This window comes from Staurois parvus, unplaced genomic scaffold (genome assembly GCF_062004578.1).
Source record: "Staurois parvus isolate SC_StPar_1 unplaced genomic scaffold, SC_StPar_1.0 ptg000352l, whole genome shotgun sequence".
Classification (NCBI taxonomy): Eukaryota; Metazoa; Chordata; class Amphibia; order Anura; family Ranidae; genus Staurois; species Staurois parvus.
In genome coordinates this window covers 4863369-4935457 of record NW_028318148.1, presented here as the reverse complement: position 1 = coordinate 4935457, position 72089 = coordinate 4863369, and the positions used below count along the sequence as shown (strand labels likewise).

General features: G+C 42.0%; 1 protein-coding gene across 4 annotated transcripts; it reads left to right on the top strand.

The window, feature by feature from the left end:
* The first annotated feature begins 19642 nt into the window (after window positions 1–19642).
* On the top strand, window positions 19643–63089 carry WDR5 (WD repeat domain 5). Of its 4 annotated transcripts, none has more exons than XM_089684693.1 (14): window positions 19643–19791; window positions 24239–24367; window positions 25316–25424; window positions 26223–26296; window positions 26534–26623; window positions 33251–33340; window positions 37548–37631; window positions 38391–38446; window positions 39805–39851; window positions 39942–40017; window positions 40380–40413; window positions 44799–44873; window positions 60834–60921; window positions 61918–63089. In XM_089684693.1, the coding sequence occupies exons 2-14, from the start codon at window positions 24287–24289 to the stop codon at window positions 62016–62018; spliced, it is 1005 nt and encodes a 334-aa protein (XP_089540819.1). In that variant the 5' UTR covers window positions 19643–19791; window positions 24239–24286; the 3' UTR covers window positions 62019–63089. The 4 variants fall into 4 exon arrangements, with proteins under 4 accessions (XP_089540819.1, XP_089540817.1, XP_089540820.1 ...); XM_089684691.1 differs by having other exon boundaries at window positions 19646–19791; window positions 24236–24367; XM_089684694.1 differs by having other exon boundaries at window positions 19656–19797; window positions 24236–24367.
* The last annotated feature ends 9000 nt before the right edge of the window (window positions 63090–72089 follow it).

Here is a 72089-nt window from a genome sequence, read left to right as displayed (position 1 = left end):
CACCTCTTCTCTTCCCTACTCTGTCTTTCCTGTATAGTGTATACCCTGGTATAGTTATTTCCCAGTCATTTGAATCCTTGAACCACGTCTCTTTAATTGCAACAAGGTCCACGTTGTTCCTAGACATAAGAGCTGTCAGCTCACAAAGCTTGTTGCCTAAACTATGAGAATTAGTGCACATGACATGACAAACACTGCTATCTACTACTTTATTTTTATCACCAGAACCTTTATCTGAAGTGACCACCCCATCAGCCCAGTCCTTAGAAACATAAACCCTCACATTTGTTTCAACCTGCAGGGAACAGAAATGCACCTCACAAATTACATATCTGCCCCCATTTATCAGTTTAAATGCATGTAAAAAAAACTCCTAAATTCCATAGTAAGAAGCTCAGCGCCCTTGTGTGAGGGTTTGCAGACCATCTCTTTTGTACTGCTCAATATCAGGCCACCTGATAGCATCATGACTAACAAAACTAAGACCTTCAGCTTTGCACCAATCCTTTAACCAAACATTGAACTCTGCTATATGAAGTACTTTCTATTTGTTGTCCAATATGCACAGGTAAGACTTTCGAAAATGTAACAGTACATCCTAACTGTTGAAGATTCTGTTCCAAATACTGAAAATCCTTCTGTACAGAACACACATTCTGGGACAAATCATGTGTGCCAAGGTACATGACATCATCAACATTGCACTCTTCACTAGCATTTTTTGACAATTTTTAAAATATGTCTTTCATCTCTCCTAACTGTAGCATCAGGTAAACATCTAACTTCCTTTGACACTTCCACATGATTTCCTAAAGAAACACCTCTTACAAATGAACCACCAACAAGAAGATGGCTTCTCCACGCCTTTCCCACAAATGGAATGGATTAGAACTTCAGATAAAACAGATACTTTTGGCAGAGCAATTATTTTTCTCATGGTCCTCCTTCCTATGCTCACAATCAGCTACGTTTGCAACCTTTGTATATGCTTCTAGAGAACACTATATAAGTTATGCAGTGTCACACCGAAAGCTACATGTTTATGGTCCACAGGCCTCACTCTTCCTTACCCAACAGTTGTCCACACTGCTCTTCTCCTGCCCAGTCTTTGGAAAAGGTGTCTTTTTACAGGGCAGCTCAGCGGAGCGAATTGGCTTAGACAACCTCCTGATCTCAGACTGCAGGGCACTAACCAGTAAATTCAGACAAGCAATGTCATCAGGTAGGCTAGAAATCTGCATACAAATAGGAGAGCATCCCAGCTTCCAAAAAACACCAGGAAAAAAACAAAAGCCAAATAACAGGTCACCTTTCTTACATATGCTAATTGATAACATCCAGTACTCAACACCTTTGCAGCACAAAAACAATTATCCCAGTACTTAAGAAACAATCAACAGTAGCAACACAGGCCCAATATGAAGGTTTTAAAAAGTAAACAATTTAGGAGAAGCAACTACAAGTGCTGTAAAGAATTTAAAAATAACTTAAACTTACTGTATCCAGCTACTGCTGGTCAAACTATGCACTTTTGTCCTGCTGCACTTCTATACTGCTGCACTTCCAACAAGCAAAGTCTACAGAGTAGACTTTGGTTTCTTTTTCCAATAGTTGCCCAGCAACCAGGCACAAAGTAACAGTGACTCTTTTAGTTCAATGTACAGTCCAGGGTTGTTATTTTTTGCTGTTTTTCCTTTTTGGGTAACTTTGATGTGTATAGGGAATTGAGTGGGATACTCTAGAACTATGTACAAATAGGAGGACACCTTCTCTTGTACAACTATGAGCCAAGGCCTTGCAAAAGTAAAAGAGTGGACTGAGTGTTGTAACAGTAGCTTGAGGAGATTAGGCTTCCTCTCTGGACAGTCCAAGTAAAGTCCTTTCACTATGAATTACATAGACTGAGCTCTTCAGGACACAATTGTTATTATTATTCAGAATTTATATAGTGCCAGCAGCTTGCACAGTGCTTTACAACATAAAGGCAGACTGTACAGTTACAATAAAATTCAATACAGGATGAATAAGAGGGCCCTACTCATTAGTGCTTATAATCTAAAAGGGAGGGTCAAGTGATGAAAAAGGTAATAACTGTAGGGATAAGCTGATAGAGAAAGTGCACATACAGTTGTTAGGTGGAGGCAGAATAGGCTTCTCTGAAGAGAAGGGTTTTCAGGGATTGCCTAAAAATAGAGTAGGAGATAGCAGGGCAGATTGGGGTAGGTCCCTTTAACACACAGCAGACTCTTTACCACCAAAGGGGTGGCAACAGTGCACAGTCGCAAGGATCCCTCACAACTGTCTGTACTCACAAATGTCTTTAGATGATTGGCTTCCAGTGCTTTCCAGACACTCTCTCCCTGTGATACCAGACTAGATCCACAGACAACAGGCCCCCTCAGTCAGCTCCAGCAAACTCTCAGCAAAACCCAGCCCCCAGCCCCCCAGCTTCTCCATCTGGGACTGCCATGATCAGCAAACACGTGGCAGGTGGCCTGGGGGGCAATCAGGCCCCCCACATCTCAGGTTGTGATCTCTTCTTCAGGGACAGGACGATTCTGTTCCAGGTCTCAAACCATTTTTACAGTGTCCCAGCACCCATCTGTGCAACCTTCCTACGAGGATTGGCTGAGACAATATAAATATGCATTCATTTCTGCTAATTTGTCCTACTCCACAATCTATGTTCCAGAACCATCCAGAGGGTTCTAGAAGGCAGGAGGAATAATCAAACCTGGAGCCTATGAAACTTAGAACAGACCTAAATAATCACAAACAGCCACGCTGATTACAGTGAGCCAAACTAAATTTACCTATCAATAAGAATGCAGCTCCACTGGATACAGTGAACCAGAATTAAATTTACCTAATTTTAGTACCTGTTTAGAAGGGTGCTACAATAGTACTGACACCAGTGCTGGGTGCTATTATTGTATTTACTGACACCAATGGTGTGGGTTGTTTTTGCACCCACTGACACCATTGTTGAGAGTTATTTTTGTACTCATTGACGCAATGCTGGAGGTTGTTGTATTCCAACTTCTTTACTGTGCAGTGTGACATTCTGCAAAAAAACCCCAGCAGGACTAAAATGTTAGGGCACTGAGATGCGCAAATGTGCTGCTCTTCTGCAGCCCTCTGGAGGGGAGGGTCACAAGTGAGGCCTTCTATTCACTATTGACCTGACGTGCGCCACGCACCACTTCTTTTCTCCTTTCTGGGTTTCAGGTGCTGAGGTTACTGTTATATCTGTGAGAATTTTCCTTGTGGCACGGTAATTAAAGCCTACTTTATGCAGTGAGTACGAATACTGACAATTTGTTTTTTGTATTCGCTGCTACCAATTACCGATACCTGCTGGCAACTGTTTTGTTTACACTGCTGCTGTCAGCAGGGGAATCCTGCTGACAGCTGAATGAGTGATCAGTTGTTAAGGATACGGTTGCTCCACCCCTTAACCACTTTGGCTCTCAGATCTGTTCACCGCTTATGGAGCAGAGCAATTTTTACATTTCTGCTATGGACCTGTTTATTCGGTGATAACTTTGTCATCACTTAAGATAACAATCTAATACATATAGGGGTTGATTTACTAAAGCCAAATAGGCTATGCACTGCAACTGTACTCCAAGTGCACTGCAAGTGCACTGAAAGTGCAGCTGCTGTCGATCTGAGGGGAACATGCCTGGAAAATAAAAAAACAGCATTTTTGCTTGCACATGATTGGATGAAAAAAATCAGCAGAGCTTCGCTTAATTTCAGAGCTTCCCCTCGGATCTAAAGCAACTGCACTTGCAGTGCACTTGAAGTGTACTTGTGGTGCACAGTATATTTACCTCTAGTAAATCAACCCCATATTGTTTAAGGACAATCAAGGCTTTTTTTTCATGAATATTGTCTTGCAATAATATATTTTTTTTACAATCCTTAGACAATTAAATGTAATAAGAAAAAAAAATGCGTTTTTTTTTTACCAGTGTTAGTTTAAAAATAAATAATGTTACTGCACATAAAAAGTGTGAATTCTATTTTGTAATTTTTCCTGTTTAAAATTAAACTAAAATTAGGATTCTGGTACAAAGCATTGAAAAGTTATTTCAAATGAAATACATTTATTTTTTTCAATGTTGCACTTTTTTCAATGTGAAACATGTAAATATATTTTAAAGGTGTAAACCTATTAACAAACAACACAAACAATAACAAAAATAAGTTTTAATTATTAATAGTTTACAAAATAGGAATGAACAACAGAAAATCATTTTTCTGCCAAAGCTCCTAAACTCAACTCCATAAAAGCCAATGTGTCAATGTACACATAAGCTTTTAGCAGAGTTTAGGAGCTGCCGTGTTTAGGTGAGGTTAAAGCCCGTTTAGGATAGGAACGTTTTGACTGCCGGAAAATGCACAACGTGGCAAAAACATAGTACCGTGGTTGCTGCGTTTTGTATTTTCCCGCAGCCAGTGGTCAGGGTAGGCTCGTGCACTTGAAGCCTTATTCTCCGGTGATCATTTGGTCAATTACCAGTCTGTTAAATTGTGACACTAAATAAGGTAGGACTATGAGGAAAAGATAAAAAGATTGTTGTCGGATGCAGAGAAATTATTGAGAGGTGATCCCACAACAAAGAGGCAAAATTAGGGAGATCTAATTAGGAGAGTGTGTGTGTCTACAATATATTATTTCCCCAAAACACATAGGATTTATATATTAAAGCTAGAGAGTGCAAAATCAGGCTCACTTTTGCAAAGAAACCAGCTTCCAGGTTTTATTGCCAAAGCTTAATTGAATAAGGTGAGGTTATAAGCTGATGAAGAAGTGAGCTGATTTTGCACCTTCCAGATTTAGTAAATAAGTGTGGTAAATTTGTTATTTAACCACTTCCTTTTACCCCCTTCCTGTCCAGGGCAATTTTGAATGACAATTGCGCGGTCATGCAACACTGTACCCATATGAATTTTTTACCATTTTTTTGAGACAGATAAAGCTTTATTTTGGTGGTATTTATTCACCGCTAGGATTTTTATTTTTTTTGCTATGTAAATGAAAAAGTCCAAAAATTTTGAAAAAAAGTGTTTTTCTTTTATTATTTTTAAATAATCTTTCATCATAAATCTTGACATAAATGTATTCCGTTATCTTTTTAGTAAAAAAAATAAGCCACATTAGTTTATACAAGAAAACTTATCCCTGCGCCAAAACTTTCCAAATAACACTCTAAAAATGCTGCTGTGCCAATCGTGAAAACACAAACAATATAAATATAAATAAACAGCGCAAATTTAGATGATTAATCAATATAATAAATCATATAAAATAGGTGCATAAATTATTCGTGTTTGCCCTTAATCTTAAACAAAAACACCCAAAAGTCCATGTGCTGAAAACATAATTAAATTGTTAAAATAAAAGTGCAAACTTCTTTTCTTCAAAAAATACTTTCACCTTCCACCCGTGCACAAACCAACATTGAATACACTCACCAGAACTTGGTGAGTAAAAGACCTTTAAGGAATTTTTAGGGATCCTAAACCCTCTTTGGTGCCACGCTAGGGAAAATCTTCACCCTCCGAATAGACTCCACCATCCAACCAAAAGAAAAAAACTCACATAGCATAATATTGTCACACAATAGTAACTTTTTCCAAATGGAGATTAAGGCCACTCACATGTTAAACACTTGCTAAAGGCATGTTTATTATGTATAAAAGGCTTCAGTTCCAGCAGATATACAAACTTTTCCTTCCAGGACTCTCACATCCACAGTGGAACAAAGACAGGACTCCTCTTAGACCAAACAGTGAACCAAGATGGCCGCTGGAACGCACCGCTCAGCGTGCGTTCCACTCACCGGAAATGACGTCAGACGCATGGAATGTGGACCGGAAATGCGTCAACGCATTTCGCCCCTCCCATAGGGCGTTATCAAGACAACCATCTCCCGTCCTCACTCACTTAAATATCAATGGAATACCCTCCCCTCCGATTTAATTGGTCAGACCACCTCCCAGGATAATTTCAGAGGCTGCTCCTCCCACTCCAAGACGTGAGAGACCTTTACAAAAATGCCGATCCACATAGCCACATAATGACTTCTGACAATTAATATAAACAATTCCAATAAAAACAATATCTTTATAGTTTAATATAATTCATATTAAAAAATGTATATCTATCTAAAAACAGATTGCAAAATAAAAATAAAAATAAAAAAATAATAAAAATGAAATAAAATGAAAATTAAATTAAATTAAAATAAAAATAAAATAAAATAAAAATAAAAATAATAATAAAAATAAAATAAAAATAAATATAAAAATAAAAATAAATATAAATAAAAATACAAATCAAAAAAATAATAAAAATAAATAATAAAAATAAAAATAAATATAAAAATAAAAATAAATATAAATAAATAAAAATGAAAAATAAAAAATAAATAAAAATAAAAAGTATAAAAAATATATGAAATATATAGCAATCTTTAAACACTAAATCCTCTACTCTTACCAATCTGACAGGAAACAGTTGATATCTATATCTGAATTTAACCCCCTGGGAAACAAGGAACCCAATTTTAGGATCCATCTCGTTTCATTCTGTGAGATGAACTTGACCCTATCTCCTCCCCTCCATGATGCTAAAACTCGATCAATCCCACAGAATTTCAAACAAGATGGGTCCCTATTATGATACATTCTAAAATGGTGGGAAAGACTATGATGCTTATAACCTTTTTTAATATTTCTAATATGTTCCCCTAATCTCACTGACAGTTTTCTAGATGTTCTCCCTACGTATTGAAGATGACATGGACATTCTAACAAATAGGTGTCAAACGAGCTATCACATGATATAAAGTTTTTTATCTTATAAGAGGAACCATTTGAACAAGAGTAAAACGTATCGTACTTTCTGATATTATCTCCTTTCATTGTTTTACATACCAAACATCTTTTACATTTAAAAAACCCCACACTCTCAAGAAAAGTCGCCTTTTTCTTTGGAATATCTGGAACATTTTTTGCTAATTTTAATCTAAGTGTAGGTGGTTTTCTATAAACAAATGAAGGTTTCTTAGGTAATAGGTCATGAAGAACCTCATCCCTTTTTAAAATCTGCCAGTGTTTTCGTATTATATTTTCAAAAGCCTTATGCTGATTCGAATACCCAGTTATAAAGGATAATTCCCCTCTTCTATTTTCTTTCTTTATTTTATTTAACAAATCTTCTCTTCTGATTTTACTTACCTGGTTTACTGCACCTATTAATATCTCCTCTTTATAACCTTTCTCCCTAAATCTCTCTAACAGAGTATCTGCTTGTTTATGAAAGATCTCCTTATCATCACAATTACGTTTCAGTCTTATCAATTGGCTTTTAGGGATGGATCTTAGCCAATTCCTATGGTGGCAACTATGTGTGGGGATGTATGCGTTTCTATCGACTTCTTTGAAATGAGTCTTAGTATAAAGCGAATCTCCTTGTTTGTAGATAGTTAGGTCCAAGAAATTAATCGCTTCTGTACTAATATAGTTTGTAAAGGATATATTATAAGGATTACACCCCATTTCATGAATGTAATCCTCCAGTTCTTCCTTTGTACCCTTCCAGATTATCACTATATCGTCTATAAATCTTTTATAGAGCAATAACTTATGATTCTTCTTTTCAAAAATTGCTTTATCTTCCCACATACTCATAAAAAGATTAGCTACTGATGGAGCATACTTCGCTCCCATTGCCACCCCGGTGCACTGTCTAAAATAACTATTCAAATGCCAAAAATAGTTATTGGACATTGCTAAATCCAGACATTTAAGAAGATATTTAATTTGTTCAGCTTTTAACCCTGATTTTTCCTTTAATGACCATTTTACCGCTCTTAAAGCATCAGCATGTCTAACTTACTACTTACTACTTTGCATATGATCACTGATTGGCCTATCAGTGATCACATGATCAGGACCTCGTACAGAGGTCCCGTCCGACGATCGGTATTTCACTGTGTGTGGAGGACACAGCGGGCACCGAATCGCGGTGCTGCACGCTCCCAGGGAGCGTGCACAGCTAGTAATGGCGGGTGCCGTTTATGAACGGCAATCCGCCCCTGGAGTGCCACCGTCCCTGCCGTTTATAAACAGCAGGCGGACGGCAAGTGGTTAAATTGGAGAATATATACCTGGCACTGACTCCCTAGGTGCAGGGGTCTCCAAACTATGGCCCTCCAGCTGTTGAAGTACTACAAGTCCCATCATGCTTCTGCCTCTGGAAGTCTTGCCTGTGGCTACCAGTCTTGCAAGGCATCATGTGACTTGCAGTTCCTCAACACTTGGAGGGCCATAATTTGGAGACACAAAAATAGAGCAGAAACAGGCCACCTAGAATGACACGAATAGCTAGTGTCATAATCATATCTCCGACTCACTTAGTGTATAAGTGTGGATCCATAAACCCAGAAAATGCATACTGAACAATATGGTAGTGTGACAAGAGCACCCCTACCTGAAAAAAGAAGGTTACTAAGAGATCCACGCGGAGTAATATGGATTCAAAAATTTACAGGCAATACTTTATTTTATCACATAGATCATAAGGAGGTTAAACATGAGCACGGTGAACATGTCAAGCAAATAAAATCATTTTTAGAGGATAATATATACATATATATACTTATATGCTATCCTATTTAGGCATTGTATGCTGTGACAAAGCCATATCCTATTCAAACCGCTTCAATTTTCTTAGATTGAGTAATTTTTGGAAACCCCTTAAGTGGGTATACAGACTCAGGTATTCACGGCCTGCTATATACACAATATATGTGTTTGGAATCTACGTACTGTGACTACCTTGCTCCCCACCCCCATATGCACCTTTGAACAAGCATCAAGGACCTGATCCTATTTCAAGTCGACGGGAGTCTTCTTGATCCCTATTGATGGTAATATATCCATACTTTGTTTTTTGCTTTCAGGGTTCACTTGATGCCTGTGTTCTTTATAATAATTTTTATATATATCCCCAGAATCATTTGGTACTGTGGACTGTGTTTCACTTGGGGTGGCTATCCAGGAAGTCCCTACATTTGAGAAGCGGGTATGACAGTTTCACAACTAAGAAGGTAATGAAGGTGTCCACTAATTACTGTAGAGGGAGGCTTGGTGAGGCCTGGATGTGATTCAGCTCCTATACTTTCATACATTTTTGTGTATTTTTGTGTTCCAGCTTCCATACATCAGGAGGCTACTCTACACATCCTGACTTATATTGGGAACATATTTGCTGAATCTATGGTTCACTCTAATACGAGCTGGAAATTCATGGAAACCTAGGATCAAAACCTCACCATTACCATATATTGCCTTATATGGTACTCTACTTGCCTAAATGACCCTGATATGAAGACGCTAAGTGCTTTTAAAATGATTTTATTTGCTTGACATGTTCACCGTGCTCATGTTTAACCTCCTTATGATCTATGTGATCAAATAAAGTATTGCCTGTAAATTTTTTGAATCCATATTACTCCGCGTGGATCTCTTAGTAACCTTCTTTTTTCAGGTAGGGGTGCTCTTGTCACACTACCATATTGTTCAGCATAATTTGGAGACCCCTGCCCTAGGGTGCTGCTGATATGTTAGGTCTTCCTGCTGCTCCCAGTGGTGACTTGTTCTGAACTGAACCTTGACTTACACACCAGTAATGTAGAGAGAGCTTTTTGTAAGGTTAAGAGTGGGCTTTATTAACCTCCCTAGTGGTCTCATTATGTCAATATTTCTGTGCTCAAAGCGGTACATTTTTTTGCATGGAAATCTGTCATTTGTTTATTGTAGGCCTGTAATTTTTAGGAATAACTCACTGAAATCTGTCCGAACAAGAGTCTAGTAAACATCCCAGGTATGATAAAAAAACACGAAATCATAAATTATAATATAATAAATAATCATAAAAATAATAATATAATATTTATAAATTTCATTCAATAATGTAATCAAACCAAAAACACTGAAATTTGAAATATAGCGCCAAGTTCACACATCCATCAGTGAGCTTACTCGCAAAATTGTTTTCAGTGTCCCCACGAATCAGTATCACTCAATTCTGCAAGTAGTTCTAATTTACTATCTCTGTTCTCTAGCTGGTCTAAAACCGCTTTTGACCAAAAGGGACACTTTTTGGACACCATGGACGTTTCTCAGTTTCCAGGCAGAAAGAACTGTAAAAATGCAGGCAGGGCACAGGACAAATGGACTAGGGACAAAATGTATGTGAAATGCTTTGATACTGTAATGTTTTACTATGTGACCTTAGTGTATTTAGTGAATGTCACTTTTAAAATTTTTTAATTTCTTGCCGGTTCCGACCCCGTATGTCCCGGCGCTTGAAGGGACCGAAACCCGGAAGACAAATGCCGGCATCGGCCAGAGGAGATAGCCGGGGACGCTGCTGGGGGGACATTGTGGGAGCGCAGGACAAGGTAAGTGAAACAGGGATCCCAGAGCAAAGCTGCAGGGTATTCCCGAGTGTAGCTCAGGGTTACCACTTTTGGTACTGAAAGTTTACCCCAAGCTACACTCGGAAATACTACCAGGGAGGTTAAAGCAGAACTTCATTATTTTTTTTTCTCCTATGCAGTGGATTAAACTGCATGGGTCAACTGCTCATTTCGTCTAGGGGCGCACTGAAAGGCTAAACAGCACTCCTCCATGACCAGCGGTGGACTGTCCCTGCTGTCCTCATATCCAGAGCTGGTCTATGGGCGTGATGACATCAGGAACAGTCCATTCACAAGACTGCTAGCTTTGGGGGGGGGGAAGAGGGCAGGAACAGCAGGGACCGGTCTTGCGCTCTGAGGATTGGTGGATTAGGTAAATTTATCTCTGCTTTCCTCACCCCTAGACAAAAAACAAGCAGTTAACCCATGCAGTGTGGGCATAGGTAGATGGGTACATAAAAAAATACAAGAATTCCTCTTTAAAGGCAGTTTGAAAGACAACAACAAAATAATCTCAGACCCTGCAATACCCAGATACATACAATAACTATGAGGCCTAACTGAGGTTCAATGGCCCACATACCTGTGCAAGATCTAAAGACAGTCTGTCATTGCTGGGACCTGTGATCTCCTGTTGGTGCACTCTTTGAAGCATGACGCTGGTCCCAGAGGCCGAAAAGTTTGGTTGTCTGATTATTTTTTGTCCCGGTGATGATGAAAAATAAGAGGGGAAATCTCCCCATTGGGGACACAGACAGCAATAAAAATTTGACAAAGCTTTTAATAGAGTATGCATATATTCATGATAACACTAACTGATATGAAGAATCCTTTCAGTAAACTGACTGACACAGGAGCTGCCATTACTGTTATTAGACACACATTAGGAGTAGTTGTTGCACTATAATCATTATACCATACCCCCCAAACATTCAGCATCTTAGTACAATCCTTGCCTCCTGTGGATCTGGGCTGTGTGCTGGAACTGAATGGCGTCACACTTGTTCCTGCACACAGCTCTTTGCACAAACTGCCCAGTGAAGTGATCTCCTGCCAGTCAGTAGATGCATAGTCCTGGCAGCAAGAGAAGTTGGAGAAGCATCATATGACCCTCACTACTGCAAGCTAAGTAAACAGTGTTTTACCCCCAAAAGACCACCAGTGTCTCCCCACCCACAATGGCCACAATGGCCCCACCCACACTAGGCACCAAAGCCCCCCTCACTCCCAATGTTTTTTCCTCCACTAACACCAGTGCATTTTATTTTTTCCCCTTCTGACGTGAAGAAGAATACTTTCTCTCAAGGACACTGATGCCAGACTTTTTTTGATACATGACCATTGCTCCCTGCCATTTTTCTCTCACAGTCCATTGATGCCTGGCATTTTCTTCCCACTGACCACAAATGTCAGGCATTTTTCTCTCCCATTGATGCCAGCTGTTTTTCCCTCCCACTGATTAACGATATTAGACATATTTCTTCTCACTTAGTGATGCCAGACTTCCTTCCACTGACCACCAAAACCAGGACTTTTTTTCTCCCGTTGACACCAGGCTTTTTTATCCGTTCACTAACCACTAACACCAGGTATGTCTATCCTCCTACTGATGCTAGACAATTTTTTTTCTCCCCCTGAGCACCAATGCTGCAATTTTTCCTCCTACTGATTCCATGGCATGGTTTCTCTGTGCTGACTGTGATGAAACATGGTGTCCGATCCCTGCCCTTCTCATCAATTTGTGACAAAGGACTGGCCAATCTCACACCATGCTGTCACTTACAAAACAATGCCACTCTCAGCTGCACCCTGTAAAAAGATTTTCCAGCTCCTGGGACTACAACCTAGGAGCCAGCAGCCTGAGAGTGATTGTCACTGGGTTGTTACCTATTAAATTAACCCTTTAAACTCCAAACTGCCTTCATATAGCTTTGGTCCTATCAACCCTTCACAATATTAGCAAGAACAAATATGAAAAATAAACATCTGTACACAAGCTGTCACCGCAGACAGGTATATTCAGAGATCTATCATATACAGTAGCACTCTTCAAGGATTCTTTAGTTTGCATTACAAGCCTTAGAGACAATTTCAACACTTTTCAAAATAGGGTTTAATAATGAAAAAGTCAACATGGTGCAAATAAAATATTTACAGAAAAGGGGTGTTACAAGGAAGTAAAGAGACAACAAGACAACAGTGAAATAAAAAGGCGTGGAAAATGAAGAATACTTAACAATTTCCTGGTTTGCAGAGTCCAGTGGATAAACAAAGATGGTACAATGGCTCTCTGAAGTTAAGGTGTTGTTTGGTTTGATGTTAAACAAGAGCTGTCAAAGTGTCCTGGCATTCCCTTTTCCTGTGGTAGTAAAGGAATGTTGACAGAGGACATCTGACCAATCATCTGGTTTAAGAGCTGATTCACACATTTGCAGTGTGGACTGAAGCTCAGGTTTCTCACCTAATTGACACAGTAGTTCAGATCAATTTCAGGTCAGGATTTTATCCTGTTCACACATGTGCAGTTTAGAAACAGTTCCCATAGACGTCAATAGCCTGTAATAGGCACCTGAATCAGATTGCATGGCTCAGCATTCGGACAGCACTCTTTTTCAATCCGTATGGAATCCGCATTGCTAGTTCACTGGACATATGTGACCAGGAACTGTAGGAAGCAATGTTATTTCACATGTCATGCAGATTGTATACGATTAAAAACAGCATCTAATCCACTTATGTGTGAACTGGCACTAAGCAGTGGTTGCTGGGAGGTCACCCATGTATGACCCAGTACCAGATACAGTTTTCTACAAGTTTTAAGAACTCTTAATATCTACAGGGTAGAGCCAGTTACCCTGCATATTATTGTCCAGAATGAAATTAGCTTCACAATGGATATAGATATGAAAGGTCTTGGATATTTACTTCTCATAGGAGAGGTTTGGAGACCTAATCCACTCTGGTACCTCATATCATAAGGGTGTTTGGGTTCAAAATGCTACCTAATAACTGATGAAGGTGAATATGACTTTATTTTGGCTATACTGTCAAGATTTCAAAAGTTATGGAACATACTGGTATGATGGGTTCTACCGAAAGACAGATATGTGTATTCTGTGGTTTCCAACTAAGGTATTTACCGAATGTCTGTTAACTTCCTAGTCACTGAAAAGGAAAAGTCAGGGTTCTGTGATGTGTACAGGGGCGTATTTGCCGCGAGGCAAACAAGACGTTTGCCTAGGGCAGCACTTTTCATGGAAGGGACACTTAGGACAGGGGCTGCTGTGTCTTACCTGTCTCCACGACTCTGTGTCCCTCTTCGATCTGGTCCACGAGGCTCTGCTGGAGGAGGGGTAGAGAAGTTGATCGGTGTCAACATCTGCCTAGATCTTGGATCGCGATGTGGGTGGGATGACATGCCACCCCTCTCATCTTGGATCTTTGAGAGGAGGAGCCGAGCGGCAACGTGAAGATCGAAGAAGCTGATCGGAGTGAGGGACCAGCCAGAGCCGGTGAAGGGAAAGAGAGCGGCCAGAGAAGGAAGACAGCTGATTGGTAAGGTAAGTGTCTGTGCGGCCGGGATCTGGGCCGAGCAGATGGTGCTGCTGCAGCCAGGTATGCTGGCTGTGGATGGGAGAGGGAAGGAGCCCAGGCTGGAGCAGGGGTCAGCAATGTAAGCATCATTGGTGTCAGTGGGAGTAATAGTGCCCCATCATTATTGTCACTGACACCAATGATGGGGCACTAATCCTCCCACTGACATCAATTATGGTGCACTATTCCTCCCACTGACACCAATGATGGGACACTATTCCTCCCACTGACACCAATGATGGGACACTATTCCTCCCACTGACACCAATGATGGGACACTATTCCTCCCACTGACACCAATAATGGGACAGTATTCCTCCCAATGACATCAATGATGGGGCACTATTCCTCCCACTGACACCAGTGATGGAGCACTATTATTCCACTGACACCAATAATGGGGCACTATTCCAAATGACACTGATAATGGAATAAAATAAAAGGTGGAGCTCTAATAGGAAAAGGTGGAGCCTAAAGAGGAAGGGTGGAGTTTACAGATGAAGGGGTGGAACTTAAACAGGAAGGGGTGGGATAAATTTAGATAGGGGGGTGCCTGATTTTAGTCTTGCCTAGGGCAGCACAAAACCAAAGTACACCACTGGATGTGTATTAGGGGTTAGATCCTGCTAGTCCTATTACCAGACTGATAAGGGCTGTCTGGCAGCATCTAAGATGTTGTGGATTGTATGAGCTGAAATGAGAAGGAGGCAGAGCGAGAAGAGGGTCACTGTGGCCATTTCTCTTTTATTTGCTGTGGCCAATTCTCTCTTCTGACAAAATGGCATAGAAGACTTGTGACCTGAACAAAATGGTTGCTAGACACACAGCTATTCATATGCCATGTAAGCACGACCATTACACTGACCACTGAAGTCAGGAGATTCTTCTTCCCATGGATACTGATACCAAGCAATTTTCCTCTGTAGCACCCTCCTAGATAGGTGCTAGTATGTAGATAGCTAAGTATAGTGTAATATGTTCTTCTGCTTATTAGAAGAATTTAGTCTCTCTCTCTGCAGGTCCAGTCAATTACAAGGAGTGGCACCCCTAAGCATGCTGGGTGCTGGTATTTATAATCAGTGAGCACATCTGAGAGCTGACTTAGGGGGATATCTACAGATCCTGTCTTGTATCATGGAGGAAGGTGACCTGTGGCAAGGGCCTTGTGAGTACAGACTGTTTAAAGGGATCCTGGGACTTGTGCTGTTTAACCCCCCCTTGGGACCTACATAGTCAGCTGCTGGGTGTAAGCTAGAGGGGATACTGGCTGGTGTCCCAAACAGCAACTTTCCATTTAATTCTGCATTTCTACAGAAGGCCTTTGCTCCATTCTCTGTCTGCTACACAATCTACTAAGAAAACCCCTAGATCCACTTAGAAAAAGCCATAAAAAACAACAAAAACTACAACCCCTAGACTGATCATTGGAGTAACGAGCGGAAGTTGTGTGCAGCTGGCTATAAGAAATACTGTGCGCTTGGCTGTGGATGAAGGTTTAGGGGAAAGCCTGGGAAAACACCTGCGTCTCTTACGGGGGTAGAGCCACTCTTGCCACTGATGTTGGGCATTTTTCTTCCCAATGGCTACTAATGCTAGCTATTTTCCCTACCACTGACCATATACACCAAGCCATTGTTTCTTTTCACTGACTCCATATGTTTTTTTCTCTTCCACTCGCTCTTGGGCATTATTTCATCCAACACCATAGTTCAGGCGTTTTAACTTCCACTGATGTTCCAGCATTTTTTCCTCTCAAAGATCAGCAATGAGAGGGGCCCTATGATAAATATTTTTTATTGTACATTGCATTGTCCTGACAGCTACACTCAATATGTTGTCAATTAAGTCACAGAGGCCTGACCCCTGCATGCTAAACATTATGTTGTTGCATACATAGTCCTGACTAAATTATTTTTAGATGATGGGTGATGTGTAGTTTGCAACTACTTCAATTAAATTCTTAGGCTCAAACTGTTAGCTTACTGTCTGTATTCTGTTCTGTTTGCTTTCAAATTGTCATTTGGGTATAGGTGTGTCTGGGAGGTTCTCACTGACAACACAGTAATTACAGAGCAAATTTTGGGCACAAGAATTGCTTGCTATGTCCACTGTATACTAAATGTAGGCTTATGCAGGTCATAGACGGGGAGAAAACCAGCCGTTTTTTTTTTAGAAAAACAAAAAATCGGTCGTTCAATCAGCCGAAGTTACCACCATTGGTAAAAAAAAGTCAGCTGATTTTCGTCCCGTCTATGGCCGGCAATTAAAATAATAGAGGTGTCCCTGCAGAGAGCTTCGCTATATTTGACATTTAAAAGAAGAAGAAATAGAATATGAATAATAAGAAGAAAAAGTTGCAACATTGTATCTATTTGTATCCATTTCGGATACAGATGTTTCTATTTGGATACAAATAGATACAATGTTGCAACCCTTATACTTTTAAATGTCAAATATCATAGCGGACCTCTCTACAGGGACACCGCTAAAAGATTTGACATTTCTAAGTATTGCGGTTGCAAACATTGTATCTATTTGTATGGATGGATACAAATAGATACAGATGTTCTTCTTTTTCTTTGGTCACGGCTCATGCGCATTTTTTTTAATCGGGAAAAAGATTGTCCGATTTGCCCATCATTGCCGTGAAAATGGGCAAAATCAGCCGTTTTTTTCCCCAACATGATCGATTAAAAAAATGTGTCAAAATCAAGAAAACCAGCTGACCAATTCAGCCACTAACGATCCGAAAAATCAGCCGATTATTTTTTTTGGACAAATTTTCGGGCCGGTTTTCTCCCCGTCTATGGCCTGCATTAGTCTGGCCATACATTATACAATTTTTTGGAGATTTGTGCTTTAGATTTACCAAAAACCATGTAATATAAGGTCAAACCTAAACAACACTTTCAATTGTATCCAAATAGGCAGGCCCTTGCACTACATAGTTGAAGGTAAATCTAAAGGAAATTGGGCAGAAATTGTAAGAAAATTGTAAGAAAATCTTATAGTGTATGGCCAGCTTTAGACTCTAATTAATCATGCTCTTTTAAAGTGACATTAAAGGCTAAAGTTTTTTTAAATTTATTAAAATAAAAAGGATGTTATACTTACCTGCCTTGTGCTACGATATTGCATATAGTGGTTTCTTACCTCCTCTTTTGGCACTGACACTGTTTGTATCTCCCTGCTGTGGGTGCCCCCTTAGCAAGCCTGTTGCTATGGGGGCATCCATGTGGACATGTTTCCAAGCAGGGATGCAGGTTTTTTACCTTCATGCATCCTATGGCAAAAAAACCTCCCCCAACAGTTCCCGTAATATTCACCTGAGCCCCCTCTCAATCCAACAATGTGCATGGAAGCCTTGGTTCTCTCCTCATTGGTTGAGACACAGCAGCGGGAGCTACTGGCTCCCCCTGCTGTCAATTACAGTCAGTGAGCCAATGAGGAGAGAGCAGGGGTAGGTCACACCATGGCTCTTTGTGTCTTATGGAAGCTTAGAGCGGAGCTTGGGAGCAAGCACGCAGTGCCCCCATAGTAAGCAGCTTGCTATTGGGTGCATTGGTCTAGGGGGAGGAGCCAGGAGCACAGGTGGGGGACCCGAGAAGAAGGGGATCAGGGCTTCTCTGTGCAACACAATTGCATACAGCAGGTACGTATGACATGCATGTTATTTAAAGACAAAAAAAATGAACATTTAATATCATTTTAAGGTAAAAAAAAACCTTTTATGTGCAGCCACACCTTCCTAAATATTTACCTGTGCCATATCTTGGCATCCCTTTCCGTCCTTCCCTCCCCTTCCTTCCACCCTTCCTTCCTACAGTCCGCACTCCTCTCCTTGTACATACTACCATACTCCCTACCCCCATACATTCCGTACCCATCTCCCTGCAATATGCACCACACCGCTAACCTCCGCACTGTGCATCATTTTGTTTCCTTCCTCCCCTCCCTATCTCCCCTCCCTTCACTCCCTTTCTTCCTTCCCTCCCTTCCTCCTCTCCTGCCCTTCCTTCCTCCTCTTCTTTCCTTTCCTTCCTACCTTTATTTCTTCCCTCCCTTTCTCTCCTCCCTCCCTCCTTCCTCCCCTCCTTCTTTCCTTCCCTCCCTCCTCTCCCCCCTTTTTCCTCCCTCCCTTTCTTCCTTCCCTTCCTCCCTCTCTTCCTACAGTCTGCACTCCTCTCCCTGCACGTACTACTCACCACTATACACTCCATACCCATCTCCCTGCAATATGCACCACACCGCTGACCTCCGCACTGTGCGTTGTTTTGTTTCCCTATTGATGTAAAACACTTATTTTCCTTTTATGTTTACATTACTTTTTGTTAATGTTGTTAAAGTTGTTGTTGGTAATATTTATTTTGTACCTTTATTTTGCATAAAACATTTAACAGTGTCATTTCATGAGATAATTTATGAGGGCGTGTTTAGGAGTGGAATTAGGGCGGGGCAGGGTAGGGCTTGGGTGGGGCAACTGGTGGCGAGTAACTCTTAAGGCCTGGCAAGTAGCTCAGCACTTGAGATTTTGAGCCCTCCCCTGACCACCTACTGGGCACACCTCCCAGGGATTGGTCAGAGAATTTGAATCTTCCCGCCCTAGGCTCTGGAAGTTTCTCAACAGAAGTAGAGGGAAGAAATCAATCCCACAGCCTGTGGAGCTACAGCAGATGAAAATAGGCAATCTCACTTCTCTGACTACGGATTGAGCCAAACAAAACCCTAAAATTTCCCTAGCATCTAACTAGGAGCATGCTTCATAAAAAAAAGCCTAACTCCAGGTTTATTTATACTTGTAGCAGGTTTTTGGGCCAAACTATTTCTTTCACTAATACATGTGGCTGCTGTCAACATTGTGTGCAGTGTATGTAGCAATAATATGCAGTATACAGCGCTGTGTTCTGCCAGCAGTATGTGGACTTCCCATCTGCTGCCAACACGGAATCACTCCTCGCCCATTCACAGAAATCCTTGTATTGTTATCAATGAACACAATACTTCTCTCTGTTTGGCTGAGACGGAATCAGAGGAAGCCTTTTATTCATTGATAAAAATATAAGGATTCCTGTGAATGGCTGAGGAGTGCTCAGCCCAATGCGATTTTGTTCTAGCACCAGAAGGAACATCCCCATGGAGCACAGTGTTGTATGCTGGAGTTCAGCTTTAAGCCACACCCAATATTCAGCCCAATGTGGCCAGGCCCCTTATCTCCATGGAGTCGCATCTTTCTTAGGTTCCAAGGTTGGGAGCTACCATATATGACATCACCATAAAACGACAGTCAGACAATTCCCCGATACAACGAAGAGATAATAATATATTTCCTCATTGGGCGCACCTGAAACACACCCCCTGCTTATATAAACCGCCCACAGAGCCATACACAGGCATATTTAAATATTTCCTCTTTCAACATAAGAAAAACAGACAGTTGTAGGGATGACGGAAGAGAAGGAAGAAGCAAGAACGCATGCGCAGTCCATTGTTGTCCCTACGCAAGCTCCGTAGCGTCACTAGTTCTAGTATAGGTATCGCGCAGGCGCAGGGAGGCATGACGCGGATGGCGGTGTGAGTCATTGCGCATGCGCAGTCTACGTTTCTCGTTCTGGCCTGGCGCGCTCCCTCCTCGCTTGCAGTGTGAGGCGGATTCAATGAGTGGCCGGCGGAGGAGCTGAGAGCGAGGCCCGATCACTAGGTACAGGTAACCGGGGGGGCTGCTTTGAAAGTTAATGGGTCACGAGCTTTATGGAATGGGCCTTTCACATTCTGCCTTTGGGGCTTGGTACTCCCTCTTTGCGTTCTCTGGGCCCTCCGCACCCTCTTTAGGTAATAGGGCCCTTTATCCTCTCACAGACTTCCTTGGTCCGGAATTTATATGCTGCGACTCCTGGCTACCCATAGACATCTCCGAGGTCTTATTGGTGCGTTCTGAGAGTTCTGTCTGCAAATTCCTGAAGGCCTATTTCTGTTCTGGGGGCAGTTCTTGAAGAGAGGTCTGTATGGGTCCCCAGGGGTTCATCACTGCAGGGAGATCTGTATGGGTAGATAGGTGCCCATCCCTGCAGGAAGAGCTCTATGGGTTCCTGGGAGCCTAACCTGGAGGGAGATTGCTATAGGTTCCTGGGGACCCATGCCTCCTGGCGGGAGATCGCTATAGGTTCCTGGGGACCCATGCCTCCTGGCGGGAGATCGCTATAGGTTCCTGGGGACCCATGCCTCCTGGCGGGAGATCGCTATAGGTTCCTGGGGACCCATGCCTCCTGGCGGGAGATCGCTATAGGTTCCTGGGGACCCATGCCTCCTGGCGGGAGATTGCTCTAGGTTCCTGGGGACCCATACCTCCTGGCGGGAGATTGCTCTAGGTTCCTGGGGACCCATACCTCCTGGCGGGAGATTGCTATAGGTTCCTGGGGACCCATGCCTCCTGGCGGGAGATTGCTCTAGGTTCCTGGGGACCCATGCCTCCTGGCGGGAGATTGCTCTAGGTTCCTGGGGACCCATGCCTCCTGGCGGGAGATTGCTCTAGGTTCCTGGGGACCCATGCCTCCTGGCGGGAGATTGCTCTAGGTTCCTGGGGACCCATGCCTCCTGGCTGTATGTTTTGCTGTAACAGTAGTGCTCATTTAAAAACGTAACTGAGAACTGTACAAGTGAAACCTTTTTTTGAAAATTGTGAAAGTCTGCTCTCTGTACATATCTGTAAGTTCTTTCAGGACCATCCCTGCAGGGAAATCTCTATAGGTTCCTGGGGGCCCATCCCCTGCCAGGAGAGCACTGTAGGTTTGTTGGTGGCCATCCTTGCTGATAGGGCTTGGTAGTTTCTGGAGGGGGACCGGCTGGCTACCATCCCCTGCTGGGAAAGCCTTGTAAGTTCCTGGGGGGCCCCATCTGCTTCTGGGAAAGCCCTGTAGGTTCCTGGGGGGGCCCCCATCTGCTTCTGGGAAAGCCCTGTAGGTTCCTGGGGGGGCCCCCATCTGCTTCTGGGAAAGCCCTGTAGGTTCCTGGGGGGGCCCCCATCTGCTTCTGGGAAAGCCCTGTAGGTTCCTGGGGGGGCCCCCATCTGCTTCTGGGAAAGCCCTGTAGGTTCCTGGGGGGGCCCCATCTGCTTCCGGGAAAGCCCTGTAGGTTCCTGGGGGGGCCCCATCTGCTTCCGGGAAAGCCCTGTAGGTTCCTGGGGGGGCCCCATCTGCTTCCGGGAAAGCCCTGTATGTTCCTGGGGGGGCCCCATCTGCTTCCGGGAAAGCCCTGTATGTTCCTGGGGGGGCCCCATCTGCTTCCGGGAAAGCCCTGTAGGTTCTTGGGGGGGCCCCATCTGCTTCCGGGAAAGCCCTGTAGGTTCCTGGGGGGGCCCCATCTGCTTCCGGGAAAGCCGTGTAGGTTCCTGGGGGGCCCCATCTGCTTCCGGGAAAGCCGCGTAGGTTCCTCGGGGGTGGGGGGGCCCATCTGCTGCCGGGAAAGCCGCGTAGGTTCCTCGGGGGGGGGGCCCCATCTGCTTCTGGGAAAGCCCTGTAGGTTTCTGGGAGGGCCCCATCTGCTTCTGGGAAAGCCCTGTAGGTTTCTGGAGGGCTCCCATCTGCTTCTGGGAAAGCCCTGTAGGTTCCTCAGGGGGGCCCCATCTGCTGCCGGGAAAGCCGTGTAGATTCCTGGGGGGGGGCCCCATCTGCTGCCGGGAAAGCCTTGTAGGTTCCTCGGGGGCCCCATCTGCTGCCGGGAAAGCCGTGTAGGTTCCTCGGGGGCCCCATCTGCTGCCGGGAAAGCCGCGTAGGTTCCTAGGGGGGGCCCCATCTGATGCCGGGAAAGCCGTGTAGGTTTCTGGGGGGCCCTCATCTGCTTCTGGGAAAGCCCTGTAGGTTTCTGGGGGGCCCCCATCTGCTTCTGGGAAAGCCCTGTAGGTTCCTGGGGGGGCCCCCATCTGCTTCTGGGAAAGCCCTGTAGGTTCCTGGGGGGCCCAATCTGCTGCCGGGAAAGCCGTGTAGGTTCCTGGGGGTCCACATCTGCTGCCGGGAAAGCTGCGTCGGTTCCTAGGGGGGCCCCATCTGCTGTCCGGAAAGTTGCGTAGGTTTCTGGGGGGCCCCCATCCGCTGCCGGGAAAAGCCCATTTGGTTCCTGGGGGTGGCCTTGCCCTGCCGGCGAAGGCCAGTGGGTTCCTGGGGGTGGCCTTGCCCTGCCCTGCCGGCGAAGGCCAGTGAGTTCCTGGGGGTGGCCTTGCCCTGCCCTGCCGGCGAAGGCCAGTGAGTTCCTGGGGGTGGCCTTGCCCTGCCCTGCCGGCGAAGGCCAGTGAGTTCCTGGGGGTGGCCTTGCCCTGCCCTGCCGGCGAAGGCCAGTGAGTTCCTGGGGGTGGCCTTGCCCTGCCCTGCCCTGCCGGCGAAGGCCAGTGAGTTCCTGGGGGTGGCCTTGCCCTGCCCTGCCGGCGAAGGCCAGTGAGTTCCTGGGGGTGGCCTTGCCCTGCCCTGCCGGCGAAGGCCAGTGAGTTCCTGGGGGTGGCCTTGCCCTGCCCTGCCGGCGAAGGCCAGTGAGTTCCTGGGGGTGGCCTTGCCCTGCCCTGCCGGCGAAGGCCAGTGAGTTCCTGGGGGTGGCCTTGCCCTGCCCTGCCGGCGAAGGCCAGTGAGTTCCTGGGGGTGGCCTTGCCCTGCCGGCGAAGGCCAGTGGGTTCCTGGGGGTGGCCTTGCCCTGCCCTGCCGGCGAAGGCCAGTGGGTTCCTGGGGGTGGCCACGGCCTGCCGGCGAAGGCCTGTAGGTTCCTGGGCCCCTGCTGTGAAAGCTCTGTAGGGTCCTGTGAGCCCCCTCCCCTGCTGGGAGAGCTTATAGGTTCCTGGGGGCCATCCCTGCTGGGAGAGCTCTTTAGTTTCCTGGCCCACCCGTGCCAGGACACTTCTATAGCTTCAAGTTCATTGAGTCTGATCCCTGTTGGGAGATCACTGTAGGCTCAGGAGCTGGTGTGTGGAGGCATGATGATGGTAAGTAGGGATGCTCCCATAGGTTCCTCTCTTTCAGGATATGGTGATACTCCTGTTCATTGATCTCCACCCCTCTTTGGAGATCACTCTATGCTCATTAGCCAAAATTCTTCTGTGAACTGCATTCCCCTCTTGCATCCTAGAAAGAGGGGATGTTCTTATGCCCCCACAACAGTACAGTTATATGGGGATGCCCTGTAAGCATGGGTCCTGTCAGTCTGGATCTCCAGATATCTGTGCATGATTTTTGCCTGTAAACCAATGTATATACTGCTGTATCAATAGTTCTCTTTTTTTCTGAGAAAAATGAAAATTTACTCCAGGCTCCTTTGACAGTTGGTAATATAGTCTATGCCATGGCCACGTGGGGTACTGATGTAAAGCAGAGCTGGCCCATCAACGTCTCTTCCTAAATACGGGTTCCCTCCTGTGGTTACATGACCAATGCTGCTTGTGTCATGTGACCGTCCATTGGAAGTAGTCCAGAGCACTGTTTTCTTCAGTAATAAGGATTTTACAGCTGAGAATGTCCTCCTAAATGTTGAACTGTTCTTAGTTGGCTCGCAGGAGTGTCAAACTGCGGCCCTCCAGCTGTTGCGCAACAACAAATTCCACAAGGCACTGCAGGGCCGACAGTGGAAAGCATGACTCCTAAAGCCAGAGGCATGATGGGACTTGTAGTTTCTCAACAGCTGGAGAGCTGCAGTGTGACACCTGTACTCAATGTATCTCACTCATGTTTAATGAGCAGCACAGTGACTAAATGGTTAGCACTTCCACATGGTAGTACTAGGGTCGTTGGTTCGAATCCCAGCCACAGCACTACCTGCCTGGAGTTTGCATGTTCTCCCTGTGCCTGTGTGGGTTTCCTCTGGGTACTCCGGTTTCCTCCCACACTCCAAAGATACGCTGGTAGGTTAATTGGCTCCTGTCTAAATTGGCCCTAGTATGTGTATGTATGAATGTAAGTTAGGGACCTTAGATTGTATGCCCCTTGAGGGTTGGGGACTGATATGAATGTACAATATATATATATATATATAATTGCTGCGTAAATTGACAGTGCTATAGAAATACCTGAAATAAATTTAGTTTATCCAAGGATTTAAAGTTTGAGGGTCCATGTTATAGAAAGTGCATTGATTGATGCAATCTACTTCTTTTGATTCTCTTCTTTCATCAGTAGGAGGTGACATTACTGCACTTGGTGTGACCTTTGTCTGGCTTATGTACAATGGCGACCGAGGAGAAGAAGCCAGAGACTGAAGCATCTAAAACACAATCCACTCCTTCATCCTCCACAAACCAGAGCAAGGTCTGCCAGTCTTGTGCTTTACATCAATGTTCACCTGTCATCGTGAAGCAGTTTTAACATTTTCCTAAATGCGCTATTTTATTGAAAGGCATTTACCAAATGTAGATGTAAGATGCACAATTGAGCATGCCTCTAATAACTCAGAAATCACTTGAATATCCATTTTAATCAGTTGTAAGACAGGATCCTATAGTTACACATTTTAAGGGTAGTCATTTTACATATACATCATTTTGAGGGCGGAAACTTGCTTTTGCTGAGAAAGGGAGGTATGCACAAGGTGGTCCAGTTGAATAAACACATTTACAGGCAAATGGTCTCAATAAAAAGGTAGTCTTTTTATCGAGCCGCTGTTTATCACTCTTAGCAATGGTCAGAATTAATTACAATTTTTTAGTTTAACAGATAGTCAAGCTACAATCATTTGCAGGATTTGATGCTTTAACTAGTGTATATTAATTCAAATTTCCGCCTGACTAAAACATTTACTTGTCTGTGCTGCTTTCATTTGCCGGCAGTCAGAATTACAAGCTTTTCTGTCACTGACCAGAGACAAGTGTGACACCAGTGAAGCATGAACTCTCCTTCCTGCATATTTGTTCCAGGTTTTGAGCTATTGGCTAATAAAGCTAGTATAAGATGGTAGCCCCAAAACTTGTATGTTTATAATGCAAAATGGCAATGGAAGCACTGATATTATTGCAGGTATGCCTCAGGGTATCCTTACAAGTGAGATGATTGTCAACCTGTACAGCCCATTATAGCCCTTCATTTTTAGAGAAACTAGTGGGTTTGTGGTTGTTTTTTCTATAAATATATATTGCCTCCATATATTGTGTATTTATTAAAGAATTGTTTAGAAAAGTCCTCTTTCAGCACTTGCATTGTATTCCATCTGTTCTTTGACCAGGTTGTATGTAGTAATAACTTGTTTTATCTTCATTTCAGCCAGCACCAGTAAAACCTAATTATACTCTAAAGTTCACATTAGCTGGGCATACCAAGGCTGTGTCTTCTGTCAAGTTCAGCCCTAATGGGGAGTGGCTGGCAAGCTCATGTAAGCATCTTCATATTTATCATGAAAGCGCAATTGAACTGCAGTTTAAGTGTAGTGGTGTTATGAAGAGAAGTAAGGTGAAGATAGTTAACCTATAGAGTTGAGTGATTTTTGCCCCTTATTTCAAACCAAAGATGCTAGTACATAAAGAATTATTTAACTGCTTTCCGGCTGCACTGTAGCCAATAGACTGCTATAGCGTTGGTCTCGAGTCCTGGGAGGGTGTGCTCTGTGACTGCTGTTTGCTTTGGGCACAGCTGAACACAGAACAAGGTAAAGGGCCAATCACAGCTGTCGTAAATTAATCAGCAGTTTAACAGTTACGGGCTCTTGTTTCCTCACAAACACAGCTTGTGAGTAAAGGAGAGCCTGTCTGTGGGGCTGCAGTAAGTACAGCATTTACACTGATAATCAGTGCAGCCTCATTAGCACACAGCAGAAGAAGAAACACTACGTGTTTGTAAGACTTTATAAAAAAGAAATAAAGTTTTTTTTTTTTGTTTTTTCAAAAATGTTGGTCTTTTTTTGGCAAAAAATAAAAACCCCAATGGTGATTAAATACCACCAAAAGAAAGCTCTATCTGTCTCAGATAAAAATTTCATTCGGGTACAGTGTTGCATGACTGAGTAATTGTCATTCAAAATGTGACAGCGCTGAAAGCTCAAAATTGGCCTGGGCTGGAAGGGGTGAAAGGGACCAGCATTGAAGTGGTTAAAAAGAAACCTTATTTGTACAAAAATCCATATTTATATAACATGATTTATGTGTCCCTAATAAATTTTTTTTTTGTCTTTTAGCGGCCGATAAACTAATCAAGATATGGGGTGCATATGATGGCAAGTTTGAGAAGACTATTTCAGGGCATAAGCTGGTAAGTGTGTGATTTCTCCCATCTTTGTGCTGTTTTTGTAGCTTTTCGTAGGTCTACTTGGCGTGCCGTGTACTCCAGGGAAATGTGATTCATGTAAATGGGAATTTAAACCTGTTTAGTGCAATAATTCCTGACAGGCCACCAATTAGAAGGTCAGCTTTTCTCAAGAGACCACCTAGCTTGTGAGTAAATGACAGTTATGTTTTTCTCAGGTTAATGTATTTGTGGTTATTTCAGGGTATATCAGATGTCGCCTGGTCTTCAGATTCCAATCTTCTGGTTTCTGCTTCAGATGACAAAACTCTAAAAATCTGGGATGTCAGCTCGGTGAGTTCCTCTAAAGTACATGTAAGCCCTAACTGACTAACCACTTGCCCTCCTGAGGATTTATCCCCCTTCCTGACCAGGCCATTTTTTGCGGTACGGCGCTGTTACTTTAACTGACAATTGCGTGATCATGCAACGCTGCACCCAAATGAAATTTACATCCTTTTTTTTTCCCCCACAAATTGAGCTTTCTTTTGGTGGTATTTGATCGCCTGTGCGTGTTTTTATTTTTTTATATTTTTTTTTGCGCTATAAAAAAAGATGGACAATTTTGAGAAAAATAAACATGTTCTGCAAAAAAATAAAAAAAATCAAATATTAATTTGGGACAAAATGTTTTCTGCTTACATGTCTTTGCTAAAAAAAAAAAAAAAAAAAGCCCAATATGTGTAAATTCAGTAATGGCGATGATCAGCGACTTATTGCGGGACTGCGGCAGACATTCTGACACTAGGGGAACTGACTTGGTGTCACTGACATCCCCAGTTACACCAATACAGTGATCAGTGCTTACAAAAAGCACAGACACTGTACTAATGGCACTGGCAGGAAGGGGGTTAAAGAGAAGTGTGGGATTTTTTTTTCATAAATCATACTTGCCTAGGTAGATGCAGCATCGGTCCCTCACCTGCTCCAAGTGTGAGAACTCAGTGATCACTTGATTGCTGAGTTCTCACAGCCGCTCTGATAAAGAGCAGTGACTGTAAATGCAGAATGAACTGCACTCCTGTGATCCACATGAGAAGTACAGCCAAAAGAGCTTTGGCTGTACATCTCTTTTAAAGTTTAATTTGCGAGTACTGGTGTATAGATAAATGACTTTTTTCAATCCAGAGTTTTTATTAGTTTTGAAATGGACATAAAGTAACAACATCAATGCTGACAAAGACACACCCATGTTGTACACCGTAGGTCTGTGGAATAGTTAAGATAAAGTCTCTGCAATATAGCATATACAGAAGGAATGTACAATATTGCATAGACAATTGGCAAGCTATCAAATTGCTGAAAACAAATGAAATGGGACATGATCACCCCCTGAACATATATATATTTTATATATATATTTTTTTTTTTAAAGCACAGGCCCTAGAGAATTAAATGGTGGGTTTTGCAATTATTTTATGTCACACAGTATTGTGCGCAGCAGTGCACCAATATAGAATGTAATACCCAATTGTTTGGTAAAATATAAAAGATGTTACACTGAGTAGATACCAAACATGCTTTAAAATGTATGCATGCCGTGCAACAGCAAACATTTTATTACTCTTAGGCGGCGCTTTAAAAGCTTGTACAAGTTACCACTTTGGATTTACACAGGAGGTCTGCTGCTGGAATTATTGCTCTCGATCTGATGTTCGCCTTGATACCTCACTTGTGTTTTGATCGCCTTCATGCATGAACACGGGCACTTTAAAATTGATTTTTACAAATTTTTTTTTTTTTACACTGTCCCTTTTTAAATTTGTAACTTTTTATTATCACAAAGAGTGTAAAGATCCCTTATGATAGCAATAGGCAGTGACAGGTACGATCCTCTGTCCTGGTATCTGATCAAGATCATGTGAATGGCTTTGCTGACATCCAGCAAAATCAGAAGTGACGCAATACTCGCCACTTCCGGTGTTTCAGACCATAGCAGTGATCAGGGTTGTTCCGGTTCCCAATCAGCCGTATGGTTAGCCAGCAGCACACTTGGGTCTCCCAGTGGGATGGGAGAGCCCAAGGAGGGGAAGGGGATGTCCCCTCCCGCCACTTTTAAAGGATAGGTTCACCTTTCAGAACATTTAACATATTAAGATCAGATCGGGCCCCCCCTCCCTGCTTTGACAGCTAGCTGGGGATTTTCTCCCCCCATGATGTCAAAATTAACTAAAATCTGTGATTGAGAGACGACGAATCCCAACAGCTTTAGTGTTTGTCGACTTGTAGTCCTCAATTAACTACCACAACGCTGCCAAGCTCCGTGGTAGTTTATTCATTTTTCCTGTTAGTACATCCCGCACGAGCAAGCACATGTACTGGTATGTCGCCTTGCGTGAAGTGGATAATTGGAGTATAATGCAATGCTTTTTTTCATGTTGCATCTTGGTGCTTTTATGATGTTCTGTACAAACAAATGGCAACTGCCCCAACCTATAACTGGCCTTTGCAGCAATGATAACATGGAAGAGCAACGCATGTCAAACAAAGAAATTCCCAGCTCAACTTACAAACCAGCCTTCAACCAACTGAATTATCATGTCGGTAACAGTTCTCATTAAAAACGTGTTTAGTTTGCACACATTTGCAGATACATGCGTAAGCTGCAGGACCTCTTCACGGCACCCCAGTATTCTGCAGCTCTTAACTCTGTAGATTTTGAGAACCTTTATAGTGGAATATAATAGATCGAGAGCCGGTAAGCCAGGCGGGAGCCCACCTTTCCTTTAAAAGCATAGGGGCTTTATGATTTTCTGCAGCTTTTTTGTTCACAGCCATTTCCTGTCTATATGCATGTAATCCAGCAATGGCTGCATGGCCCTTCTTAGGGTGAGTTTTTCTAGTGGTGACAATAGTAAACCATACCTAATGCAATGTGTATAGAAACGATCACTTGTTTTCTATTGGAAGCCTAGTCGATAATGCAGGGCCGCATTTGGGGGTGCAGTGACCAAAAAAAAAAAAAAAAAAAAGAGTGAACAAGGAACTTCATGGCAGGATCACCAAATATTTGTATTAAAAGCTGCAGATTAAGGTGTTACTTTTTAAATTACATTAACCTGTCAGTTATCAAACAGGTCAGGTCTCCTTCTCGGTTTACTGTACAATATAGGCTTACATTTATTTATAAAAAAAAAAACACACTTTTTTGGAGTTGTAAGGGAAAAGGATCAGTCACTTGATCACTTCCTTCCTCCTCCATCCTTGACTGTATGGTCAGGGAGCAGCTTGATGTCATCACGGTGCGCACCTGCACTGAAATTGCAAGTCACACAACTTCTTGCGCCTCTAGCTGCAATTGGTGTTACATTCTGGCTGCTACTAACCCCCTTGACATGCCCAAGTTAAAGTGCTTAGTAAAGTCTATGTCTATCAGTGTTGGTGGGCTTTAGTAGTGGGGGGAAATCCTCACTAGTAAAGCCAGCTTGCAACGCTGGATTGTTGATGCGTTGTCCCTATAGCCTAGACCAGTGGTGGGCAACCTTTTTTTCAACTGAGCCAAATCTCGCCAAAACCACGATTGAAATTTATTTTGAGAGCCACATTTTTAAAACTGAAAATACATCCCCCATATAGTAATTCATCCATATAGTAATTCATCCATATAGTAATTCATCCCCCATATAGTAATTCATCCCCCATATTTTGTCAATTCACTTACCTTTGCTCCGCGTGTTCTTCTCGCCGTGGTCCCGCGCCGTTCTGGTCTTCAGGGCGGACTGTGAGAGGAGTTCGTCACGCTGCCCCGCCTACATCCTTGCTGCCCCGCCTACATCCTGACAGCTGCAGAGTCCTGACTTTTGGGGTGGCCGCCCGAGAGGGGGGAGGGGGGCGGCCGCCCGAGAGGGGGGAGGGGGGCGGCCGCCCGAGAGGGGGGAGGGGGGCGGCCGCCCGAAAGGGGGGAGGGGAGCGGGCGCCCGAGAGGAGGGAGGGGAGCGGGCGCCCGGCACACAGAAGAGCCGCATTTAAGTTTGTAAAGAGCCGCATGTGGCTCGCGAGCCGCGGCTTGCTGACCACTGGCCTAGACAACAGGAGGAATATAAATTGTATTAATAGCTTACAGGAGAAACTAAGCAAGTACAAAGCTAAATGTTTAACCACTAGGACTGAAAAGTTTCTGCGGTGAGCACAACCTAGGTTTTTCACATGGAGAGATAATCTGGGCACTCTTCTAGTGAACAAACTTAATCCGTACCTTACCAAAATTTAAACTCGGATGGTACACTCCCTCAAAACCCCCAATTAATTTCTCAAGAATTCCATTCTTATCATAGCAAACTTTATGGAAAGCCTTTTGTTGATACTCCCTGTTCTCCCAGGAAGTTTTTGGAAATTGTGAGACTTCCAACTCTTTCTGCACACCACATAAAAATTATAGATAAACCATTCACTTGTGATGAGATCTCTAGAGTCATTAAAATGCTGAAATTGTATTAATTCCCTGGGACCTGATGGGACTTCTTAATGGGTATTTAAAAAAAGAAAAAAAATTCCCAGATCTAGTAATGCCTCACCTAATGTACCTTAGTTGCCTAAGAGATGGTGTGCTAACTTCAGAGGAGGACAGCAGGGCATTTATTAATATAATGCCCAAACAGCATAAAGATTCTACAGATGCATCAAATTATAAACCAATCTATGTAATTGTGACCTGAAAATCCGCTTGAAAACCCTTGCAATGCAATTCAATTCATTTTTAGAACTGTATATTCATAGACCTCAAACAGGCTTTATCCGATATTGGCAAACATCAGATCAGATACGTAGATGGATAAATGTGATCTGCAATTTTTCAAGCTGCCAAAAGGATATCTAGTCAAGTTATCTTAAAATGACAAAGATGGATCTATTAAATGTTCACATTTAGCTATTTAATATTGTACATAATGTCACTTGACTTTACAAGTACTTTAACTCAAAGTACTTTCTATTTCTCTCAGCCGCTTCCAAATATATAAAATTAAAGTAGGCAAATATAGATTACAGAGCCATTAAAGTGGCTCTAAAGCCTTAGGTTTTTCACTTTAATGCATTCTATGGATTAAGGTGAAACACCATCTGTGCTAAAACCCCCAACCCCCCCTTTATTCTTACCTGAGCCCAATTCAGCAATCAGCACGAGAGTAGTGACTCTCACCACTGTCTTCCTCTTCCCTAGATAGATTGACAGCAGCTGTCAATCAAATGCTGTGCTGGGCGGGGCTGAACTGCCTGCTCTGTGTCAATGGAAGCAGGCAGGGTGGTTCGGCATGAGCCCGCATGGGTGCCCCCTTGGAAAGTGACTTTCCATGGGGCCACTTGCCGAAGAGGAGAGCCTGGAGCGTTGATGGGAATCCAGAAGAAGATGATCAGGGCTGCTCTGTACAGAACCATTACACAGAGCAGGTAAGTATGATATGTATTTTTTATTAACAAAACAAAGGAAGCTTTTAATGTCGCTTTAGGTAGTGAATGTGTATGGATTATTTTTGGAGAATAAAAATATTGTTTTAGCTATTAGGTATCTCAGAATAGCACACTTGTTACCCACCTCCCGCCCGCCATATAGTAATATGACGGACGCAAGGTGGTTCTCTCGTTCTGGGAGGACATCATATGACATCCTCCCATTCTCACCACGCATGCGCGGCTCAGGGAGCGCACGGCGATCGGCGGGGTGCTGTGTCCCTCGGCCACAGCGGATCACGGAAAGAGCCGAAGATGTCGGATCGGTCATGTGATCAGCTGTGTTCAATCACAGCTGATCACATGTAAACAGGGAAATGCTGGTTATCGGCATTTCTCTCCGCTCGAGCTGTCACGCTGACAGCTAAAGAGGAAAGCCGGTAATCGGCTTTCCACGGAGGGGGACATGTACACTGATCATCAGGGCACTGATGATCAGTGTAGCCCCAGCAGTGCCACCTGTCAGTGCCCATCAGTGCCAGCTGTCAGTGCCACATCAATGCCACATATCAGTGCCCATCTGAGCTGCCTTTCAGTGTCATCCATCAGTGCCACCTATCAATGCCAATCAGTGCTGCCTTTCAGTGCCCATCAGTGATGCCTGTCAATGCCCATCAGTGCAGCCTATGAGTGCCCATCACTGCAGCCTCATTAGCGCACATCAGTGAAGGAGAAAATTGTATAACAAAAACTAAGAAAAAAATTTTTTTTTGTCAAAATTTTAATTGGTTTTTGGTTTAAGAAAAAATAAAAAACCCAGAGGTGATTAAATACCACCAAAATAAAGCTCTATCTGTCACAAAAAAAAATGATACAAATTTCATATGGGTACAGTGTTGCATGACCGCACAATTGTCATTCAAAGTGTGACTGTGCTGGAAATTGGCCTGGGCAGGAAGGGGGTATAAGTGCCCTGTAGGCTTGTGGTTAAACAAGCCATAACAGTAAAGGAATATAATAAAAAGATCCTAATCAAAAGTTAGCATACCCTTAATATCCCGTTGTACACCCTTTAGGATCAGTGACAATGTGCCTTAACCCATTTATAAGGAATCCATGGAATGAGAAATGTAGGTTAGTACTGCTGGGTTTGGGAAAAGTTAGTTTGCTGGATTTTATGGTGATTCAAAGCCTTCAGTGTCTGTCAGCAGTGAAAGCTTTTTCTTTATTCACAGAAGGTTTTCCTTACAATGATTCATTGAACTTTCAGAGATTATTGCAGTTTGCTGGTAATGGATGTGCTGTCATGGGGTAAAATATTTGGAGTCAAGTTTTTTCTGTTTTATCAGTCAGCAAGTATCTACTTTGTTTTTAATGCTGGCTAGAAAGGGAGAACCTTGTTGCTATGGGCAATACAAATGTCTGTATGCTGTCTTTATGCATCGGTACTTGAACAAAGAAAGTTACCTAATTTCATTGTGCTGGAGATGGACACGCTATTTATTCCAGGGATAATCATGTGTTCTCTATTGACAGGGAAAATGTCTGAAGACCCTAAAGGGCCACAGCAACTATGTCTTCTGCTGCAATTTCAACCCACAGTCCAACCTCATAGTGTCTGGTTCTGTAAGTATCATTTTCAAAGTACAGAAGGTACAGTACAAAGCCAGTTAGGCATACAAATATCACTAATAAAAATTACTCAGGCGCAGTCCGCCTGCTATCTGGTGATCCAGCCAGTTAGTCTGTTCTCTTTCAAAAGAACAAGCTCTTTTCCAGGATTATCAGTTTACAGAATGATACAAACCATTTAACACTGGCAGGGGTGTTTACAATGATTGGCTTTTGTTCCTGTAAAACCTTCATCCAAAAAGGAAAGAAATGGTTTGCTGTTGCTGCCTATAAAATGCGAGCTGGAGTTTGGCTTCAATTTGTTAGTGTATTTAAATCTACTAGTACATTTAACACGAAAATCCCCCCAGACTGATAATGCTGCTGTCAAAAGGTTCCACCTCTGCTCAGTCATCCAGAGTGGGAGCACTCTAATACAGGAGGTGGTGTGTTACTGGCTAGATCACCAGAGGAAAAAAAAAACTTAAAAACAAAGAAAACTAATGCAGCCATCACATCTGATAGGTAAGCTGCAATATGTAACATTTTATAGATTTGGGTTTAATACTACTTAAACCATGCAACACATTCAGTAGCCATGAGAAGGGTTGGGGGTGGTCAGGCAACACTGTGAATTAGTGACAGGTGCCCCTTCCCCATCCATAGGATGTATGCTCATGCCAAGTGTGGTACCCAAACAGACTATGAGAATTAGCGCTTTGTCTTATAGTGTTTCAGTGCTACCTCTACAGCCCATAGCATGTCAGCCATACATAAATCAAAATTCAGCTGGCTTAACAGTGGCTGGCCAAATTTCAATCCATATATGGGAAATCTGATTATACAGAAGTTGATCTATCGATCGACTTCTGTACAACTACCCTGTCTGGTTTTTCCCAAGCTATTAGTTTCAATACACCTGATCAGTGTATTCTGACAGCAGGGAAGTCTCCTCGCTCTTGAAATACTCGTGCAATACCTAAGCCAGAAGGATTCCTGCATTCACATCAAGTGTGAGTGGATGAGGGATACTGATTCAATTTTTTTTTTTTTTTTTTTTCATTCAACCTGCTGGTTGAATGAAAAAAAAAGACTGATGGACTGCTTATGTAGTTTCACTTCAAAGTTCCCTATGATATTTTTTTTTCCATGTAAATTCTTGCAGAGATTTAATACAATTTACCCTAAAGAATGATGGATGTAATATTATAACCAAATAAAGACTGTTTCATTTCTTTCACCTATCACATTTGACAACAATAATTTTGTAAGATGCAAATGTCATTTGGTACTCCCAGAGCAGCCCCTTGTAAATATACATGTGTGAACAAACTATCCAATTAACAAATTTTATCTTAATCTGTAGTCTTGTACTGTATGAATAAGTATTCATACACCTTGAGTTATTGTCTTGTACCTTCAGCTTTTGAGGACATATTCCCTGGGCACCTCCTTTATAAGCCTGCCATCATTTTGTTGGTGTCCTACGGTGGTGGACCTCTTCTTCCTTTATGGGGAAATCACTTTTAGCTTAACTAGTTTAGTTTATTTTATATTTAGTTTCTTCAATCAACTCTTCACTGCCTTCTTATACAACAACAGAAGCAGTGCATCCAGATAAGTTTAAAAGCTTGGGAGCCACGCCCTGCAGATGGCCTGTAATGTTACTTTGGGCACTGGATCCCGCTTGAGAGCTCATCTCGGCACTTTGTGTGGCACTTGTAATTAGTCTCGGTGCTGCCCAGAGCCATGTTCCAGTCCTATGGAATCCAGACTCTGAAGAACCTTCCAGGTTGTATGCCCACTGTAACGGGCAAAGCCTGGATCTTATATAGAGCTCAGCATCTTGGGCAAGTAGGGCTGGGTTACCCTGCATCTCTGACCTCTGTAAAAACTTGGGCTATGTTTGGACTGCATTTACTATACAGTGTGAACTCTTCAAATGGCTCTAAAACTCAACTACATAGAGCTTAGTCTCATGTGAGTGACCAGGTGTTGAATCACACCACAGGTTGCAAACTTTACTCGGGCACTTCTTTCTGGCCTTTTGCCCCAAAGACTTCACTACAGGATGGTCTGCCCCTGGGTTAGTGCGAATTCCTTCTGGAGACTCTTACCCTATTATCAGCCCCCTACTCTGTGATTACCTCACAGGGGAAGAATAGGTGAAAGAGAGCCAAGGCAAAATCTGAGGTAAACATATAATTTATAGAAGGAAAGCACGACACTCAACCTCAGAGTAATGATGCTTCCCTTGCATCAGAATAGGACTGTATTTTACAATGGTCTCTGCATCCAACTCTTGTTCTATTTCAGGCTTACCTGACAAAAGGCAGACTTTTCTGCAACTATGTCATAATTTCTTGGACAATTAACTGCTTTAATCCAATCAACTCTTTAGAGAACTTTGGAACTCCAGACTCTTTTTACTTGGCTCCACTGTCTCTACTTGAGTTGGATCCTGATGTGCACACCCTAGAATAGTCTGACATTTATATATAAAGTAGAACTTGTGGAACCTGTACAGTGAGCCGTGCATGGGCAACTCGCTGTAAAAATTCGGCAATGCTGAATCTGACAGAACGCCCGTGCATACGCAGGAGTGGCGTCATCCCCACCCGGCCAATGACAGCAGCCGGCGATTGAGAATCGGAAACCAGCTGCTCAAAGATGTCGCAGCCGGGCCGTTAACAGAAGAATGCTACATTGTCGGAACTGAGGCAAGTATACTTCCGCTTTAAAGGAGAAGTACAGCCAAAGCTCTTTTGGCTTTGCTTCTGTAGATCACAGGAGTGCAGTTCGTTCTGCACTCCTTTGACCCATTTTCAGCTGACAGCGGGCTGAAATTGCTCAGCTGGTCCAGGCTGGGGAAAGATCCTCACTTCAAAAGTCAGGATCCACCTCAAAGTCTGGAGACGCACCTGGCTCAGTCTATCAGCGATCTGCTGAGAACTTGAGCCATCCGCTCCCTCCCACTCTACAGCCCAGCGCTCCATTGTGCAATGGGGGGGCAGAGCAGACAGTAGTGCCTGACAGTCACCTCTCTCTACTCAGAGCAGCTGTGAGAACTCCGTGATCTGCAGTCATGTGATCACTGAGTTCTCACACTTAGAGCCGGTGGAGGACAGATGAAAAAATAAGTCCGTACTTCTACTTTAAGTAACTAAACTAATTTATTTATTTCAGGTACTTATATAGTGCCGTCAATTTATGCAGCGCTTTTACATACAGTATATATTGTACATTCACATCAGTCCATAACCCTCAAGGGGCGTACAATCTAAAGTCTCTAATGCACATTCATACATATACATACTAGGGCCAATTTAGACAGGAGCCAATTAACCTACCAGCATGTCTTTTGGAGTTTGGGAGGAAACCGGAGTACCCGGAGGAAACCCACGCAGTCACAGGGAGAACATGCAAACTTCAGGCAGGTGGTGCCATGGCTGGGATTCGAACCAACGACCCTAGTACTGCCAGGCGGAAGTCCTAACCATTTAGCCACTGTGTTGCCCATGCATTCATATAAATAAAAGCACAGATGTAGTATTTAAAGACACTAATATAAAATCTTAGCCAAACGTTCACATATGTTCAAGAATAGGTAAAACTCTCTTGAACTATTATGTTGTTGCTTTATTGGTACCCCAAATATGTTATCTCCGTTTTGACATTTGTGTTAGAACAAGAGATCCATAAAAGAAAACCAAGGAGGGGACTCCTCCTTTTCCACTTTTAAAGGATTCTGTCATTCTACAAAGGTATATAAGTGATATAAAGACTGTTTTAGTTAAGTTATTCATGATATATACATTTTAAATTGTAAGAATGAAAAAATAATAAAAATGATATGAAAGACAGACAGAATATGTATATTATGCATATTAAAGTCAGGCTTCCACAGGGGTTTAAACAAAAAACTAATTTAAACCTAGTGAATCCAAAAACATCCAAGAATACATGGACAATGGTAAATGCTTGTGTGTGGGTGAGTTTTTTTGTTTTTGTTTTTTTGGTTTTTTTTTTTTTTATAAAACCCTTCACTGTTTTCATGCTACTAAGTGTAATAAACAGTGCAGGCAGTGCTAGGTTTTTCAAGGGCAATGGGGAGTAAAGAGCTGCATGCGATTTCTGAGACTCAGGAAGGGCCCTGTAAGTGTAATGCACATCAAGACTTAAAAGTTTAACCTAATAAATTATGTTCTTTTGTTTTGCCTAGTTTGACGAGAGTGTCCGGATATGGGATGTGAAGACTGGAAAGTGCCTGAAGACTTTGCCTGCCCACTCCGACCCTGTCTCTGCTGTAAGATGTTCTGCTGATGGTTTTTCATGAGCAGTTTTCTAAAAATCCTTTAACATAGCTGGATGCAAGAGGGGTCTAGAAAGCTGAGGCTTTAGTCTCCTCCTACATATAGTGAATGCAGACATACTGGAGGGTTCAAGACAGTTTTGAGACTAAGAGGTAGATTTACTAAAACTGGTGCACTCAGAAGCTGGTGCAACTGTGCATGGTAGCCAGTCCGCTTCTAACTTTATCTTGTTCAATTAAGCTTTTCCAATAAAACCTGGAAGCTGATGGGTTTCTTTGCAGTGTTGCACCAGATTTTGCACTCTCCAATTTTAGTAAATAATCCCCTCTGTGTCATTAAATATTCTGTAGTTTGGGGAGAGCTGTACACTTTATCCCAGATGGAGTCTAGTGTTTCTTGGCAGATACTGTGCAGGGAAACAATATATCAAGCATTAAACCCAAGAACACAAATTTAAAATATTGTGACTTACTAGTCCTTCGATATCGTGACGTCATTATCTTTTTAGTGACTAAACTTTAGGTTTTAAAGTAAAGGTTTGTCCAGAACTGATGGAACAAATAAGTGTCTTATTACACAGACATTTTTCTAACATCCTGTATTTTGGTATAAGCTTGTATCAAAGAGCGACATTTCATAGAGGTTGTATGTACAGGTTATTTTCTGTTGGGAGATCTGCCAGTGGGATTACGAAACACTAGTTGGAATTGGCATATGCTGCAATTATTTGATAGTGGAACTCCTTTTTTCAGGTGCACTTCAATCGCGATGGTTCCCTCATTGTGTCTAGTAGTTACGATGGACTCTGGTGAGTTCAGTTATCTTGTTACTCTTTCAGAGCTATGATTGAACTATGTTTGTCCCTCATCAAATCTAACTTGAAAAGAAGTCACTCCCGGACAATCAGCCTAAGCAATGGCATTGCCTGCCCAGCAGCTGCACTTACACAAAGGGGTGGAGATGCTCGTGGACATCCTTGACTGAATAAAGCCATATGGTCAGTGACACTAGCCTAATATGTCCACGTGGCCATGTTAGGCCAATAATGTAACAAGCATCCCCGCACCTTTTTGTATTTGTCAGCTGCAGGGCAGAGAATGCTCTACTGCCTGCACGTTGGACTAAGAGTAATGGTTGGCTTCTGGCTTTGGAACTAAACCAGTCAGAACAAACACAAGATTATCCCCACTCATGATATAAAGTATCCATTTGAACAAAAACTGATGAAGCATGATGAGAATTCTTACTTTTATAGTAGCTCTTATGCTTTGATTTTTTTTCAGTTACTGTATTGATACGGGAGAAAGAGTAAGGGACTTCTAGGGCTCATTCACACCATGATGCAGAGACATCGGTTTTTCTGCATGCGTTCTGCAAAGGCACAACAAAATCAGTTCTCTATGTGCCCTGTTTACACTACAACACTATAATCACATGCAGATTTTTTTTTTTCTGCACAGGAATCTGCAGGGTATATAAAACTCATTGAAACGTGCATGAAAACTGATGTCAGCTGAAGTCTCTGCAAATGAAATCTGCGTGTCAGTTTTTCTGCACGTATGGTGTGAATGAGGCCTTAAGGTACTAGAAAGTGTTATAAAGTGCATACAGTATGATATTTTTTATTAAGACAAACAAAATACTCTTCTCACTTTTTGTTGGAGTGTACACGATATGCTGTTTTGCATGATTCAAGTGTTTTCTCACAGTTGAATCGATTTATTTTGGTGCACTTGTCCATTACTTGCACGGATATTGTATTTATACACGTTTAGGTATTTATATGTAGAAGGTAATACACTATTATAGTTTCATTTTTTTGAGGTTCACGGAGAGTGATAGGAGGATTGGAAGCTCAACACATTGGATTAAGAAATTTTCCTTTGGACTTATATTTTGGACATTTATTATTTTATTTAATTTATTTTGGGAATATTTTGATGGGGCTGGAGTAGGATTGGTTTGTATAAGGATTTGATGGAAAAGGTTGGTTATAATAATAGGACACATTTGCCGCTTACTACTGTGTATAGTACTGCCACGCTAGCATCCCTTTTTATACCTGTAAGATGTAAAAGTCCTGGTTTGACTTTGCCCCTCAGTTTTAAGTTTGTTCTGCATATGTTTCTCTTCTCTTCAAATTATTTCTGTTTTTTTCTTGTTTAGTCGAATTTGGGATACGGCTTCTGGGCAATGCTTAAAAACACTCATTGGTAAGAAACGGCTTTGGGGAAGCTTGATGGGTTTTAGGTTGTCTTTGTAGCAATACTCAAATTTCTTGTGTGGGGTTTTTTTTTCACTAGATGATGATAACCCTCCAGTGTCTTTTGTGAAGTTCTCTCCAAATGGCAAATATATCCTAGCAGCCACTTTAGACAAGTAAGTACACCATGGTGTGTGTTAGTCATTTTTTAGGCAGATGTTGTTATTACATATAATTTTTTTTTTTTTTTTGTAATGTCTCGATTTAATTTTTTTTTTTTTTTTTTTTTTTTGACATTCAACTTTAAATTCTGTCGATTTTCAGATCACTTTTAGTGGTAAAGTCGAATGAGCTGTGATGGAACACCTTTATCTCTTTTATGTTTGTAACTGACAAATTTTACTGATGTGTTTTTATTAGACTAAAAGCTGTTGTTTTAGAGCTTACTACATGTGGTATATTTTTTGTTTTTAACTGGCTTTGTTTTGTCATATTAAAGCTTATTTACTTTATGACTTTTTTTTTTTCTCCTCCCAAGCACTCTTAAGTTATGGGACTACAGCAAAGGGAAGGTAGGTGTCACAAGGAGATGTCATATTGTGTTTAGCTTTGTGTCTCTAGTCCTGTTGTGTAAATAGCATCTGTTGTGTTGGTAATTCAATATCTTGATGGTATTCCCTGCCGCCTGGAGCAGCCCTCAGTCTGGTGGGTAAATTAAGAGGCTGTTATTGTGCCCTTTTCTGATAGTTGTGTGTTCCCCAGGACGACTTTGATTAGGGGGTGGAAATAATGTTCATCAATTCCTCGGGGGCCCTGTGACCCAGTGTTAATTACACAGCCTTTCTCACCAAGTCTTCTGTTAACCACTAATTTGTCTGCTGTGGCAATGTACACTGTTAGAGCATGTTCTATATGTGAAAAATCTTCTTACAGCAGGCTGCAGAGAGGAAAGAAATGAGTTGTAACAGTATACATTGCTCTCAGAGGACCTGTTAAAAGCTTTAATATAACTAGATTGTTTATGCTAGATAAGCAGCCTTGTGGACAGGTAAATGCTGCACATAGATAACCTGTATATTTCAGAAAAACTGTCTTGGCTCTTTTCTGTATGGAAGTAATCTCTTTGATGTCATGGGCTCCTATGCAGTTAGACTACAGCAACATTTAAAAATCAGTTGGGATCTCCTGATGCTTTCCAGGATAAATAGCATCTGTGCTGAAGTCATACAATTTGCTTATTTTTATTTATTTTTTTCCTTTTAAACTTGGCTTTCATGAGGAGCTCTTGGCAGGTCTAGGAAGAATTCGTGCAAAAAAAACCTGCTAGTATTTCGATCGGCAGAGGCACATGATGCGGTTGTTCAAATTATAGGCACCACTTGTCAGCTTTATTAAAACATCCAGTAACTTTTTCACTGAATAAAATGTTTCAGGGCGATTCTGATTCTGTGGTCTGCATATTATGCTTGAAACAAGGAGTTTCTAGTAACTGATTATTTTCAGAGCAAGGTGGCCCTGGCACATGTTTTTTGTAACCAATATGTTTTTACAGTGATCTGGTTTTAGCTTAAAGTAGTACTAAAAGCTTAAGTTTTACTTTACTTATTTGGAACATGAGGGGCTTCTGTTGAACAAGGAGGGCTAAATTCAGATCAGAATTCAACTGGACCCTGTTGAACCAGTTTTCAACAGATAAGCTTTGATAATAAAGAGAAGCTTATTGAAGCAGCTGTTCATGACAATTTGATTCTGTCTTCTCCCGTTTTGATAAATTGCTACCAATGTGTAAGTCTAGACTTTCTTAAATGGAGGAAAACAGGCTTTAGTATCACAAATGTACAAGGGGTCTTCAAGCTTACTGTTGTCCCTGTGGAGTCTTGATTGGTGAAGTTTGAGTCTTACTAGTTCCCCTGCAGCTAGATGGTGAGTGTCCCTGTCAGTGCTGTTCTTTGATGCTAATGGAACATGAATGTGTGTGCCAGCCTGAGTTCCAGCCAGCTGGGGCACCCATATATCCAGCATGTCTTGCTATGCTACATCCTCTTACAGCAGCAGCTTGGGTGCTTCAGTACAAGGGCACAGCGGCAGCTTTATCTGGAAGTACTATTGGGGTACCTGTTGCAGGGGTCTCGGTCACCAGAAGGTGTCTTGGCTCTTGCCAGGCAGCCAGCTTAGCTGGGTGGCCACTTCCATTTCGTAACTTTACATCACAAGACAACAGGGTACTTCATAAAAATGAATACGTGGGTTATGCTGCCACCATCAGGTGAATGGACACTGGCCAAAAAAGGCAGGAATTATATTTCAGCACAATTGATGTAAATAAAAACATGTGAGTTTAGTGTAACGATTGGATATACATGTCTCTCTGAAGAGCTTCCTTCATGGGCTTAGTCTTCTATTTTCTGGCTTATTCTCTACACCCCTGCTGGGGTTACTCTACCTGGACCCTGTATGCAAGAGGAAGGACAGTCTGTTATGTTGTGAGTTGGCACTGGATCCTGTAGGCAGTGATCTCCAGGGTATGTATCTGGTGGCTTCACTAGCAGGGTGCTGTACAGGTCCAGGGCATTGATCCCCTGTAGTAGACTCTCGAAAGGCTGTGAGGGGTTTAGATTGGGCCTTCTGGCCCTGAATGCTGGACTGCGTATTGCCTCTGTAGTGAAGCATATGGCAGTCTTTTCAAAACAGTATTCTTGTGAATTGGGGCAGTAGAAGCTGAATTTTAATGCAGGCTGAATTATACAGGTGGATCAGTCCACCGCAGTTGAACACTGCAACATATTTGTAGTTTTGCTTACCAAAGGGTTGCCTCTGGTTCCAGGATTGTTGAACACCAGGCATTACCCCCTTGTGAGGTACTTAGACAACCTCGGGGAATGATCGGCTCAGATTTTGGTATCAAATGTCCATCAGATGGGCATGGTCTGGAATGGTCCAGACAGGCATTGAACCTTCAGATGTTGGCTTTGGTTCCAAAGCAACATCTGGGGTATTTGGGCTTAGTCCTAGTTGCTGCACAGGGAAAGGTGTTGCTTCTGCAGGACAAGTCTGTCTCTACACTCTCAGATGGAGTCTCTGAGGTTGCCTCGATAAGCCTCTCAATTCATGTCTGCATGATTGTACTACGGAAAATGGTAGCTGTCTTTGATGTAATTCCATATGCCCAGGTTTACTCCAGGACTTTATAACTCCATATCATGTCAGGCAAACATCAACAGTATTTTGATTAACCCATGCATATGATTGCCAAGGCCGCTCTGAAATGGTGGTTTTCCATGCGGATGCTAGATGCCAGAAAATCTTTTTCTGATAACTTGTAAGGTTTTGATGATGAATGTCAGGTTTTTTTCATTGAGGGTGTTCTGGAGAACTTATTTGAGTGACATGGTCATTGGCGGAACAGAGTTTGCTAATCAACACCTTGGACGTTCTGTCTATTCAGTTAGCTCCTCAGCATTGGTCTGCCTCTCTTCTGGGTCTCCTGTCAGGGTGCATTTGGACAAGGTCATGGCTGTGGCATATATCAACCATCAAGTGGGGAGATATTGTTGTGCTGCTCAAGAGGAAGTGGACCTGCTCTTGTGCTGAGTAGAACTTCATGTTCCGAGCCTCTGCCATGTACATTCCCAGTATGGAAAACTGGCAGGCGGACTTTTTTTTAGCTGTCAAGAACTGAACCTGGTGGGTGGGCCCTTCATCCAGTTATTCTCAGTGATTTGTCACTGTGGGATCTCTTGGCCTGCAGATCATCAACAAACTGGACAGGTTTTCGTCCCGGACCAGCGTCCTTCGGTTTTTAGCGATGGATGCCCTGGTGACGCCTTGGGTTAATTTCTCCCTGATGTATGCCTTTCCTACCCTGTAGCTTCTTCTCCACCTGCTGCGCAGGATAAAGGTGAAGGGCATCCAGGGAATTCTAATCACACCAGCTTAGTCAGGAAGAACATGGTATGCAAACATCACAAATCTCTTGGTTGTGGGCTCTTTCAGGTTAACCAGACTTGATGTCACAGGGTTTAATGTTTGCATCTTGCTTTATGGTCACTGGCATTGCCAGCGTTGCTGTTGAAGCCCTTGTCCCTACAGTCGGGTATTTCTGACTCTTGGGTGGTTCTAAAGGCTGAAGGTTTTTTACCTTCATGCATTTTATCAATTAAGGTAAAAAAGCCTTCGGTGTGCAGCTCCCCCCTCAGCCTCACCTGCGGCTGAGCTCGATCCATCGATGTGCACAAGATGTGTACCGTCATACAATGACTGACTGGTGTGAGGCTCATAAATTTCATCCCTGACTGTATGTTTTGGGTGCGTTTTTGGCTTTTTTTCCTGTCTGATGTGGCGATGTCTATAGCCTGAGGTACCATCAAGGGCAGATCTCACCTTTGGCCGGTCTGTTTCAAGAGACTTATTGCATCTCATTTTGTGGTTAAAAAGCCTTTGTGCAAGGTGTCAGGAGGATTGTTGCGCCTGTGCAGCCCCCTTTGTTCCAGTGGGATCTAACGTTGGTATTGCCTATTTTAGACTTCTCTAGTTAAGCCTGTTGAAGAAATTCTGTTGGCGCTTTTTATGTGCAAGTTCTGTTTGGTTGCCAACTTGTCATTACTTGGCTCGTAGAGTCTTGGAGCTGGTTGCTGTTTCTGCAGAGAACTTTTTACTAATTTTTCATAAGGATAAGGTGGTGTTAAGGCCTTGGTCCTCTGATTCCCTGTTTGTTCTAACGGAGGGTCCATGCTGCTTCTCGATCCTATTTTTCTAGGTGGTTCTGTCCACTTATTTTTCAGTCCTTTTGGTGAGCAGAATTTTTTTTTTTTTTTTTTTTTTTTTTATTATTATTGCAATTCTTTGTGAGCATCACTAATTTTAGCCCAGGTCAGGTTCAATTTGAAAATCAAATGTTTAAAAATGTTTGTATATATCGGTTTATAAGATTTTACTCAAAATTGTACCTCTCTTGCAGTGCCTCAAAACCTACACATGTCACAAGAATGAGAAATATTGCATATTCGCCAATTTCTCTGTCACAGGAGGCAAGGTATGATGTGTTCAGAGGATTTTATAATTTTCACTGACCTATGTCTAATGCCGATTTGTATGCAGCATACTGCTAGATGTTTTTTTGTTTTTGTTTTTTTTTTAATTCATTTTTCAATTAAATACATATTTCCATCATCACATAGGAAAAAAATACAAAAATCATTCCTTGTTTACACTTTCTAAACCTATTTCCCAATCCCTCCCCCTCCCTTCTTCCCTCCCCCCACCGCCCCCCATCCCTGTCAACCTTCTCTGCATTCTCTCCAGATCTTCCTAATAAAGCAAGTAGAGTTTAATCTTCATTTCTCCTTTATAGTTTCCTATATTTCTTATTCAATCCAGCTTTTTCCCATTTCATATAGTAAACCTCCATCTTATCTTCCTGCATGTGGTAAAGTTTTTCCATCTTTCTAATCTGATTCACTCTATCTACCCAGTCTTCCTCTCTCGGCACCTCTGCTTTCCGCCAGAACTTGGGTATCAAACCTTTTGCAGCATTAAGATAGTACCATATACCTGATTCCTTATATTTATTCACTGTTAAGTCTGTACTGTGCAGGAGACATATTGCTGGGTCCAACCCGACATCGATTTCAGTTATCATTCCAATTAAATAAATTATCTTCCAGAATACTTGGATTTTTGAACACTCCCACCATATATGGTTCGCTGTACCTATCTCTCCGCATCCCCGCCAACACCACAGTGAATTCTCCCCACACATCTTATTTTCAACATTCGGTGTAATGTGCCATCCTATCAAACACTTGTAATTTATTTCTACCTCCCTCATACTTACATTTTCGTGAGTTAATCTATATATTTTCTTCTGTTTTTCCTCATCTATCACAACCCCCATATCTTTTTCCCATTTTACTATATATATTGGCTTTGTGTCCAGTTCAGTAAGAATTTTTCAAACAAATCCCAGTCCCCTCTAGTTCTCAAGGGTTTTGAAAGATTCCCAATAAAACATTTCAATTGAAAGTAACGCCACTCATCTATCTTAGTGAATATCTCTCCCTTTTTCTTTTCCAAATACTGCTAGATGTGTGTTAAGCTCAGCAATAGACTATTTGAAAGTGTCACAGGAGCACTGTTTTTGTTTTTTTTTTTTCTTTACTTACTTTGGAAAAACTGCACTTATTAAGCAGAGATGGTGCTACATTGAAACATTGCCAGTGAGTGAAGAAAAACCTTTAAATTGCTTGTAAAGGTTTGTATTTTGTTTCTTAAAATAAAATGTAATACTTGCCTGCTATGTACAATAGTTTTGCACAAAGTGGCCTCAAACCACCTCTGGGGTCCCCACTGCCGGTTCATTTGGCTCCTCTTGACTTCTGAGTGCCCCCATTCCCAGTTACTTGCACTCATGTGGGCTTGATCCCAAGCCTGGTTGTGTTTTCCAGTGGCTCTCACTGCTACCTCTGAGTCCTGTGAAGAGAGAAAGCAATGCTGTTTTCTGGCACAGTGCTAGATCGAGATAGGAAAGTATTTTGGGGGGTAGCTGATCATGGAAAGTGTGTGGTGTGTTGTGTGGTGTTTTTTTTTAACACCTTCATGCAGAAAATGCAAGGTAAAAAAAAAATCTTAAGCCTTTACAGCCACTTTAAGGTCCTTGGCAATCTACCAGCTGTTCTTGGTGAGAGGTTTGGTTGTCTATTGGCAACATTTGAGCTTTGCAATAATTAGGAGAGTGTGTACCCGAAATTGACAGGTACTCGCTCCCACTTCTGCGACTGCCTAGGTGATCAGAAGCGGAAGGTGTCTTCCCCAGAAGACTATGGAACCATTCAGAAAGCGCAGCACTACTTGCGCATGTGCAATGGCCACCTGGCTGTGAAGCTGCAAGCTCACAGCTGGGTGCCCACACTGAAGATGCTGGCGCTGGGAATACAGGATGGCTGGTGAAATGGGCTGCAGGGAGGACACTGCAGATTAAGGAACAGGTGTGTGGCTGTTTTTTTAAAAGTCAGTCGCTAGTTTTTGTAGCTGCTGACTTATTTTTTTACAGTTTCACTGGAACTCCACTTAAACTGCATGAAAATGCATTTGAAGTAGAAAGCCCATTCTTTCCTGTGTAGATGGTACTACACTCCTATTTGTACATAGGTGCCCCTGCATTCACAAAAAAAGAACACATACTGTCAATCCCCTTCCTGTTTCCACACAGGTATACTGTAGGAGTATCCCTGCAATGGATACACAGGAAGTAATACACAGATACTGGTTCCAACCCCTCCCCACTCCAGAAAAAAAGAAAAAGCCATTTATCCCAGGCTCAGCTGCCCTTCCTGGGCATCACTTCTAGTTTCAGCACTGTAATAACCTGGCCAGGACGAAAATGATCAAACACGATCTGTGCTTGATTACCTTCAATTAGAATACAAAGGTGACATTAGGGCTCTAATAGAACCCTAAAGCCTCCTTAAAGAGAACCTGTTACTTAAACTTGTGAAGGACATGGTTAACGGAAAAACATACTACCCGATCTGCATTCTGGAGCTCAGAGCAATTTAATAATCCCTTCAATGCTGGACTAATACAAGGATATGTGATCCGGATTCAGTTGGGCTGTGCCACGGTCGTGGGTTGTCCATCAGAGAGGAACCAGAAGTCTGGCAGTTCAAAAAGAACAAGGACCGATACTGCCGACAGAACATCATGTTCAGCCCTATCTGATGTGCATATTCCAGGCATGGGGTTTCATGGGTAGACCTTTGTTCACAATGCAGATTAAAGAGAAGAAAAATGGTCTAGTTACATGGAGGTGTTCTTTACCTCTTTCGTAGGTATGGAACACCAGATGTGAACAAGTTTCAAGTTCAGCAAATTGACAAATTGTCTGCAGGTCCAGGGATCCTCTAGCCATCAGAGTGGATACGTTGGTGACTCCATTGCATCAGTTTTAACCTGTTGATTCCTGTTGCAGCAAACTGGTCCAAGCGAATGGGTGCTTGGACCTTTTTGGGCTCCTGGCAGACTCTCTGTGGGCCCTTTCAGATCCTTTCAATATTCTATTCCTAGGATTGATTTACCCTCCCCCCCGTCACTAGCCTTTTACAGTGTGGCTGTTCAGCCCAGGTCCTAAGAATGGAGGCTAACCTGTGTGTGGTGTTTTTTTTTTTTTGTTTTTTTTTTCCCTCTTCACTTTCAGACGTTAGATTGTTGGCTGTTCGCATTTCTACCATGACTTGTAGTCATTTTTTTCTGGTGTGGCAAGGAATTCTAATCCCAGGAAGTTCCCTGTGGGATTAATCTGGTCTTTTCTCCAGTCTGAACTACATCTTTCTCCGTGGCTGTGAGTGCCTTAAGGGACACATTTCAGCCTTGGCTATTTTCTCTATATATAGACAGTTTGCCCTCACTTCTATTTTGTGATCTGCAGCTTTAAAAATATATTGGTTTAAGCCCTGATTCTAAGAGCAGCTTAAATGATTCCATTTTCCTGTTTGTGTGTGTTTTTTTTTTTATTAAATAGCTAGGACTATGCACCTCGCCCAAGATCCAGCATTATGCTTGGAAGCAATAGTTTGTATGAGGCAAAGCGAGGAGGTTTCATCCCACAAAATTCTGAATGGGGTGCAGCATCCTGACTTTTCTTCAGTCCTCTCTGGATCATCATTCTAGGATTCTAGGCTATGATTTTTGTGTGTGGTTTGTTTTTTGTTTGTTCCTCCCCATGGGCTGCTTACTCTTCCTTGATGTAAGCTTTGGAAAGGTGAGCTGCTTACATAGTTTCACTGGTACATCCAGCTGTGAATCTGTGAAATCTCATTCTGCTTCTGTTAGATCTTCAAAACCCCTTTAGATTATTTCCGAGCTATTCCTTTGTTTGCAACTCTCCACAGGGTTGCCATCCTCATGTGAACACCAGTACGGTAAGTTTCTGAATTGTCAGTCTTTTCTGGTTAACCACTTCAATACCGGGCACTTTTAGCCTCTTCCTGCCCAGGCCAATTTTCAGCTTTCAGTGTTGTCGCACTTTGACAATTGTGCAGTCATGCAGCACTGTACCCATAAAAATTTCTATAACTTTTCACACAAATAGAGCTTTCTTTTGGTGGTATTTAACCTCTTCCCGACCACCCTATAGCAGAAATACTGCTTCAGGGCAGCACGGGTGCGTAAAATCACACGTGTGTGTGAGAGTTTGCATTTCCGGGTTGGCGGGTGGGGGTGGTAGGGGGAGGGCGCGCCCTACCCGCGCCGCGGTTGTCAATCACCGTCTCCTGGTGGTTACCGAGGATCTCCAACAGGGAGGAAAACTGTTTTGTTTTCCAGTCAGCTCAGGCACACTGCAGCACACAGACACCGCCCCCTAGTAAAACTCTCCCTGCACACACTTAACCCTTTGATCGCCCCTCATATTATCCCCTTAAATTGGCCTAAATTTATGTCGAAATGTGATTTTTTTTATTTTTTTTTTTTTTCCTCAAAATTTTTTTATTTTTTTTGTTTATTGCACAAAAAAAAAACGCACAGGTGATCAAATACCACCGAAAGAAAGCTCAAGTCGTGAGGGGAAAAAAAGGATGTAAATTTAATTTGGGTGCAGCGTTGCATGACCGCGTAATTGTCAAAGTAATGCAGCGCCGTAACGCAAAAAAAAATTGCCTGGTCAGGAAGGGGGGTAAATCCTCAGGAGGGCAAGTTGTTAATCACCACTGATGGGCACTGATGAGGTGGCACTGATATGCAACAATGATGGGCACTGATAGGGGAGCACTTATAAGCTGGCACTGATATGTAACAATGATGGGCACTGATAGGTGAGATTGGGTGGCACTGCTGGGCACAGGCGGGCGGCACTGCGGGGTGGCACTGCTGGGCACCAATCATCAGGGCACTGATTATCAGTGCCGATCCCTCCTCTGACAATTGCCGGTTATCTGCAGTACTTTCCTCACGCTGTGACAGTGTGAGGAAAGTGCAGCCGATCACTGGTAAATGCAATTGCCAGTTATCTGCTGTATCATTGGACAATGCTGATCACGTGGTAAAAGGCTGCTGTGATTGGCCTTTTTACCACCTCACTTGATCAGCTGTGTCTGTAGGACACAACGATTACAGAGATCGCCGGGGCCGCGCGGGAGGGCGCGTTCGGGGAGGGCATCATATGATGCCCTCCCAGAACTGGCTGGCCGCAGTGAAGCCGTCTTTCGGCTATCTGCGGTCGGCAAGTGGTTAAAGGGAAGGCCCTGAAAGCCATCTGTAAGGGGACACCATCCTTCTTATTTTAAATTTTCAAAGAAAAAAAAAAAAGTATTGAACACTTCACCATTTTTTTTTTCTGTAAATATATTTCTAAAAGTACTGTTGACATGAATATTTCACCACATGTTGCTTACATCCCATGCAATTTATACATACAAAGAAACCAAAAATCAGTTCATAAATTATGTGTAATAAAATGGAATGACATGGAAAAAGTATTGAAGACATGAAGAAAGGGAGGTGCAAAAAGGCATGGAAAGCCAAGACACCAGCTGAAATCTATCAGTAATTAGAAAGCAATCCTGCCCCTTGTCAGTGCAATTAAAATCAGCTGGTTCAGTCTCAACTGATGGTCTATAAAATGGTGTCTCATTACCAAAGTGTCATGCAAGGAAAAAACTCATGATGGGTAAAAGCAGAGAGCTCCCTCAAGACCTTTGCAACCTTATTGTTGCAAAACATACTGATGGCATTGGTTACAGAAGGATTTCTAAACTTCTGAATGTCCCAGTGAGCACTGTTTGGACCATAATCCGGAAGTGGAAAGAACATCCATTTCACAATAAACCGGCCACAACCAGGTGCTCCTCGCAAGATTTCTGACAGAGGAGGTAAAAAGAATTATCAGAGTTGTCCAAACACCAAGGACCACTTGTGAAGAGCTTCAGAAAGACCTGGAATTAGCAGGTACAATTGTTTCAAAGAAAACAATAAGTAATGCACTCAACCGCCATGGCCTGTATGCACGCTCACCACACAAGACTGCATTACTGAAGAAACAGTATGTTAAAACTTTTTAAGTTTGCGGCATTTAAACAAGCCTGTGAAATACGGGGAGAATATAGTCTGATCAGATGAGACCAACATTTAACTCTTTGAATGCCATAATACACACCATGTTTGGAAGTCAAATGGCACTGCACATCACCTTAAAAACACCATACTAATGGTGAAGTTTGGAGGTGGGATCATCATGGTGTGGGGCTGTTTTTCAGCATCCGGTACTGGCAAACGTCATATCATTGAAGGAAGGATGAATTAAAAATTGTACCAAGACATTTGATAAAAGTCTGCTGCCATCTACCAGAATGATGAAGATGAATCAAGGGTGGACATTTCAGCAAAACAATGATCCCAAACACAAAGCCAAGGAAGCTCTCTAAGACAGAGAGAAAATAAAGCTGCTAGAATGGCCCAGCTATTCGCCTGACTTGAATCCAATAAAAAATCTATAGAAAGAACTAAAGATCAGGGTTTATAGACACACAGAGTAATGCATGCGACTAGTTTCTCCATGCCGGAGGCATCTTGAAGCTGTCCTTACCAACAAAGGATTTAAATACATTTCAGTTAGCATGTTCAATAATTTTTCCCTTTGTCATTCCATTTTATTACACAACTTTAATTTCTGAACTTATTTGTTTTGGTTTCTTTGTATGTTTGGATTGAATGGGTTGTTACTGACATGTAGTGAAAATTTCATGTCAACAGCACCTTTAGAAATGTATTTACTGAGAAAAATGGTGAAGTGTTTTATTTTACCCGCTATAATATCTAGCCTGTCATGCAAATCTGTGAGCTTAAAAATGCATCCAGAATTGCATATGTGTGAACCAGGGCGGCTCCATTCACACCTGGGCGTTTGAGATCTTGGCAAAATCGTTGTGATTGCAAAATGTGGTTTTGCCTTGATTGTCGTCGTGCAGCAGTTTGCATCATGTGAAGCTTGTCGCCCAAAAGTTGCTTTGCCTTGAGCACTGACAACCCACTCTGTTACAAAAAAACTAGCTCCTAATGTTTACAGCTGACACCTAGATTCAAAGCAAATTTGTCCAGCTCTGCTCTATATTGTTTAAGGCAGTGGTCTCCAAACTGCGGCCCAGAGGCTGGATGCGGCCCTTTGCTTGCCATTATCCGGCCCTTGAGGCATTTTTCCCTCCCAATGATACAAGACACTATTCCTCCCACTGACACCAACAATGGGGCACTATTCCTCCCACTGACACCAATGATGAGGCACTCAAACTAACACCAACACCAACAATAGGGCACTATTCCTCCCACTGACACCAGCAATGGGGAAATATTTCTCTCCCTAATACCAAAGATACTTTTTTTACGCCCACTGACACCAGGACAATTTCAACTCCCAATGGCCACACACCGCCCCCCCAAACTCTGAAGGATAGTAAACTGGCCCTTTTATGTTTAGAAACTTTGGAGTAAGGGAATTAAAACCATTTCTAGACGGTCTCCCTCTTTGGGTAGTTGACACTCTTCTAGCCATGTCTCATCCTTAGTAATGCTGCTTGGCAATTAATTACAGGTGCCGGGAGGACAAATTTCTGTTCAGTCCCTGTATTTCTTGGGGTGACTGTTTAGTGTCTACAGCTAGGATTAACGCGTTTGAGGGCTAGTTCACACCATACATATATTAAAAACTGATAGGAAAACTGCACAGATTTCACTTGCAGAGACATGTTTACATACGTGTTTCAGTGAGTTTTCATGCATGTCAGCTATGTGCCCTATTCAGACCACACTATTGATGTCATGTCATTTTTTTTTTTCTGTGCAGAAAACTGCGTACACGTTGCAGATTCTTGCGCGAAACAAATCTACACCTGATACCAGTGTGGTGGTATGAATAGGGCACGTAGAGAACACTTAGCCATTTTTCTGTGCGGGCACAAAAAAAAAGACGTTTCTGCACATGGTGTGAACGAGGCCTAAAATTAATCCTTTTATTAACGGTAACATGAGCTGCATTATGTACCTTATTTTCTGCCTTAAACAATATGAGGGAAGGACAACAAGGATGCTGAGAGATCACCTCCATGGCCACATATATAACATACAGAAAGATCATTCTACTAAAGTAGCAAACATTTTAATGTGTATCATGGCGGAGATCTCTCAGCTCTCTGCATTCAAGGAATTGAACAGGTGGTGATTCTTTCAGGTTATTATATAAACTTGAACTTCACTGGATTTTACTTACAGACATGTATTTCTGACGTGCTCAATTCTGAATGGGATCTCACACTTCTTTGAATAAATTGCAGGATTTATTTCCAATTTGCAGATGTAAAACTTTCGAATTGTTATGTTTTTGGATTATATGTGGAGAATTCATAGTTTTATGGATTGTCCTTTTCTGGACATTAACTGCTTCCCAACCGCCCTATAGCAGATATACTACTACAGGGTGGCAGGGGTGCGCAAAATTACCTATATATGTGATTTTGCATTTCCAGGTAGGGAGCGCGTGCGCGCTGTGCCCTGCTGTCTTTCACAGTCGCGGCTTTCAGTCACCGGGGTCCCTCCCGGTGATCACCGAGCATCTACCGAGCATGGGGAGGAGGACTGTTTTGTTTACTAACAGTCCTCCCCCCCCCCCCCCCCCCCCCCCCGTCAGCTTGGGCACACTTGTGCACAGCCATCCAGAGCACTGTGTTTACAGTGAAGCACCAACACACCGCTCCCTAGTAAAACACTCCCTGCACACAGTTAACCCTTTGATCGCCCCTCATGTTAACCCCTCCCTGCCCAGTGCCATTAGTACAGTGTCAGTTATTTTTTTATTTTTTTTAAGCACTGATCACTGTATTGGTGTCACTGGGGATATCAGTGACACCACGTCAGTTCCCCCCAGTGTCAGAATGTCTGCCGCAGTCCTGCTATAAGTCGCTGATTGCTGCCATTACTAGTAGGACAAAAAAAACAATACCAGTATTTATACCGCCATTTGTAAACACTATAACGCTCATGTAACCCAATTAATTTACATGTATTGGGATTTTTTTTTTTTAGCACAGACATGTAGCAGAATACATTTTGGCCTAAATTTGATGAAATGTGATGCTTGAAAAAAAATTTTATTGGACATGTTTAATAGCAAAAGTCAAGAATATTTGTTTTTTTGTTGTTTTTTCTCAAAATTGTCTTTTTTTTTTTTTTTTTTTTTTTAGCGCCAAAAATAAGAACCACAGAGGCGATCAAATACTATTGAAAGAAAGCTCAATTAGTGGGAAAAAAGATGTAAATTTCATTTGGGTGCAGCATTGCATGACCGCACAATGGTCAGTTAAAGTAATGCAGCGCAATAATGCAAAAAATGGCCTGGTCAGGAAGGGGGGGGGGGGGGTAAATCCTCAGGAGGGCGAGTGGTTAATACTGAAATTTTATAGATCCTCGTATTGATTAGTGGTTCCAAATTAACTACTGCAGTAGAGGACAGACACAAAAAGATACTTGGCATCTTTCCAAATCACTGTTCTGTTTATTTGTGCATTTTGATGGTTTTTATACAAATGTTTATTGGGGTATTACATTAATATTACAATTGTACTTTAATGGTAACAATGTGCGTTACACAGGCAGGCTAATTTCTAATCAGGACTTGAAGGAATGCAAATATGCACCGAAACCATTATTGCTGTGTGCACAATGAGTGCAGTGTACAATACATAGGCAAAGCATACCAAATATAATACAATTTTATATAGAACTTACACATTTCCTTTACAGTTCTTAATGTATTTTGTGTATTGTGGGGTTTTGTGGTTTTTTTTTTGGTTTTTTTTGCCCACAAGTGGTGATTCATTACTACTTTTAAGGAATGAGTTTAAATGGTTTCATATGTTGTTTTATTTTATAAATACATTGGGTACACAAAGTAGCTGATCTGCCTTTTCTAGATGGACCTGTCTAGTGTTTTGTGTATAGCTGAGTGGGGGTGGCTCTTCTATGTAGAGTATCTGTAAAATCCTTCCAGCAAGGTTATGGTTAAAGCTGGCCATACATTTATACAATTTTCTATTTCCTTTAGATTTACCTTCAAATATGTAGTGCAAGGGTCTGCCTGATTGCATGCAAATTTCAAGTATTTAGGTCTGACCTCATAGTATATGATGCTGGCAAATCTAAAGGATAATTATGTAATTTATGGCCAGCCCAAGAGCTGATAACCTTTAGTCTCTTGCTGCTCTTTCTGTGCTGTTGCTTGCCATTTTAAGGATATGCTGGAATAAAAGTGGTTTTTATGATCAGAGTACAGTCGTCCGGATTATCTTTCCTTTGTTCTCATGCTGCTTTGCGAATTGGGCCAGCACCTATATTGAAGGAGAATGTGGGAGGTATATAGTAGTAAACCAACCTGGAGCAGCATTGATTGTCCTGTGTATATTGGTAGGACAGGCTGGGTCGCACACTGTTTTACAGACAAACTTTTGGGAGGCCATGCACAGCATCTAGTATGCCTTGGAAATTTAAAGCGGTAGTAAAGTCGTTTCTTCAAATTAAAAAAAAATGGTTCCCCTGAGGTTTAAGCTATAACTTACCAGTATGAGCTCTCCAGCACAGCTCTATCATGGCTTGCCTGGTGTAACTTCCAGGTTTCCTATCTTAGACTGCTTGAAAGGTTGGGCTGCGGCAACATCACCCCCGTGCATGCGAATGGGGGTCACGTTGCCGTGAGACGCAGAGTGGACAGTAAATGTGATCTGAGCTGTGCATGTAAAGCTCAGATCACATTACCTGATAGGTAGAGGGGACATTTGACCACTAGGGTCTCTTCGTTTATAATAACCCTCCCTGTCAGTGGATTTTACATACATCAAACATCCTTTTTACACAATGCAGAGGATTAAACCCTTAAGTTCCACGGTGAGTATAATAAGCATGCATTACTGCATATACAGACTGATTTTACTGTTGTGGGTTTAGCAACACTTTATAGTCTAACTCCATCCTTTCCAAATGTTACACCTGCATTTAGGGTGTGACTTGTTGCTTTTATTTTTGGGAACCACTTGCTGACTGTGCTATAACTGAAAGACGGCAACAGCATGGTCAGCTAGTTCTGGGAGGGTGTCTATAGATGTCCTCCCAGAACCCCACCCTTGGGGGTACACATTGGGCGTGCTCTGTGATGTTTGTGTCATTTGGACACATCTGATCACAGATCGTGATAAAGGGCCAACCAGAGCAGCCCTTTACCATGTGATCAGCTGTGTCAAATCACAGCTGATCACATCATAAACAGACTTGCAGGTTATTGGCAGTCCATTCCTTACGTGCTGTCACAGCTTGAGGAAAGGAGAGCCGGTAACCAGCAATTCGGATAGGGAACATTTACACTTCTAATCAGGGCACTGATCGTGGCACTGATCGAGGGCAGCCCCATTAGTGCCTCCTGTTGGTGCAGTCTCATCAGTGGCACCTCATCAGTGCATATCGGTGAAGAAAAATTACTTTAAAACAAAAATGTGCTAAAAACGCATGCAACCAATGCACATTACCCAGCGCTTATGTAAGAATGGTGAATACACCTAAGCTTGAGAGCTAGCTACTTTGTTTAAAATCGTCATGAATACAACATTAATCACAGCAGCGCTCCACACTTTTAAAAGTTCAGTTTTCCACCAATTGGTGCTGAAAAGTGCAACAAATCCCAAACAGTGAAATGTTTTCCTCTGGGTGGATAGTTCACAGCTTCACTCCACCTTTTAATTGGAGTACATAAATCACCCTTTGTGCTCAGTGAACCACATCCCCTCGGTACAGCACTCACTGCAAGTAAATGCCTGTCATATTACTGATTAGGCAAATGGCACTTTTATTTGATCATTCATTTAGATGGATCCAAAATCTTCCTTTCCCACAGTGGTACTTTAAAACTCTAAAAGCTCAAGATAGGGGAACAAAGCAACACACATAGCGTAATCCCATTTAACAAATTTATTGCTTGTTCATTCCCATTAAAAACTCACAAACCTAAAAAGAATGATCGCTTATCATAATCCCAATTCATCAGACCTCCACCATCACAGTAATGCATGCGGTATCTCCCCACGCTGCTGATACACGGACTGAGGTTACCTCCTTCATGCCCCGTCCCTAATGTTTCATCCTTACAACTTCTTCTGAGGGAATGGCGAAACAGCATATCGTTCCTTTATAACTGACCTCCTTTGGTATTTAACACTTTATACTCCCTTGACCACCAATGTCCATTCTATTAACCACAGTGGAATCCAGACAGACATCTAGTGGTCACACATCATTTTACATCTAATTATATCCAACGTGATAAACAATTTCAACAGATCTCAGTTAGCAGATCTCCATAGAATAATTGTGCATCAAACCACCCTTTATCTCTCGGTCTGTCCATAATCAGTCTCTCCATCACAAACATTATTTAAAATTTGCATTTGGAAAAATGCATACTAACCTTCATACACATAACATTCAATGTCTATAGTTTGCGGATTACAAACCTTCAAAGAGATGAGAACCAGAAAAAACTTGCCTAAAAACATTTTCTATTTTTACCTACAGATCAAATATTATTTTTCCGCAAAAAATCCATTTACATTAGAGGGCCCTACATTTTTTTTTAAACCGTAACCTTTTCCGCCTCCTTCCTCCTCTACTGCTTTTGGACACTTTTTTTTTTTTTGGGTGGGGGAGAGGGTACATAATTTTGACTGACACTTGCTGCCACTTCTGTCCGGATCACCTCAGCAGTCCAAGAAGGCTGTGGGACCATTTACAAAGGAAAGCCACAAGGTGTGGTAGCTGGATTCCTTAAGTACTCATGCTAGTGCTGGGGAACCAGAAGACCGACAAATAACTGTCCAGGGTGAGGACAGTGCTGAATACCTAGACAGGTAAGTATTTTGTAGCTGCTGCCAATTTTTCTTCTTCCTCTTCCTCTTCCCTCCTCCCTCTTCCTCTTCCCTCCTCCCTCTTCCTTCTTCCTCCTGTTTTTTTTATAATCCTGTAGATTCTGGTATTGCTCTCTGGTTCAGCCTCTTTGGGAAAAAGTAGTTTAAAATGGTTGTAAACTACAGACATTTAATTCTGAGCAAAGCATATTTCTATAGTGTTTACTTTCCTCTCTCTAAAGTACTAAATGTTATTTGTCTGCTGTCTAGTTTCTGTCATTAACATGAGCCATTGCTGACACGTTTTCCTGACACCAAAAGGTAAAAAGGTGACAGGGGAGGGATCTCCAGAACACAGCCGTTGATTGACAGCCTCAGCACTGTTGCTGTGGGAAGGGGGAACATCCATTCCCTCCAATCAGCTCTCAGAGCTCATGAAACTGCAGCTCTCCACCCCCTGATTTGTGAGTCTGTGAAAAATCCCTTTCATCTGAGTTTTACAAGAATGTATAGTACAAATGGCTGCAAATAAACAGGTACAACTTTTGTAGGAGGATTTTTTTAATCTGTTCGTCACCTGAGGCCACTCACTTCACTGGGTATAGGTAAGGGTTTAAAACCACTTTAAGGTAATAAGTCAAATCCAGGGGGTCATGATCCCCATAGACCAGTGTTTCTCAATCTTTTTTCAGTCAAGGCACCCTTTAAAATTATGGACAGTCGTGAGGCACCCCGTTTTAAAATGTGAAAAACTATTCTAATAGTTTTATATAACACAGCAACATCCACACACATAGAACACCCAACATTAGAGGTGATTTATTCTTCCAAAGAAAATACATTTTCCACACTGGTACTGACAAGTATTTCAGTGTTTCTCATCTCCATCACTGAGCTAATGTGACCCCAGCACTGATGGAAAGGGGCAGGGGATGGTCAAACTAGGATGCTGTGCAGGCAGCTGACATCCTCATCAACTGATGATGTAATTGGTTGTTAGGACGCTGGCGGCTAGAGGGTTGTAATGGTGTACAATGAAGACCGGTGGCTTTGTGTAACTAAAAGGCAGGCGTGTTCTACCCAATGGCTTGTATACAAGTTTTTATGAACTTTTTAGACATTTTGCCAAGGCACCCCTGATGAAACCTCAAGACACCCCAGGGTGCCTGGGCACCCTGGTTGAGAGAGGCTGCCATAGACACTGTACACTGTCTCCCTGGCCTGCCTTGCCTAGGCATTTCTAAATATTCATAAAGACAAACTACATATATTCTGACAGCAGTCAGATGACTTATTCTATTTCATTGGAAGACTGCAGTTGTCCCAACTCAGACACCTCTATTGGACACCATCCGTTGAAAATTAGGAGGATGGAATATCCAACTGCAAAAATATGAGATAGATGGGTAAACCAAAAGGTGATTAATCCTATATTTGAGAAAATATGACCAAACACCCCCTCTTGTTACATCTGACAATTTATAGTGACTGTAGATTGACACAGTATACAGCCCGATGTGCTCAGAATTTTAAGAAATGATTTGTTCTCTTTGCTCTGTTTTATGTTTCTGTTTTTACCCTAGTTTAATAACGCTTTAAAATATTTTCCTCTTTCTACTCCTCTTTATAAACCACAGGTTTGCAGTTCAATGTCTGTAACATCTGTATTCCTACAAACGTGTTAAACCAGATCATTTGCTGTAAATGAACTAGATACTTTATGCTTTATGACACAGTACTTTTCTGGTAATGCATAGTTGCATACTGAAAACTGTAAATGCTATAAAAGAATGGTCCTTTCAACTGTGTGGATGCATTACAGATTGTATAACCTTGGCTAATGGTTTAATGTGTATGTACTCCTGTAACTTGTTAAAACCTGCAAACTTTAACCACTTACCCTCCTGAAGATTTACCCCCCTTCCTGACCAGGCCATTTTTTGCATTACAGCACTGCATTACTTTGACAATTGCGCAGCCATGCAACGCTGCACCCAAATGAAATTATGTCCATTTTCTCTCCCACTAATTGAGCTTTCTGTTGTTGGTATTTGATCACCTGTGTGGTTTTTTTTTTTCTCTCTATAAAAAAGCCACAATTTTTAGAACAAAAACAATATTTTGGTCTTTTTGCTATTAAACATGTCCAGTAAAAAAATTGAAATGCAAATTTCATCATAGATTTATGTCAAAATGTATTCTGCGACATGTCTTTGCTAAAAAAAAGAAAAATCCCAGTACTTGTAAATTAGTTGGTTTATGTGAAAGTTATAACTTTTACAAATGGCGGTATAGATACTGGGATTTGTTTTTTGTTTTTTTTTCCCCTAATAGTAATGGCGGCGATCAGCGACTTTTAGCGGGACTACAGTGGACACTGAGGGGGAAATGACTTGGTGTCACTGACATCCCTAGTGACACCAATACAGTGATCAGTGCTAAAAAAAAAAAGCACTGACACACTACTAATGGCACTGGGCAGGAAGGGGTTAATATGAGGGGCGATCAAAGGGTTAACTATGTATAGGGAGTGTTTTACTAGGGGGCAGGGGGTGTGTGCTTCACTGTAAGCACACTGCTCTGGATCCAGAGCAGTGTGCCCGAGCTGACTGAGGAAGACTGTTGGTAAGCAAAACAGTCTTCCTCCCCATCAGAGCTGCTCGGTAATTACCGGCCGGGACCTGGTGATTGCCAGCCGCGGCGCGAATGGTGGTGTGGGATGGGTTCGTGTGCACCCCCCCACCCGGAAATGCAAAATCACGTATATATACGTGATTTTGTGCACCCCTGCAACCCTGTAGCAGTATATCTGCTATAGGTCGGCAGGGAAGCAGTTAATAAAAATACAATTGCAAAAATAAATGGGGCCCAGTCCAAGACATAAAGGTGAAAGTTAAGGAAATGAGTATTTAATGAGAATAGCCTTTTACTAGTTCCCGTTGACATTCTACAAGTAACTCACTGAATGGTGATCTTTAAAAATCAAATCTAACATTACACTTGTGCGTTAAAGGATCAGTACCTGTTTTTCCTGCTGTCTACAGTCTGTACTTTGTTTTTGTTTTCAGTGGATTGTATCCGGCTCCGAGGATAATTTGGTGTATATCTGGAACCTTCAGACCAAGGAAGTTGTGCAGAAACTACAGGGTCATACAGGTAGTAGGAGTTATTTGGGAAACCAAGATAAAGTATACATTTCACTTACCTGATATGTTATAATTTTCTTGACAAATTAGTTAATTTATCTTTAGTGGATAATGGTTGATAGTGTTTGTTCTAAGAAATTATTAGACTGCTGGGGAAAAATACTTTGTCAGTCTAGAAATTGGGGTTCTTATGCTTCCACTAGCAGTAAATATGTAGGCACAACTATTTCTATTTGTTTATGGAAGTTTATGAATCAAGTAACAAAAGTTGGCCCAGTAGTTAGCATGTTTGCCTTGCAATGTTGGGAGTCCTTTTGTGCAGCAAGGCGTAATATATCAGTGCTCTATAAATGTATATTATGTGAGTGCATGAATTTAAGCTGATTGTGTTTGGACTTTAAAATGTTATTGTGTTTATAAACTCTAACAATAAACTTCACTTATTTGTGCACTTTCGGTCTGTTAAATATATTGATTGTTTAGAGAAAAAAATCTGATCCTGCTAGAAATCTAGTGAGTTCTTAATTTGCTGGGCAGCCTGCCTACGCTGCACTGAAATTTCGGGCAGTGTTAACAGAGCTACTCTGTTCCTCTGAACTACAGATATGTTGGAATGTGATGTGATGGTGTTATGTAGTGCTAACATATTTCTTAGGTGACTGTGCTGCTCTTCCATAGAAACAGTACGGTGAGTAAGCGTGGTCACCCTAGGGCACGAAATGTTGTCAAAAGAAAAAATAACGTAGCTACCACATCTAATGACTATTAAGCTGGTCTATATTACATTTTTGTGCTTGAGTTTTCAGACATTGGTGCAGAGACTGATGTGAATTGTTTAGTGTTCTTTTTACAGTTTGAAGGATAAGTCAGCTATATAAACTACTAATAAATTCTGTCAGTGCTTTCCTTGAATTTGCACTTGCTCTCTAGAATATATTTTCATTCATAAATTTTCAATTTCATGCAAATATAAGTTTTTTTTTGTGGTTTCCTTTCTCATCTTCAGATGTCGTCATTTCAACAGCCTGTCACCCTACAGAAAACATCATTGCTTCGGCTGCACTAGAGAACGACAAGACCATCAAATTGTGGAAGAGCGATTGTTAAATCCCCTCATTAGACTTTATCCTCCAGAGGCCTCTACACCCCCTGGGACACAATCCTGTAAAGTGTGAATCGGGATTCTGAAACGTTTTGATTGTGAAATTTAGAACAAAGAAGGAATATCTTGCAGCCTCAAATGTATTATTTTCCAATCAGCGTTATACCTTGCCAGCAACATTTCATCCACCGTCTCCATGCCAACACACACCAAAGTTTGCTTGTTCTGTCCACTCTCAGCTTACATTCTTTTGGTCCAAAGATGTTGACAAGAAGCGCATAAGCTTACGAAATCAGGTTTTTTGCTCCTGTCCCTCACTTGGAATTTTTTTATTTTAAACAATTTGTCTCCCACTTTTGGGGAAGTAGCTTGATTATTTTTACTTATTACAGATTTCCAATAGTTGTCAGATCTCTAACCTGCACTTATTGGAGGATTGAATGCGCTCATAGATCCTTGTTATACAAGTTTTGTAAAAGAGGCTTTAACTCGTTTCCCTGTTCTCTTCTTTTCTAGTCAAATTCAGTTCAGCTGTTGTGACCAAATGAGGTTGCTGGTATCACAGTTGGGTTTTTCTTCTCACCAGACAAACCTGCGGTTCCTGTGGTTGTATAGTTAAGTGTTTTGTTCCTATGTGTTGTTACTACAGAGCCAATTTTGCAGTCTGAGTGGAGCAGTGTGCACAGACTGCACCACCAGACCCTTCAGCTGCCACCAGCTCTTGGCACTGGAGGGGGGAATCCCATCTCCTGTGTGTTGATTTTATTGCCCCTTCCTTGTTTTATTTTCATCCCTTTTTTTTTTTTTTTCCCCCCTCCTTGCCGGGTTATTTAAGGGTGGGAATGGAAGGGTGAAACATAACAGATCCCGTTGTAAAAAAAAAAAAAAAAAAAAAATCATTGTATAAAGCAGCGCTGTTTTGTATTTTGGAAATTCATAGTATTGTATTGCTTATGGCATGAGTCTGTATTCGGATTTTTATTTTTTTTTTATATATTTTTGTCAATTTTTTTTTCTTTTCTTTCTGACAACATACAGATCCATAAGCTGTAATAAAGAGGTGGGTTTTTACGTGACTTTTGTCTGTGTGAACATTTTTTCAGCATGCTCATAATGCCAACACTCCAAATTCAGTTATAGGCTAACAATTAAAATAATGAATAATAGCAATTAACTTCTCATGATCCCCTGTACTTCAAAATAGAGGCCGGAAGAGGGGGGTTGGGGTCACTGGAAGCCAATAAATATGTTGTATAACAACGTCGGTATGTGTTTAAAACACTTAGGAGCTGGAAAAGGTGGCAAGTAGAGGAAGGATGTTGTCAGTGCTGTGATCATTTACAGCCCAATAAGTCGCCTTGGAAAAAGGGGAAGGTGATGATACAGAAAGCTCCAGGGTCTGAATAGTGGTCTCACCCTTTTTGTTATGCTGCAGAGTATATCAAAACACTGCCTGAAGAGAATTATGGCAGGTAATATAATTTACACATGTATTTTGATTGGCTGCATGGAAATCACTTTAAAGTGTAACTGTGGCCGAACCTATGGAGCTTTATAACAAGCCCTTATTGATCTCTGTATTTGAAGGCACTATGGAGTAATTCATCCTCAGTGTTCACACTCTGTACACAGAGTTCTTCACTCAGAAGCTTCCACTTATCTTACTCTAATCCTCCCAGTATGTGACCACCTAGCCTGTGACAGTACTCAGGTTTGGCTGTCAGTTGTTGGGCCCTGGCCCTTTAACATGATAGCTATTATACAATGGGTATTGCCGTATTTATTTCCACTTTGACTTTCAATTATTTTTAGCCTACTCCTATTAATCTGAAAAAAATCAAAGTTTGTTCAAGAAACTGTGTGCGGGTTCCTCACAAAGTTATTTAGGTCTGAGACACTATCAACAATGCCCTGTGAATAGCCACTGTCAGATTTCAGAGCCTGCCTTTTGTACTATAGAGGTGCTGAGAGGAAGAGTTTCAGGAGGTGAAGTCTGTACAGGAATTACGTCTTGCAGGCAGCAAGGTATCATGGGATATTTAGTCCTATATAAATAAAAAATAAACCGCAGAGGAGAAGCTGCAAAACATGCAGAATGTTGTTGAAAATGGAAGTGTATATTGGATTGTCAATAATAGCTATTGTTTGCTTTGCTGTTTCACAGCTGTTCTAATAGGATAGCGTATGTAGTGACCATTGAACTCTTAGGGCCAGTGCATACCTGAATCTCACAAGAAAATTGTCCTCATTCCTGTGCAGTGCGATTCTCAGCCCATTCATTTGAAACTGCACTGAATTGCACCAAAAGTAGTGCATGCACTACTTTTCACAAATGGAGTGTACTGGATCACATGGTACTTGTGGTATCATGCAAACTGGTGTAGGCAAACCTGCATCAGATTGCACACCCAGTGATTTTTGAACATGGTGTAGGAAATGCAAATAGGTTCCATGCAATGCAATGGAAATGCAAAGTGGGTTTCGTGTACCAAATTCTGTTGTGATGGAGCCTTTAAGGGACAAATGCTGAGAACTCAACATCGATCTTAACAAGTTTTACTTGTCATGCATCATACAGTTGTGTTCAAAATAATAGCAGTGTGTTGAAAAAAGTGAATAAAGCTCAAAATCCTTCTAATAGCTTTTATTTCCATACACACAAACGCATTGGGAACACTACACATTCTATTCCAAATCAAAACATGAAGAAAAATATCAAATTTGTGTTGTTCCTCTAAAAAAAAATTTAAGAAAAGTGAATATTAGACTGTTCAAAAAAATAGCAGTGTTTGTATTCTTCTTTACAAACTCAAACATTCACTATATAAACTGAAAAATGTTTGAAGATTTTGCTTTCCTTTGAATCACGTAATGAATATTTAGTTGTATAAGCACTGTTTCTGAGAACTGCTGTACATCGGTGTTGCATGGAGTCAACTTCTGGCACCTGTCAACAGGTATTCCAGCCCAGGATGATTGGACTACATTCCACAGTTCTTCTCTATTTCTAAGTTTTGCCTCAGAAACTGCATTTTTGATGTCACCCCACAAGTTTTCTATTGGATTAAGATCCGGGGATTGGGCTGGCCACTCCATAACGTCAATCTTGTTGGTCTGAAACCAAGATGTTGCACGTTTACTGGTGTGTTTAGGGTCATTGTCTTGTTGGAACACCCATTTCAAGGGCATTTCCTCTTCAGCATAAGGCAGCATGACCTCTTCAAGTATTCTGATATATTCAAACTGATCCATGATCCCTGGCATGCGATAAATAGGCCCAACACGGTAGTATGAGAAACATCCCCATATCATGATGCTTGCTCAACCATGCTTCACTGTCTTCACAGTTTACTGTGGCTTGAATTCAGTGTTTGGGGGCCAATAGATCCAAAAAAACAATCTTACTTTCATCAGTCCACAAAATGTTGCGCCATTTCTCTTTAGGCCAGTCAATGTGCTGTTTGGCAAATTGTAATCTCTTCAGCACGTCTTTTTTTCAACAGTGGGACTTTGCGGGGGCTTCTTGCAGATAGCTTGGCTTCACATAGGCGTCTTCTAATTGTAACAGTACTCACAGGTAACTTTAGACCTTCTTTGATCTTCCTGGAGCTGATTGTTGGCTGAGTCCTTGCCATTTTGGCTATTCTTCTATCCATTCGAATGATAGTTTTTCGCTTTCTTCCACGTCTTTCAGGTTTTGGTTGCCATTTTAAAGCGTTTGCGATCATTTTAGCTGAGCAGCCTATCATTTTCTGCACTTCTTTATATGTTTTCCCCTCTCCATTCAACTTTTTAATCAAGGTACACTGTTCTTCTGAACAATGTCTGGAACGACCCATTTTCCTCAGAATTTCAGAAAGAAATGCAATGTAACCAGCATGTACAACATTTGATGCCTTCCTTCCTTAAATAAGGGCAATACTTGCCACCTGTTTTTCAAAGAATGAATGACCTCACCAATAGAACTCCACACTGCTATTATTTTGAACATGCCCCTTTCAATTAGTGATTCAATTACACAGAATCAGCAGCATGCATGTCATGACTGTTGGGTCTGTTGGATTTCTATTACTCTACCACACCTTCTAGTAAATTATTTGCCATGTAGAAATATCATTTCTACCAAAAACAGTGATTGATCAGGTTAGTGATGTCTGACTGCTGTTATTTTTAACACAACTGTATATGCCTATGGAGACCATATATTAAGGTTGTGTGGACATTGGAGACCACTGGTATAGAGCATATTATATACCAAACTGTGGCCCGGGGCTGGATACGGCCCTTTGCTTGTTTTTATCTGGCCCTTGGGGCATTATTTCCCTTACTGTAAGCAGCAGTGGGGCATAGTTCCTGCCATTGACACTAGCAATGGGGCACTATTGTTCCCATTGACATCAACAATGGAGCACTATTCCTTCCACTGACACCAGTGATGGGGCAAAGTTTACTCCCACTGACACCAGGACATCTTGATTTCCTGCTGGCCTCAGTCTGGGTTCTCTAAAGTTTGGAGGACAGTACACGCGCCCTTCATTTAGGAAGTTTGGAGATCCCTGCTCTATACCCTAGTTTTAGTCATATCCAGCTTAACCAGTTTCCGCCTAGCCTATTGTATATGATCGCCAGGTGGGACTTTAGCTGTTCTGAGTGGATGTTTGTAAGAAAACCTCAGTACATGTTGGAAGGAGAAGGCTGGCACATGCTCATACTAATGTGCATGCTCATAATTGTGAGGAAAAGCTCCATACAAAACGGGCATTGTCATACTCGCGCAAATGTATTAGCATGTGCAGAAAAACTGGTGCCAAACGGCCTATTTAAGCTGCACTCTGACATGGAATTACTAAGTGGTCTTCAGCTAGTTCCTGTTTTTACCTGAGCCTGGACCTACTATACCTGCTTACCTGTGCATGACTCGGCTTGCCCCTGACATGTCCTTAGATTTCTGCCTGCTTACTGTGACCTCGACTTGTATTCTGACTCTGCTTCTGTCTTGCCTTCTTGTACCTCGCTGCCTGGCTGTACCGATCCCGAGTCTCTCTGATGTTTCTGTACCTTGCTGCCTGGCTGTTGATGACCTTTTAGGTTGTGTCCTGCTTACACTCCTGTCTGCCAAGCAAGTGTCACCATGTTCCTGGTTCCTGCCTGGTGATCTACTGTCATCTGCTTTCTTCAAACCCAAGCTGGCACTACCTGCTACACCGGCCCTCGTGCCACTCTGTGCCCCCACACTCCGTCATCACTACTAGGGGTGTTGGACAAAAGGTGCAAGAGAATCCCTCTCTCCAGCTCGATCTCCACCAGGTACATTATGTCATATGACTACCTTCCCAGAACGCACTTTGCGTGTGGCTATGATCTGTCACCTGCTTTGTCCACCAGACACAGCTGATGACAGATCACTGCACTGGTCCGCTGCCGGTACTATGTGACTGCTGTGATCAATCACAGCAGATCACAGGACAATTGTAAACAATAAATGGCTTGCTTTCATGTCATTCATTGTGTACAATTGTGTTGCTAGCTGTGACTGGTCACAGTGATCACATGGTACAGACTGGACCAATCACAACCCATCTGTACCATGTGATTAGCTGTGGCCAATCACAGCTAATCACAACAATACTTACTGAATTAATACATTTCATTCATTGCACTGGTGGCAATATGTGAAATATGTGGGTTTTTTTTTTCTTTTCTCCAAAAAATTACAACTTCAAAAAACTTGCCATACTAAATACCTTGGACTTTCAACTTCAATAATTAAGAGGCTGTTTGATGTGCCATAGTTTGTGTACTCTATAATTTTCCTACAGACTAAACACCGATTGGGGTTTTTTTTTTTCACAAAAGAAATGTAGCAGAATACATTTTGGCCTAAATTCATGTACAACAATTATTTATTTGCAAAATGTTAAAACCAAAGAAAAACATGTTTTGTGGTTTTTTTTTTTTTTTTTTTTGTTTGGCAGAAAAAAAAAAACCTTAGTAGTGATTCACCCCTTGCCCTCCAGAGGATTTACTCCCCTTCCTGAGCAGGCCATTTTTTGGAGTATGGCGCTGCACTACTTTTACTTACAATTGCGCAGTCATGCAACGCTGCACCCAAATGAAAGTTGTCTTCTTTTTTTTTTTCCTTCCCTCACGAATAGAGCTTTCTTTTGGTGGTATTTTATCACTTGTGTTTTTTTTTTTTTTTTTACTTTTTTGCGCTTTTAACAAAGAAAAAAACTGAAAATTTTAGAAATTGGTTTACTTGTGGTCAGTGGGGGTAGAAAATGTCCCCCATGAGAATAAACATGGCATCAGGGTTGGTGGTCAGTAAAAGGAAGAGTAATAGCCCCATTGTCTGTATCAGTGGAAGAAATACTGCACCACTGTTGGTGTCCGTGGGAGGAATAGTGCCTTGTATCATTCAGAGGAATAGTGTCCCAAGGGCCAGTTAAGGGCTGGCAAAGGGCAGCATAGGTTGGAGACCTCTGCACTATAGAGAAGGGACTACAGTGCCATATGCAGTTGCAGCTTCCACCACAACTGAAGCATTTTCTGTATCAAGTGTAACACAGATATGAGCATGCAAAAGTTGTCCTGTCAGGGAATATTGGGAGGTTGGAGAGTGCCAGCCCTCCAGAAGATAACTGTTGTCTTAAAATGGCTAAGTTGTGTCTCGAAGACCTATTATTCCATGAAAAGGAGGATAGGTGTGCATCTAATATTTTAAAAAGAGGTAATGTGATCCAGAGGGGAATGTTTCTAAGTATGTATAGGATGAGAGGAAACCACTCAAGGGGAAAAAAATTTCAGGTTACAAAATCTGCCACATCTAGTCTCTTGTGTACCCAAATATTTTCTGTTACCCACTAAATGGACAGGGTCTTATCTTGGGCTGTAATTGATATAGGATCAATTGGAAATATGTGATTTTTCTCCAGTTTTTTTAAGACCAGAGAATGCAGAAAACTCTGTTAGTAGGGCAGAATTTGGATCTTATAGGAACAAAAGTGTATCGTCTGTATAATGTAGCTTTTTCTTCTAGTATATGTATGGTGGGACCTTTTACTTGAAGGTTGGTCCAGAGGGCTACAGCAATAGGCTCCATCATCAGAGCAAAAATTGTGGAGAACAAGGGACATCCCTGACATGTACCTCTTTTCACAAATGGGGGGATGATGCCATGTTTCCTATTTTAATGGAGGCTTGGGCACTTTGGTATAGTAAGTCAATTAATTTAACGAAAGATGGACCCAATTCCTTTCTCTTGAGATCCTCACACATGTAATTCCAATCTACTGAATCAAACCCTTTTCCACAATTTCCAATTTTTCAGAATAAAACCAGGAAAAGACCTTTCTAGGAAGCTTTATCCTCGAGAGACACTATACATACCCACATACAGCCTGCTGTATTATCATCACTCCAGACTCTATGAAGCTAACACTCGGATACAGACATGGCCACTTCAGGGTTTTCTGGGAAGTGGAGTTCAGTTTAGAAAAGAGGCAGCAATAATACCACCCCTTCTCACTACTGACAGTGGCAGCAAAAACTCTATTCCCGTTCAAGGAGAGAATATTCTTTCTGACTTTATCAGATCTATCAAAGCAAGCTTGTTTTCTTTACACTCTAAGATCTGTTTTTGTAATTTGTGTAGCAGCGAATCATTTTAGTGGATAGATCTTTGCAGTTTGGTATTATTTGTAATTGTAAATTAATTCCTCTTGCAAGAGCCAGTTGTTGGGAGAGTGCTTATTGGATAGGGATTGGTTCTATTTGTGATTTATTTTTAATAAAATATTGTGCAAAATTGTTTTACTGGGTCAAGTAAGTTTGTAAGCAAGAATATTTCAATTGGAGAAAGTGAATAGTTTATTTTATATTAGATGGGTTTAAATGCAAATTTCTTACTGTACTGTGCCCATAACAGTCCTTTTTTCACAGATTTATTTATAAGGGATAATTTAATATTTTGCTTTGATCCACTGTTCGTTTGAGGAAGCATGGTTTATACTGCCACATACAAGTGGAACTGACTCCCCTCAAAAGCCTGCCACTATTCCTGTTGAAGATGCTCTTCCTTCAAAGATCCCACTAACAAACCAAGAAATTCACTTGTTTGTTTATTGCAAGTCAGGTACTGCCCTCTAAGCGGGCCTGGTGTCTTCCTTGGCTCAAACCCTTTTGGATTGTTGAGTCCATATTGTTTTTTTCAACCAAATTGTGGGGCGTATTAATCATATGACCCTTGCCTTGAATTTCATGTGTGACTGGCATTGGACACCAGTTGTTTGCTGGCCCACATTAGTCTCAGAGGGATCATTGGCTTAGAGAGTAACTCCACATTTGTTGAGAAAAAAAACTATCCCGCTGGGTGATCAGTGTACATTGCAGGAATTTTAACAAACTTTGTAGCAGAGTCCTTCCTATTTCTGCTCTGAAGAAAAGTTGTTTTCTGCGGAGTGAATCTAAATGAGATTGATGCTTTCATTAATCAACAGATGCACTTTCAATGTTCTAATGGGGAAATGCAAGGTCTGAATCCCATTAGAAGTAATTAACCCTTTGAGAGTATCATCAAAAATTATATTTTTATGCAGAGGATGTCTAAAATCTGACTTGTATTTTAGTGCAATCTTCAGGAAATATCAATGAGCCAATCAAACAAGTAGGAAATTACATTTCTGTGGGTGTTCTGTACATCAGTGGTGTACAGAACGCTCCAGGTTGCCATAATGGCTTGTGTAGCAATTGTATATGCTATATTATTTTGCTAAACCCCCATCCCTCATGCAGCTTTAGAGGACAAAAAAAAAACTATTTAAAGCAGAGCTTCACCCAAAAGGGGAAATTTGGCTTTGAGTTCCCAGCCCCACCATATTTGGCAAGCATTTTTTTGGGGGGGAGTGGGTACCATTTGACAGGTTCCCATTTCTGCTTAGACCATGGAGGCGATCCCAGTGCAAGTTCTCTTCCACTATCCATATGCACCTGGGGATGTGTGATACCATGCAGGTTGTGGCCTCTTATACTGAGGTTCATCTGAATAGGTGAGTGCACACCTGAGACACACTCAAGGGTGAAAAGGAGTGGCGCACAGGCAGTTTATTTTTTTGTGACCCTGAAAGATTGGAGTTTTTTGCACATTTCACTTAATGTGGACTACATTGGAGCTGTTGTTTACTAGGCAAGCTTTTGCCAGTGGTCCAGCGTGGGTACTCCAATTTCCTGGAGGTCCACACTAACCTCTGCCTGCTAGGTCTGACTGCTGCCAGGATCCAGGCCTAGCTCATGCATTTTAATGCGTGACTAAAACCTCACTGAGGGGGCTGCTGCTAATACTTCTCCCCCTTTCACCAACCTGATAATCCAAGGCACTAAAAAAAAAAAAAAAAAAGGATCATGGCAAACTGGTTAAGGTCCCTTTCCTCATGGACTGGATTTTGGGGTTCTAGTACAGGCATTGCAGCACAAACAATCCCATTCATTGCAAATTTCTGGCAACGGAGAAAAACCTCCGTGTCGCTGAGGACAATAGTGTCCTCAACTATCTTGCCCCACTCACATACAACTCCTGGGTTTTGGGAGGGGTGAAATGCACCCCTGAATGCTTGCCCCATAACCTCTATCTCCTTGTTAGGAAAGGTTCAAACTAATGCTTGGCCTTACTCTACATTGCCCCATACTGACCCTCTCTTAATGTGCCATGTGCTGGAATAGGATGGCTGCTCCCTCGACTCTTCTGCAAGTTGCCCCTGGATGGGATGGTACCCTGCCTTGCTGATGTTGTCCTTGACCCTCACTTTCCTCCTTTACATTCTTTGGCAAGTCTTGCCAACTCATCATCCCTACTCTCCCCATTGCTCGAGTCTACTTGGCAGTAAGCTACTGCTGTAAGAACAGAAAAGGAAAATGCTTCTCCTTGCCTGTTGTTCTCTCCCTCTATGCCCATGGCTCTCTCTTCCTTAATATCCGATAAAATGAATTCTTGTGCATCTTGCTGCTGCAAGTTGCTGATGGTGTGCAGAAATAATTAACATAAGAGCCCCATGCTAGTTTTTGGGGCAATTGCAGGATTA

What these genes read in the sequence shown, in the direction of transcription:
- WDR5 (XM_089684693.1), top strand. Translation starts at nt 24,287, where the DNA reads ATGGCGACCGAGGAGAAGAAGCCAGAGACTGAAGCATCTAAAACACAA. An exon ending in GGAGTGGCTGGCAAGCTCAT is followed by an intron (nt 25,425 to 26,222) that starts GTAAGCATCTTC and finishes TTTGTCTTTTAG; the next exon opens with CGGCCGATAAACTAATCAAG. An exon ending in ACCTCATAGTGTCTGGTTCT is followed by an intron (nt 33,341 to 37,547) that starts GTAAGTATCATT and finishes TGTTTTGCCTAG; the next exon opens with TTTGACGAGAGTGTCCGGAT.